This window comes from Rutidosis leptorrhynchoides, chromosome 1, assembly GCF_046630445.1.
Source record: "Rutidosis leptorrhynchoides isolate AG116_Rl617_1_P2 chromosome 1, CSIRO_AGI_Rlap_v1, whole genome shotgun sequence".
NCBI lineage: Eukaryota > Viridiplantae > Streptophyta > Magnoliopsida > Asterales > Asteraceae > Rutidosis > Rutidosis leptorrhynchoides.
This window is the reverse complement of record NC_092333.1, coordinates 641,536,807-641,608,895: the sequence shown is the minus strand read 5'-3', so window position 1 is coordinate 641,608,895 and position 72,089 is coordinate 641,536,807. Positions and strand designations below refer to the sequence as shown.

Genomic DNA, 72,089 nt, shown 5'->3' with positions numbered 1-72,089 from the left:
CCAACTTCCACTGTCACTTTTGAAGATATCATTAGATCATACCAACGGTATGTGAAACTGCATTTTACAACCTTCGAATCTTGTAGTTATGTAACATGTTTTTTTGGTATTGTTCAGGCATGTTATGTTCGGTGCACCGAAGATCGCTTCTTACATTATCAGCAGCGATGCTGATGTTTGCTGCCAAGATGTATCAAATTCCTGATATTATTGGTTTACTTAAACCAGTGTTTAAGCCTGATGTAAGCTAACTCTGTAACCAAATAGTAACATTTATGGGAAATGTAATTTATCCTGATAATTGTTTTCGTTGTAGATCGACAACTACTTCGGAATCAGTGATGAATTTCAAGTTTATGTAAAGTCTCGGGCAGATTTAAAAGAGTATTGTTCTGACCGTGATGGTTTACTACTTGCTAAGTTGCAAAGCAAGTTTTCTAAATCATATGAGAAATTTATTGATATTTTAGTTGTGAAGTTATCTAGTGTAACCAAGGTACTAGTTCTGATGAATCGTTCATCTTTTTAATCATATTAATGGATTAAATGATTGATAAAATATAACTTTATGTGTGTTTTGTCTACTATCATAAGATGGAAGCAGAAGAACTGCTTATACAGTTATTTGAAACGTTCATGCCAGATGATGCAATGTTTGGCCTATAATCGACGCTTAATTTGAATCACTCTCATAGAGTTGCTCATTCGAACGAATCTAATTTTTTTTTAATTGGTAACCTTTTGCAATGTGTCAGATTTCTAAATTCTCTTGTATTTTTAGGATATATATAAATTATAATATAATATAATATAATATAATATAATATAATATCTGCTGTTATTTTTTAGGATTACCCTGCCAATTCATTATTTGAGGATGATGCAAGCAGTGAATCATCTGTTTTGGATCTATCCCGCTTTATTATTAAATCTCCAACGTCAGGTTCCATGTCTCATGCTATCCGGCAACTTTTTGAATCGGTAATTCCTCTAATCACTTGTTCATTAATCTATCCTATAAAGATTGTAAACGATCCTGTTTTATTTGAAGTTTCTGTACTACCTAAATGACATTGGTTGGACATATGGATCAAATTATTCATTTTTATATATTTTTTTTCTCATTAAAAACGAATATTCGTATAGAAACGAGGCCGTTTTCCAAAAGGAAAACTCCCTCGACAGGAAAACAGAAGGACTCGGGGAAAACAGGAAGGCTCGCGCCTAGAAAGTAACCAACTAAACAAAAAACTATAACAATGACCGAAACATAGATGAAATTTTTTACCAACATATTGTTGGGTTTTATTTAAGTTTTCCATTTATGAGGAAACCCAAGCCCAACAAAATAGGCCCAAGATGAAGTTTGACCTGGTCAACATCTGGGGGCATTAATATGTTAATTGTTTGCAGCTGTATTTATCAAGAGAGATCAGAGAGATAGATCAAGAAAAAGAGTGAAACTCCATTTCCTTCTACAGTGACAGCAGGCCAGAAAATCGACGATCCCCGGAGATTCGACCGTTGAATCTTCTTCATTTTTGGGCTGTGTCTTCCTGAAATCAGTGCCAACATTTTCAACCGTTGAATTTGTCTAAAGAGGCCTGTAGCTCGTGTTCTTGCTGCTGGAACAGAGGGCAGTTTATTGGTAGTGTTGTTCATCTTTTGTCTTTAATTTCTTCATATACTTGTTGATTATTTTGTCTTTATTACTCAACAATTCAACACAATAATTTATCCTTGTTCCCTCAACAACCAGACTGTCCTATAAGTATCACCATCACCTTGGCTTTTCATTTCATTCTTACAACCATCTTTCTCTAACCAAAAACACACTCTTAGGAACTCTAAGTGTTCTTCACAATCTCAGCAAATACTCATGAAGAACTAGCTTCATGAACAACCTATAATCATCATAAGAAAGTTTGATCAAGATTATTTTCTATCTTTTCCAGTAGCTTTATCCAAGTAACTTGAGGTAGTAACCTTATTCATAATCTTATTCAGTTCATATTTATTTAGCTATCTTATTTTGTGTTATAAAATTTTTAACAACAAGAACATAGTTTGAATGATTTCAAACCTGTTCGCAAACTAAATAGATCCTTCTAATTTGATTTTTAAAACACTTCAAAACCTGTAATATATCATATTATGACAAAATCGGATTAATCATATCTTGGCTAATTAACATAATATTTAATATATATTTACTTATGATTTGATTTTATATATTTCAGGACCACCCGTAAACAACACGAGAAGATTAATCATAAGACCTCATGATTGTACGCAACACGTCATCTGACAACACGGTACTTTATGTACGCAACACGTCATTTGACAACATGGTACCATGGGTCGAGATTAATTCTGATCAATACGAATACGATGGGGTCTTTATTTATTTTATTGAGCAACTAATTGTGGACCATTAACAACAGACTGCTAACTACGGACTAAGAAAATATTAAAAGTATTATAAGTATATATATATATATATATATATATATATATATATATATATATATATATATATATATATATATATATATATATATATATATATATATATATATATATATATGTAACGATTACTTGAAAAGAAAATATGTTGATATATTATATATATGGTTAGGTTCGTGATATCTATCGGAGACCAAGTCAAGTTAAATACCTTCAAGGAAAAGGTGAGTATATAGTCCCACTTTTAAACTCTAAATATTTCGGGATGAGAATACATGCATTTTATGATTTACGTTATAGACACAAGTACTTAAAAATATATTCTACGTTGAGTTGTACCACTGGCATATCTCCCTGTAACTTGGTAACTACTATTTACATGCGGTATTGTAAACGCGAATCCTGTTGATAGATCTATCGGGCCTGACAACCCCAACCGGACTGGACGACCAGTATTCAACGGTTGCATAGTACTTCGTTTCGGTGACTACACTTGGTACGGTGTAGTAAGATTTCATAATAAAGGGAATATGCGACGTTGATTAAATGTTAAGTATGGTTATCAAGTGCTCAACAACTTAGAATATTTTTATTAAAATGTTTATATATGAAATCTTGTGGTCTATATTCATAACACTGCCGGCATTAAACCTATATCTCACCAACTTTATGTTGACGTTTTAAGCATGTTTATTCTCAGGTGATAACTAAAAGCTTCCGCTGCAACATGTTGAATTTAAGCAAGATCTTGAGTATGCATATTTGTGTCAAAAATAAAACTGCATATCGGAGGATTTGTAATGTAAAATATGTTGGAAGTCGTATTGTTATTATCACATGTAAAGTTTGTAAGTCTAAGATTATCGCTAAACGATAATCATTATTATCTTATTTAAACCTTGTATTTGTAATAAAAGTCATGGTTTGTATTGTAAAAACGAATGCAGTTTTTGAAAAACGTCGCATATAGAGGTCAATACCTCGCGATGAAATCATATGTTATTGTATTCGTCCTTATGGTTAAGGTCGGATTTTGACATAATATAATTTGATTATCTTGCTGAAATATAACTCATTATTTGCTTATCTTATTTGAAGTTTTAGTATGAATCCTGCTGAAATACAACATCAATTAAATGGTAAAGACCTATGTATTGCAGATAGTAGTAACATACACACTATGATCAAATCTAAGAAATATTTCATTGATTTAAATCAAATGAAGGAATTATAAATACTATATCAGCTCTTGCAAACTTGATATAAGGAACGAAAAAGGCAAAATTTCATATTACCAAATGGTACGATTTTTTTGGTAAACAATGTTTTGTTTTCTTCCAAATCAAAGAGAAATTTGTTAAGTTTCTCTGATATATATCATAATGGATATGATTATCAGTCAATGATAATCAAAAATGAGAAATATCTATGTAGCACCGAAAAGTGCATATGATAAAAAGCGCATATGATAAAAAGCGCATATGATGAAAAGCGCAACGCATAGGATTAAAAGCGCATATGATAAAAAGCGTATATGATGAAAAACGCAGCGCATATGATTAAAAGCGTATATGATAAAAAGCGCATATGATGAAAAGCGCAGCGCATATAATTAAAAGCGCATATAATGAAAAGTGCATATGACGAAAAGCGCAGCACATATGATTAAAAGCGCATATGGTGAAAATGATATATGATGAAAAGCACATATGGTGATTAATGAAAAGCACATATAGTGATTAATGAAAAGCACATATAGTGATTAACGAAAAACACATATGGTGATTAATGAAAAGCACATATGGCGATTAATGAAAAGCACATTGAGAAATAATCACCAATGTTTCTTGAAAGAATTCAAGGGTATATATATGGACCAATTCATCCATCATGTGGACCATTTTTCTAATAGACGCATCTAACGCATGGTCTCATGTTTGTGTGTTATCAAGCCGTAATATGGCATTTGCAAAGTTTCTTGCACAAATTATTAAATTAAGAACACATTATTCTGATTACACCATTAAAAGGATGAGATTTGATAATGCTGGTGAGTTAACATCTCAAGCTTTTAATGATTATTATATGTCTACAAGGATTGTTGTTGAACATCCAGTTGCTCATGTGCATACACAAAATTGGTTTAGCTAAATCAATAGATAAACGCTTGCAGCTAATAACTAGACAATTGGAAATGAGTACAAAACTCTCAATATTTATATGGGGACATGTAAAATTACATGATGTGACATTAATTCGCATTAAATCAAGTGCAAGTTATAAATATTCTCCATTACCAACTTAATTTTGGTGGAGACCAAATATTTTCCATCTTAGAACATTTGGTTGTGCAGTGTATTTTTAATTGAATAACCACAACAAATGGTTCCTCAAAGAAGGATTGAAATATATATTAGATATGAAACATCTTCAATCATAAGATATATTGAACCCATGACGGGTGATGTTTTTACAGCAAGTTTTGTCGATTGTCACTTTAATGAAACATTGTTCCCTATATTAGGGGGAGAAATGAAATATAAATAAAATGATGTTTCATGGTGTGAACATCAATTAAGGAATATTGATCATCGCACAAAAGAATGCGAAAAGAAAGTTCAAATATAATGCATATGCAAGAACTTGCAAATTAATTACTTTATGCATTTAAAGATACAAAAAATAAGTGACTAAATCATATATACCAGCAATAAATGCTTCAGCTAGAATTGAAATTACAAAAGCTGGCAATAATGTCACTCATGAGTCTTTGCTACGGCAGAAACGTGGGAGACCAATTGGTTCCAAAGATAAAAATCCTCGAAAAAGAAAATCAGCTGATAATGAGGTAAAAGAAAGTGTTCAAGAAGAACCACAAATCAATACTCCTTCTGCAGAGGATATTGATAAATGTAAATACATAAATTGCAATAAATTATGCAATATAACTGAAATGAAATGAAAAATCTTGATGATATATTTTCATATAATGTTACAATGACATTATTAATAAAGATGATGATCTGGAACCAAAATCTGTCATTGAATATCAAAATAGACGTGATTGAACTCAACGGAAAGGAGCAATACGAGCTGAATTAGAATCGCTCAATAAAAGAAAAGTTTTTGGATCAATCGTTATCACTTTTAAAGATGTGAAACAATGGGATACAAATGAATTTTTATCCGAAAAGAAATGTGCAAATGAAGTTACAAGGCAAAACTAGACTTGTAACTCAAGATTTCCCACAAAGACCATAAATGAATTAGGAGAAAAACTTATCCTCCTATAATGAATACAATTACTTATTAGATACTTAATCAACCTAGTAGTTATTTAAATGCATCTCATGGATGTTGTTACTACTTATCTGTATGGATCACTTAATAGTGATATATATATGAATATACCTGAAGGGTTAAGGTATCATAAGCATCTAATGCAAAACCCAAGGGAATATATTCCATTAAATCACAAAGATTTCTAAATGGGTTTATACAATCGGGACGTATGTGGTATAATCGATTAAATTACTACTTGATAAGAAAAGGGTATACATATAAACTTATTTGCACGTGTTTTTATAAAAACAATGTTCGGATATGTGATCATAGCTGTTTATATCAATTATCTTAAATAAAGAAATCTATGAAGCCATTCAACTTCTAAAGAAAGATTTTAAAATAAAAAAAAATCAAGTATTACGTTGATTTACATATTGAGCATATAACTAATGACTTACTTATACATCAAACAACTTATACCGAAAAGATTTTAAAATATTTTAATATGGACAAGACAAAAACCATTAAGTACTCATATGGTTGTTAGATCTTAATATTGATACTAATCCATTTCATCCTCTAGAAGATCATGAAGATCTTCTTGGTTCAGAAGTTCCATATTTTAGTTCAATTGGGGCTCTTATGTATCTTACAAATTATACAAGATCTGACATTTCTTTTGCAGTTAATTTGTTGACAAGGTTCAGCTCAGCCCCTACCAAAAGACATTGGAATGGGATCAAACAAATAGTTTGATACCTTCGAGGAACTACTGATTTAGGATTATTTTATTCTAACGAATCGAAACAAGATTTGGTTGGTTATGCAGATGCAGGTTATTTATCTGATCCACATAAAGCTAAATCTCAAAATGGATATGTATTCCTAAATGGAGGTACCGCAATATCATGGCGTTCTAAAAAACAAACACTTGTTGCAACATCATCAAATCATGCCGAAGTGATTGCATTACATGAAGCTACTCGGGAATGTTTTTGGTTGAGATCAATGACACAACTCATTACTGATTCTTGTGGACTAGAACGCGATAAAAGTTCAACAACTATCTATGAAGATAATGTAGCTTGCATAACACAGATGAAAGAAGGGTATATCAAAAGTGACCGAACAAAACACATACCTCCTAGATTCTTCTCATATACTCAAAATCTCATTAAGGACAACCAGATTGAAATGAGATATGTTCAGTCCAGCAAAAACTCTGCTGACCTTTTCACCAAAGCACTTCCAACTGCTATTTTCAGAACACACATTCATAATATTGGCATGAGGCATGTTCAGAAGATGTAACAATTCAGGCGTTGCCTACTTGAGGGGGAGTCAACTCTATGCTGCACTCTTTTTCCCTTAGCTAAAGTTTTATCCCAATGGGTTTTATTTAGCAAGGTTTTTAACGAGGCAGTACTAGTTATTCTCTAATAAAATTGTCATCCAAGGGGGAGTGTTATAAAAGTTAAATTGGATGTTAATTTTATTATTATTATAGATATTGTATAGTAGATTTTTTGAGTATAAATATGTGTGTTATGAGTTTATAAAACATACACTAAATATATTCTCTCATATTCTCTCATATTCTCTCTATATACTTATTAGTAGTCTACAGTCAAGAACTAGACCACTAAAGGTAGTTATAAGCCTACAAAATTATAACATTTTTAACATAGTATAATATCCAACAATTCATCAAGTTATTATTTATTTATCATATTAGGGACTATGACAAGGGTTAGTTATGTGACATCATTGCATTATCATATCAAAATTCAAATACTAATAATTTAATGTTGTCATATGGTTAATCCCTTATTATAATCCCTTAAATGTAGTATAAATAATAACTTGGTGGATTGTTGGGCATTAGCATTATGTTAAATACAATTACTAATGATAGTGATAAATGAAAAATGAAGAAGTTAAAAAAATATAACAAACCATAAAATAGGGCATACTTTTATTGATCTCACCGTCGACTTCTATACATGAAGATGAATTGATACTTTCAAAAATCATCAATATTTTTCGAATCAGCACTAAGAGTTGTGTTTTATTACAACAATAAAAAGAAGTAAGTTAGTATATTGATCCTAAAACAAATATATTAAATCTTAAAATAATACAGTAACAATTAGCTATATCTTGATGGCTAATTTCTAAAACCTTCTTTGGTGTCATTTTTCGACTCTTCTCTTCATTTCTTTTCATCTTCAGGCAGTTCCGAAGGATATTCCCCTTTTATCAAATTTATAATTGCAGCAACTCCATTTTTGAAGCTGACTGTAAAATAAATAATATATAATTATAAGGCAAAATATAATTAAATCATTATTTAATTGAATAAAAAATGAATCCTTACTGCATATCTGTTTAGGAGAGCAAAAAACTTTCATAATATATAACTCCAAATTAATTTTAGCTTCATAAATATACATATTCAAAATATACTAAGCGTAAATTGAAATACACAAACTGTCGGCTATCATTTTAACTATGAAACTTCCGGGACCTCGATAATTGTTTTTTTACAAAAAAACTTAGTTTCAGCTATAATTATTGTGATCATTCTAGGTTAAAATCTTGATATTGCTGCAAACCACAAGGTGTGGTGGACAACCAACGTTGAGAGAGCTGAAGTCATCTAAACTAATAGTGGGCTTGTGCAGTATAGCTCTACAAAGTCCCATATATGATACAACAAATTATTTCTAGATCCAGCTAACATTTTTGCCAACATGATCGTCATAGCTTCTATATGCATATCCATCACCTAATTATCACTTTTATTTTTTATTTTTAAATGAAATTTGTATATTAATTAACTTTGTTGTACCAGGTGTTTCCAATGGGTCGTTTTCTTCAAATTTTGAAATTAATGCTGCATTCAGACACGTTGAAATGTGATTGAGTGGACATCAAATGAAGTTTAGTGTATAATATATATATATATATATATATATTTTGTTTTTATGATTGCGACATTCGAATTTTGTGGAAAAGTAAAGTGTGAATAGTTATGTAACTTCTTGTCTGCTATTGTTCAGGCATGTTATGTTCGGCGCACCGAAGATCACTTTTACGTTATCATCAGCATTAATGCTGATGTTTGCGGCCAAGATGTATCAAATCAAATTCCTGATAATATTGATTTACTTAAGCCGGTGTTTAAATCTGATGTAAAGTAACTCCGTAACCGATTAACTTTTATGGAAAATGTAATTTCATCCTGATAATTTTTTTCATTGTAGATCGATAATTACTTGGGAATCAGTGATGACTTTCAAGCTTATATAAAGTCTGGCAGATATAAAAGAGTATTGTTCTGTTCTGACTGTTGTGAATCTACCCCGTTTTGTTACTAAATCTCCAACACCAGGCTCCATGTCCCATGCTATTAGCGTTCGACAACTTCTTGAATCCGTAATTCCTCTAATCACCTGTTCATTTTTGAATCAGTAATATCTTTGTTGTTGAAGTTACTGTACTACCTACATGACATTGGTTGGACAAATGGATCAAATTATACACTTTTATTCTCTAATTATTTGGAGAGTACAAAATGGTTGTACTTGATTCTTTTTTCTTCAAGTCCTATTTCTTTTTTCTTTTGTTTTCTTGAAGATCCATGACAAAACTAGAAGCAGCTGGTCAAGTGGCTGGAGCATCGATCTCGACTTCTCCACTTCCATTCAGTGTGATCAGTGGCGGTACCAGGATTCCAAGTCACCGGGGGCAAAAAAAAAAAATTTAAAACCGTGGCAATTTTTTGGACAAAATATGGAGATTTTGGGGCTAAAAATGAAGATTTTTAAGCAAATTATGAAGGTTTTGGGGCAAAATTTTAACATTTGTGGACAAAATTTGAAGGTTTTGGGGTAAAATTTGGAGATCTTTGGGCAAGATTTAAAGGTTTTGAGGCAAAAAAAAAATTCACCGGGGCAAAGTCGAAAAATCCAAAAAATTTACACTGAAAATTGTAAATCCACTGGGGGCGGCTGCCCCGCCTGTCCCCATTAAAAACCGCCCCTGAGTGTGATGGCTGGCAAATGTGAAGCCCTCGGTACAGATTCTAGGAAAAAGCTCTCCACTTGGCTTTCTCATGCAAACGGCGATGCAAAACCAACGGACACGAGTGCCCCTAGTTATCAGAATTTAAATCTCATGAGGGTATATTTTTGTCGTGACCTTAGTTCTTGATCATTGAAGTTGTGGCGAGCCATGTCTGAATCAAATGTAAGAATTAAGTTGACTGACCATTTAGGACTTGTAGTTGTTTGTCACTCGATGATATAAACTTTGTAATGCATGTGAAACTAGGACTTATATGAGGTTTGACTTGGAATGTGTGTTATGTATTACATGTAACTCACTAGGCTTATGAGCTCAATGTTCTTTTATTTGAGTTTAAAGTACTTTTAAATCACGATCTCGATCTCCAGTGGCGATTCCACCTTTGGGCATGTGGAGTCCCATGACCCCATTAAGGGTGTGTTTGGCACACAAGCTTCTTGGAGCTTATGTGAGCTTATTAGAACTTGAGCTTATGATTTTAATAAGCTCCACGTCATAAGCTTTGTTTGGTAGACATAGGGTGTGTTTGGATGAAAGTAGCTGGAACTGGAGCTTGTAGCTGGAACTGGGAGCTGGAGCTTATGAGATGGAGCTGGAGCTTCTTTTTTAAGCTGGTAGCTGGAGCTTATTATTTTTTATAAGTGTTTGGTAAACTAGCTGGAGCTTATTTTTCAGTTCATAAGCTCTACTTTTTTTCATAAGCTAATGAAAGTAGCTTATTTTTCCAGAGCTTATGATTTTCATAATTTCTACTTTTTTGGTCTACCAAACGAAACTTATGATTTGGAGTTTATTAAAATCATAAGCTCGAGCTCCTATAAGCTCCCATAAGCTCCAAGAAGCTCGTCACCCAAACACACCCATAAAATGTAGAGCTTATGAAAATTATACGCTCTTAAAAAATAAGCTACTTCTAGTAACTTATGAAAAAAGTAGAGCTTATGAACTGAAAAATAGACTCCAGCTAGTTTACCAAACACTTATAAAATAAATAAGCTCTATCTACCAGCTTGAAAAAAATCTCCAGCACCAGCTCTAGCTCATAAGCTCCAGCTATAAGCTCCAGCTAATTTCATCCAAACACACTCTAAAATGAAAATTTTTAACACTATTTATATATCAAATTGTACGGGACCACTAAATTCAATTATAGGACCCCATATATTTTTAAAATTTATGGGTTTTTGGAAGTAAACAACCACTAAAATACCCTTTAAATATAATTATTTACAAAAAAAAATTAGGACCTCATTGCGTTTTCATCCTAGATTCGCCACTGTCGATCTCATGTGATTTCCCCCTTTCATACCTCAATAATACTATCATTAATCATCTTGTATGGTTTATTGGCTTCTCACTTTGAATGCTATTATAGATATCTTTTTTTTTGTATTTAACTCAATCATGTTATGATTATCTTTAAGACTCATTCCCACATAAGAAATATGAAAAAACCCAAAGTTGTATAAAAGTTTGTGACAATTCACATATCGCTATCATTTATTAAAGTAATAAACATATCATCATCGAAGCTTGGCTTGAGTGGTATGAGGGTAGAATACAACTTGGGTACTGCACTCATGTTCGATTCCCATTTCAAGTAAGAAGTTTTTAACCTTTCATGGTACTGCCAACATCAAGAGAAGCTCTCTGAGGGCTTTTTCAAACATTTGATGGCTTTTTCATAAGTTTCAACCTTATTTCTTGAATGTTGTCCATAAGGTTGCAATGTATCATACATGTGTGGATGAGTTTAGTTAAGAGTTTGACGACTTCTTTCGGGTGTTTAGAGACTTTCAAGCTTTGAAATTCTCTCATAAATCTCACGTGTTTTCTTTATCAACGTGATCTCTTCTTGGACTTGGATTGATTCCATGTTGAAAGTTTGAACATTTATCTCCAAAACTATTCTTTAAATTTCTATTAAGAGTTGAAGTATTAGTTTGCTAAAAATTTTACAAGGCTAAGAACCAATTGTGTTTGTGAATAATTGTCAAACGATGTGCTTCTAATTTATAGGAATAGCTAGGAAATGGAATTTTCTACAACGAGACTAAAGTAAAGCAAATAGTACCTTAATATAAGATCTTGACTTCGGACAAAAACAAGGTAACACAAGACGATTAGCATGTAGCCTGTTGTGAAGTCGTTGAATTGTATGACTAGATTGAGGCTCTGCAAGATCTGCTTACAAAAGATCATAATTTTGACTCAACTTTGTATTAGTCAACGCAAGTACTCGAAACAACAAAGGGAAATGATATTGCTTTATCCACTTCAATAACTCTAAAGGGTAAACCGACCCTCTGGCGGCCCCATACCGACCGGTCTCACGACCAACATGTGAGAGGAAAATCGCGTAACCCATGCTTTAAGGAACCGCAGTATCTTGAAGCTATCGTGCTCCCATATTCTTGATTTTCATATTACTTCTAACAGCATTTGGAGTTTGGACTTCATCTACTCCATACGAAACATAAATAGTGTCATTGTCTTCACCATCAATAGGATCAAATTGGCTAATACATACAAGAAAGTGATTTAGAAGTAGTTAATAGAAAATGGTGGAACCGGAACCAAATCGAAGAAGATGAGAAGGTATCGTAGATTTGGGTAGCAGACACAAATATCCAATCCAAACTCATCATCCAACCACACTCAATTTTCCCCTGTTTTTACTATTAAAACAGAAGATATCAAAGGAGCATTTACCGTTGAAAATCCATTGGTAGTGTGGCAGTCTACAATAAACATGGTAACTAAAACTCATCAAACGAGTCAAAACATGTAGGTGTTGAATGGGTCAGGTCGGATCAGGTTGCTATGACCTGCAAACTATTTGTCTTTTCCAAAATTGTAAAAACAAATTTTTTTTCTTTTAAATAAGAACTAGTTTAAGACCCGCGAATTCGCGGGGTTACGGAAAGGAAATTGTTGAAGTGGAGTAAAATATTGTAAATACTTTATGTATGAAATAGTTAAGATGTCGTGGCAACAACACGGATTCCTAGTGTGCTAAAAGATGACATATTTGAACCCATACATGTTTCACAATCCAACCCCGTACATTTTGGGTCACTACAACATTACATCAATAAGCAACTTAATATCATCTTGATACTAACTCTTTTGATCATCTTTAGAGCACCTAAGGTATGGCATCACTATTGGAGCTTGCTAGCTCTGTTGCACATAAGATACGCAAACATACGTAATCACATATTGAGCACTTATATGTTAGCTTATGTGTAAACCATATGTACTGAAAAACAATATAACAATTATGTTAGCTTACAAATATGTAGATAGCTACAATTTGAACCAAGTAATACATGTATTAGGCTCACATATATGGTGTAGCGACCCGACTTTTTCGACTTATATTTATACTTATACTTTCTCGAATCTACGTATACGTGCGTACTGAGCTGGATAATATTCTGGAGTCATTATCCATACTAATTACTTTCGTCAATACTTTACAACGTGTCATTAAGTGATTAATTAATTAACTTGATCCTTGAATGCTTTTACGACCGTTAGTGTCACTAGTCGTCTAGAACGAACTACGTACTTGGTACACGTTAACCTTTGGTCATAATGGGAATATTATGACACCTTAATTCTAATTGTTATTTCTTAATGACAATTACTTAGTTCGTCATTTGCTTAATTACGTTTAGTGAATTGGTAATTACTTGGGCTTATCTTAATTGGACTAGGATTATCAGGGCCCACCCTACTCTAGTTAATGGGTTAATTAATAAGCCCATCTTAATAAGTTAATGAACCCATTAAGCTTAAGATAGTCCAGTAAGACATAAGACAAAAGTGCATGCATGCATGCTTGTACCACCCTTACACATTTTGGCACCATGCACCATGCCATCCAACATCACCACCTCACTTTTGTACCACCATGGACCACCACCTCCCCTACCCTCCAAACCGTCGGTTTTGTGTCCCCCACCATCACCGCCATTTTGTTGTCTTGTTTTGTGATTACTTGCCTATAAATACAATACCCCTCCATTCACTAATTCATTTTGCACTTACACTCTTCTCTCTAGTTTCTCACTCTAACTTCTCTCTAGTTTTGCAAGCTTTTCTTCTTTCTTTCTTCATCATCATCCACGAAATTCATCATCATCATTATTGTTTTAAGATCAAGTTTTATAACTTGTATCTTCTTTATATCTTGTTGCTTCAAACTCTTGTTTGAAGATTATGCAAGAACATAAAGGATTCAAGCTCTTTAGCTTTGAATCTTTCTTTACTTGTTTAAATTACTTTACTTTTGTTAAAAGATCAAAACTTGTGTTTATGATCTTCATAAAACTTGTAGATCTAGTTTTATGCTTTAAGGATCTACAAGAACATTAGAGATCCAAGCTTTCTAGCTTAGAGTTTTACCATTTTGTTTAGATCTAAGCTTTTTAGCTTTGGTTTCATCACCTTTACTAGATCTAAGCTCTCTAGCTTATGGTCTCATATATCTTGTTTAGATCTAAGCTTTCTAGCTTATGGTCTCATTAATCTTGTAAGAATCCAAGCTTTCTAGCTTAGGGTTTCATAATACTTGAAATCTAAGTTTTATTGTAGATCTCATTTACTTGTAATCTTTTTATGATTTTTTATGGTGATAAAAATCAAGTCTTTATCATCTACATGTGATAAAGGCACATAAACTTATATAAAGATGACAAGAAACAATGCTTAATGCTAAGAATGTAACTTTGGTTCATCGTATAGCATGAAACTCTTAAAGAGTTGGTTTTCTTTTCATTTAATGTTAATAAGTGTGTTGATGGTTAAAGCTTGACCAAAATGATGCAAAGTATCTAGAGTTGTATGCTTGAAGCTTAAATGCATCAAGGATGAGAACCATGATAAGCACCGTGAGTTAAGAAACCCACCGGAGCACCAACTACTGTATTTTTCGGATCTGAACCAGTACCTGGTATTTCCGGAAAATTGATTTTCAAAAAGTTTAGTTTTTGTAAATAACTTTTTGTTTAAGACTCGCCTAAATTCGATATACGGTTTAGGAGTTATGGTCAAAAGAAACTTACTACTACCTTGTAACGACGTGCTGAAATTTCTGACCTGTTCTCGCTCGGACTGTCGCCACGGATTGAAAACTTTGAGTTCAGATCTGGAAATTTGGCAGTGGCTAAAGGACTCACAAACGGAGCGTTCGCCACTGACTACTCGTCAATTGAGTTTGTATAGAGGGCACAACGGCTGTCCTAAGTCAGCCCTCTAAACCAGTCTTTACTTTTGTTAAACGACTTTTCTTTTGATGATTGATGATGATGATGATGATGTCACTCGACTTACTTTAAACTTCATACGAAACTTATCTAGACACGATTACTGACTTAGCAACTTGACGAGGGCTCGTTGGATCGACCACCTTACTTGCTTACGTTTACGCACTGTTTACTATACTGAGCATTCACTGTGAGTTATAGCTCCATTCTTACTTTAACTATTTTTGGGACTGAGAATACATGTGCTTTTTATGTTTTACATACTAGACACGAGTACTTTAACTATATATATGTGTGGGTGACATAACGACACAAATTTTCCCCATAGCTCGGTAACGTTTAACTATTGGTTTATGAACCGGTAGACGCGAATCTTAGATATGGATCCATAGGTTTTGACATCCCCACTCGGGCTAGTCGCGCTAGCATTCAACGGGTGTTTAATACTTCGTTTATTTTAACGCACTCGCCAAGTTTACGTTTAGGGGGTGATATATATATATATATATATATATATATATATATATATATATATATATATATATATATATATATATATATATATATATATATATATATATTACTTTGTTAAGTTAGTTACCGAGTGCCCACGGTTAAGCATATACTTTTCAAACTGTTTTGAATTCCAAAATCTCGTGGTCTACATTATTTTATTGTTTACAATAAAACTATAGCTCACTAACATTCGTGTTGACCTTTTTAACATGTTTTATTCTCAGGTAACTAAGACGATTACGCATCCGCTGTACTCTGCATTGTTAGAGATGTCTCTTAATCATGAACTTTTTATTTTGCATTCACTACTTATGTTGTATTCGAACTATGGTTTTCTAATGACCTAAGTGTCACGTACTATTGTTAATGCTTTCTATCCGTAGAAGCACGTTACTTTTGTAAAACATTTGTCGTTGGAAAAACATTATCTTTTCATGAATGCAAAACCTTGTTTTAAAATAGCATATAGTGTTATACCGCGTAATGGACCTGTTGTTGATGATCCATACCATAGAGGTTTTGGACGGGGCATCACATATGATATATTATAAACATAATGCTCACATATATGGTAGATTATAAACACAATACATAAACATAATGCTCACATATATGGTAGATTATAAACACAATACATAACACTTCCAATCTATTCAGCAATTTAGTTATAGCAAAGCAATAGGGAAATTTAATTGCTCAACTGAAGCACATAGAATAGAATAGCAACACCACCTGCACACATGTGAAAAAATGAATATGAGAACATAAATAAAATATCAAAAAGATTTGTATGCATATGTAAGAGTTAAATATGGTTAAATAACCTTGCAAGATGCCTACTTCTACTGCTGACTTTGTACCATTTAAATGATCAACAACTATCTTTTCTTCTCACCCATATCTGCCGCTTGCTCCTCCGATCTAATTGATACAAACTCAATACAATCTTTAATCTCGATTTGCTTTTCCATCATTATCGGTTTTATCAATCACTTCAATATTCAAGATTTTTAAAAAATATATCCTAACCTACAAAAGAAGATGTCGGTTAAGACATAGAGGTTTCAGGTTGCGCAGGTCAAGTCGGGTAATGGATTTTGGTTCAAACATGTCATTTCTAGCACATGTCTTAATTGAACCAAGCCTGTTGTGACACAATTTTGATCCAGCTGACTAAACCAACCCGCCTACCCATTATGCACCCTTTGAGATTTGAATAATCATTTTACACATAATAGTTTGGTTGTTGTTAAACCTTCAACTATAATCTTTTATAGTGGGTATGTAACATAAGTAACCATCTTTACATCTAATGGATATGTAATTTTACCATATAAGGTCCAAAATACAAAGAGAGATTTCAAATTAATTTTTTATTTATTTAATCATTTTTTTTTTGATAAGGGGCCAGGCCCCGGAAAAATCCATTAGAATATAAGGAAAGAGTACAACTACAACGGGTATACCCGATGGGATGTTTTTAGTGAACACCCAAAAACACTTTTACAATGGCACCTAAGATTACAAAAACAAAATGACCAAAAACAGGGAGGGTGTGTTAGTGCACATCCCAATTCCAACAACTATACATCAAGTGGCAAATACCAAACAAAATAAGAATATCCCACTACACATTTTACAAAGGCCCATTATCATACATAGGAACATAATAATCTTGTATGTGCATAGATTCCCATGTGTTATCCATAATAATCTCGAGCAGGTGTACTCTAGAAGTCTTTAACAAAAAGCAGTAAGCAAATATTCAATCTCAATCCAGTACTATCTAATAAAATAACATAAAACCTTTGACTTTTTGAAGTTAAACTACTACCCAAGTCACAATTCAGTTAGTTATTGCCATCTTTATAATAAAAACAGTAGGAGTAGTGGCTGTACCATAAACAAATGCAACTTGATAGCTTTGACCCGATGATAAAACATGTGTATATATTGACCCAAACATCATTTTGGATATGAAGGCAGCTCCACCTAAATAATAACATAATAACATACCACCATCAGAAAACTTCACCAAAGTACCCAAACAGCCCCAATTAACATTGTTTATACTCCACGACATCTTCTAGTTCAGAGAAAACTTGACAAGTATATCATCAAGGACCAACTTTGATTCACTTTGACTTTCAGAAGTCAACCTGTCATAGTGTTCATAATTCAAAAGATGCGCAAAATCATCACCCTTTGAACAATTTTGACTATACCCCCAGCTTTGGCCTAAACAGAAATAGTTACACCATTGCCCCATGTATTTAAAGAAAAAATAGGAATAGTAGTACAAATATAAGTTCAATCAGTGTCGTCTTGTCTTTCTTGACTTGTAGCCTTTGTAGATTCCTAGCATGGAGTCTGTTTAGAGCTACCTAGTAGAAAGGTTCACTGATCTCATATGAGAATATGAACACCAAAAGTAACACTCATCATAGTTAACATCCACATTAATCACACAAGACACTGATTTCAAACAATGTTAATTTGAAAATTGTTTATACTCCACGACATCTTCCAGTTCATACTAAAGACCCACACCTAAGGAAAAATGAGGCCTGAGCACTCCACGACACTTGCATTTATCCAAGTAACACTTCTAAATGTTACCCTCCAAGGCAATTCAATTGAATATGAGCACTTGAAGATAAACAACAACTAAAATCAACAAATTTGTAAGTAAATTTGAAAATTGCCAACTACAATAAATGCAACATCAAAAAAGTTATGGCTCACCCGGCGGTTCAACCCATTCCAATATAATAGAAGTGATGCATTGGCATTCTCAGATAAACCCTTAGCTTTTCGGCTTACATAATTTGTGCACCTAAGTATGAGTTACAGTGAATATAATTAAACCTAGAAACTAAGTGTGACTCGTTCTACTTATTGATCTGTATTCAATATATTATAGACAATAATATATTATTCAACTCAAGTCCAGAATTTAAATAATCAATAAACTGATTTTAACTTGTTCAATACATTTTAAGACACTAAACGAGACAGTATACGATCATAGTGATTACCCGAAGCGGCATGACCGTACTCGAATCAAATTAATAGACCAAATCTGACGCCGAAACAGGGTTTGATAAATATACGATGATTATCAAATTGAATTGATGATTAAATATTGAATCTACGAAGATTAATCGATACCTGTGGATCTAGAGTATAGTTTGATTCTCTAAAGGATTCCATTAATGCAAGATACTTCACTGTAGGTGATTAAATAGTAAACATTTATCGATCCAAATGTTTTGGATCAACCTGCAAACCAGAATAATTAATCGATCGAAATAGTGATTCAAATTAAACATTAATCGATCCTCATGTTGTGGATCAAACTGCAAATCGAAATGAATAATCGATCGAAATGTTTGCAAATCGAAAACTGATGTTGTTGTTGGTGTTTTTAATTTACGGTTTGTTTATCTTTGCAACGAATAATTGAATATTGTTTTGCATTTGAAGAATATTTTTTGTTTTAGAGAGGAAATTATGGAGGTATTTTGATTATTGTGTTTGAAGTGAGAAATGTACTCAGGACCCCTATTTTTCTAATTTGCTCCCGTATTTTTTTTTTTCAATGAAGGGCATTTTAGTCTCATGAACACTAAACATTGTTGATTATGAGGTCATAATCATCAATTAGCTATTTTAATGGAGTAGATTGTATGGAGGTTTAAGATTGGATGGCTAGGATTAGAGGAATTTTCTGTAGGTGATCTATTTTTGTTTTTGTTATTATATATAGTAGAGAGTAGAGAGTAGAGAAGTAGAGAAGTAGAGAAGTACTGATATTATGAAACTTTTTATTGGTACATTGATATCTATAAAATACAAGATCTTTTAATCTTGAATGCATTTGAATGACTTTCGACCCATTTGAAAAGCTTGACAAGTTCAATCCCAATTTATATCTCAAACTTCACCCATTTGAGTATTTGACCAATGGGGACACAATGTTAGACCAAAATTGACCCATTTACCCATAAATGCAACTCTAGTGATGAGATGTGGGTCAAGTAGTAACAGGAGCACATAAATACAATAGATGATATGTTGCAAGTCCTATATAAAAACTTACATACAGGAGCACATAAATACTATATAAACCCAACAACCTTATTTCGTGAAAACACCTAGTAATTTCAAAATTCGCAAAGCAAAATATCATAATTATATAAACATATAGTTTTATATGTGAAATGTCCCGTTCATATTGATTATAAACGTTCCATATTAATTGATTTCGTTGCGAGGTTTTGACCTCTATATGAGTCGTTTTTCAAAGACTGCATTCATTTTTAAAACAACTATAACCTTTATTTTATCAATAAAGGTTTTAAAAACATTACGTAGATTATCAAATAATGATAACCTAAAATATACTGTTTACACACGACCATTACATAATGGTTTACAATAGAAATATATTACATCGACATATATTTCTTGAATGCAGTTTTTACACAATATCATACAAACATGGACTCCAAATCTTGTCCTTATTTTAGTATGCAACAGCGGAAGCTCTTAATATTCACCTGAGAATAAACATGCTTTAAACGTCAACAAAAATGTTGGTGAGTTATAGGTTTAACCTATATATATCAAATCGTAACAATAGACCACAAGATTTCATATTTCAATACATATCCCATACATAGAGATAAAAATCGTTCATATGGTGAACACCTGGTAACCGACATTAACAAGATGCATATATAAGAATATCCCCATCATTCCGGGACACCCTTCGGATATGATATAAATTTCGAAGTACTAAAGCATCCGGTACTTTGGATGAGGTTTGTTAGGCCCAATAGATCTATCTTTAGGATTCGCGTCAATTAGGGTGTCTGTTCCCTAATTCTTAGATTACCAGACTTGATAAAAAGGGGCATATTCGATTTCGATAATTAAATCATAGAATGTAGTTTCACGTACTTGTGTCTATTTTGTAAATCATTTATAAAACCTGCATGTATTCTCATCTCAAAAATATTAGATTTTAAAAGTGGGACTATAACTCACTTTCACAGATATTTCCTTCCTCGAAAATAAGACTTGGCCACGGATCGATTCACGAACCTATACAAATATGTACATATATATCAAATTATGCTCAAAATATAATTACAACCATTTTTATTATGTTTTAAAGATTTTAGTGTATTAAGTCAGCTGTCCTCGTTAATAACCTACAACTAGTTGTCCACAGTTAGATGTACAGAAAAATAAATCGATATATATTATCTTGAATCAATCCACGACCCAGTGTATACACGTCTCAGGCTAGATCACAACTCAAAGTATATATATTTTTGGAATCAACCTCAACCCTGTATAGCTAACTCCAACATTACTGCATATAGAGTGTCTATGGTTGTTCCAAATAATATATATACATGGGTCGATATGATATGTCAAAACATTTGCATACGTGTCTATGGTATCCCAAGATTACATAATATATTAGAATACATGTATAATACAATATAAGTTAGCTAGGATATGATTTGTATAGATTTGTTAAACATTTCCCGTAGCTAAAAAGATCAAAAATATCCAATCTCGTTTTACCCATAACTTCTTCATTTTAAATCCGTTTTGAGTGAATCAAATTGCTATGGTTTCATATTGAACTCTAATTTAAGAATCCAAACAGAAAAAGTATAGGTTTATAGTCGGAAATTTAAGTTACATGTCAATTATTAAAGAGGTAGTCATTTCCGTCGAAAGAACGACATCTTGATGACCATTTTGAAAAACATACTTTCACTTTGAGTTTAACCAAGATTTTTGGATATAGTTTCATGTTCATATGAAAAATCATTTTCCCAGAAGAACAACTTTTAAATCAAAGTTTATCATAGTTTTTAATTATCCAAACCAAAACAGCCCCCGGTTTCACTACGACGGCGTATATCCGATTTTATGGTGTTCATCGTGTTTCCAGGTTTTAAATCATTAAGTTAGCATATCATATAGATATAGAACATGTGTTTAGTTGATTTTAAAAGTCAAGTTAGAAGGATTAACTTTTGTTTGCGAACAAGTTTAGAATTAACTAAACTATGTTCTAGTGATTACAAGTTTAAACCTTCGAATAAGATAGCTTTATATGTATGAATCGAATGATGTTATGAACATCATTACTACCTCAAGTTTTCTCGATAAAACAACTGGAAATGAGAAAAATAGATTTAGCTTGAAAGGATCCTTGGATGGCTTGAAAGTTCTTGAAGCAGAATCATGACACGAAAACAGTTCAAGTAAGATTTTCACTCGAAATAAGATTGTTATAGTTGTAGAAATTGAATCAAAGTTTGAATATGAATATTACCTTGAATTAGAAAGATAACCTACTGTAAATAACAAAGGTTCCTTGATCTTAGATGATTACTTGGAATGGATTAGAAAGCTTGGAAGTAGACTTGCAAACTTGGAAGTATTCTTGATTTTTATGAAACTATACTTATGGAATTTATGAAGAACACTTAGAACTTGAAGATGGAACTTGAGAGAGATCAATTAGATGAAGAAAATTGAAGAATGAAAGTGTTTGTAGATGTTTTTGGTCGTTGGAATATGGATTAGATATAAAGGATATGTAATTTTGTTTTCATGTAAATAAGTCATGAATGATTACTAATATTTTTGTAATTTTATGAGATATTTCATGCTAGTTGCCAAATGATGGTTCCCACATGTGTTAGGTGACTCACATGGGCTGCTAAGAGCTGATCATTGGAGTGTATATACCAATAGTACATATATCTAAAAGCTGTGTATTGTACGAGTACGAATACGGGTGCATACGAGTAGAATTGTTGATGAAACTGAACGAGGATGTAATTGTAAGCATTTTTGTTAAGTAGAAGTACTTTGATATGTGTCTTAAAGTCTTTCAAAATTGTAAGAATACATATCAAAACATAACATGTATATACATTCTAATGGAGTCGTTAAGTCTTCGTTAGTCGTTACATGTAAGTGTTGTTTTGAAACCTTTAAGTTAACGATCTCAATTAATGTTGTTAACCCAATGTTTATTATATCAAATGAGATGTTAAATTATTATGTTATCATGATATTATGATGTATGAATATCTCTTAATATGATATGTACATTAAAATATCGTTACAACGATAATCGTTACATATAAGTCTCGTTTCGTAATTTTTGAGTTAGTAGTCTTGTTTTTACATATGTAGTTCATTGTTAACACACTTAATGATATATTTAAATATCATTTTATCATGTTAAATATAGTGTATCAATATCTTAATATGATACATATGTATTTAGTAGACGTTATCATAACGATAATCGTTATATATATCATTTCGAGTTTCTTAACTTAGTAATCTCATTTCTTATGTATATCACACCTTGTTAATAAACTTAGTGAGATACTTACTCATCATAATCTCATGTCAACCATATATATATGTCTATATATACCACAACATGTAGTTTTTACAAATTTGTAACGTTCGTGAATCGTCGGTCAACTTGGGTGATCAATTGTCTATATGAAACTTATTTCATTTAATCAAGTCTTAACAAGTTTGATTGCTTAACACGTTGGAAACATTTAGTTGGAAACATTTAGTTGGAAACATTTAGTCATGTAAATATCAATCTCAATTAATATATATAAACATGAAAAAGTTCGGGTTACTACAATATGCCAAATGACCTTATAAATTATTGCCATAGGTGATGACTCTACTCTAATAAGGTTAAGTTGTTGAGTTATATGAAAGATGCAAGAAACATCCCAGACAAACGATCATTGACACCTGCAAGAAACATATCAAACGAAGGAATATCAATCAAACCACTAAGTAAGAACATTGCAAACAACAACACAAACAACAAAACCCAATACCACATAAGTAAGAACATAGCAAAAACTCTTGTTTTATAAAATAATACTTAGTAGCCACATAATATAAAATAGTTACTTCCATGCCAAAAAGCAACTAACCTCTCCAACAAAACCAACCGTACAATATTCAAGAACATGTACCATTGCCACAAGAAAATGACTGTCGTTTTGTCAATGATCTTTCCTGCTTCAAACTCTACACAAATCAGACGTAAAGAACGGAAACATGTGTCGTTAGAAGAAAATTGAAAATGAACAGTAAGTTTTAACTAATCATGCTATTTCACACATAACCCCAGTTCAAATCGACTCTTCCAACAAAAGTGCAGCTGTTTCAGATTAAAGAATTGAAAGACCGTTACCGAAGAGCACGGACCCAATTCAAAGAACGAGTTGAACCAAATGAATCTAACACCTATTCATATCATTGCATTTGTGATAGCACTTGTATCTCTTACACCATTTGTCAACTTGTCCAAATACAAATCTTGTGCATAAAGAAAATTTCCTGGTGATTATTTGGTTCTCTTGTTTTACTCTTCTTCTCTTTGTCACCACGTGATCATAGTACACAGTACACAGTACACAGTACACTTCACAAATCACAAAACACTAGTATTCCAAATTTGAAATTTCAATTCAAACAAAATTTTCTAAAGAAAAACCCGATTTCACATACCAGATCCGCTTCTCTTCTGGGTCAAAGTAGCAGCTTTCTTATTTTTCTTCTTCTTGTACTAACTATTATTATTATTATTATTCTGGGTTTGCTTCAAAAGTGTTGATCTTGCTTGTTTTTGTAAGTATTACGCTAATTTTTACCGGCTTTATAAAATTTAGGGTTATGGCTAATTTTGTACGGAGTAAGTACTACACTTTACGCTAATTTTTCATAATTGTATTTTGATAGGCAATTTTATACTTATTTTTCCTTCTACATTTTGGTTTTTTGTGGTTGTTGTAAGTTATTAAAGAGGAATGTGTTCATGTAGGGTTTTTAAGGATCTATGTATAACTAGGGTTATGATAAGTGGTAATTGATCTAATTTTGACTAAAATATGATGAAAATTGCACAGGAAAATGGGTGTAATTTCAAGAAAGTCCTGCACTGAGCTCACGTTCAAGGCAACCTGTGAAGAGATACAAGGAATTACTAGCTGAAAATTTTCCTAAATCGCCTGTTAGTACTTTTTACATTATATAATGAATTACATTCTTGTTCAGTTTCTATTTCATGAATCATGAATGAAGTCCTTTATTATATTAGAAAGTAAAAGGTAAAGTTATACTTTTGGTGCAGGTGGTGTTGGGTATTTTATTTAGTTTCCAAATATGAGGAAATTAAAACCAAGCCCAAGGCCCAACAAATTAGGCCCAAATGTTGGTTGACTTGGTCAATCATTTGAGGGCATTTCAAATCTCAATTGGGTGCAGCTGTTTTCATTATCAAGAGAGTAAGAAAGATCACAGAGAGATCAAGAAAAAGAGTCAAAACCCCAATTCCCGTCTACAGTGACAGCAGGCCAGAAAACCTTCGATCCCCGGAGATCCGACCGTTGAATCTTCTTCAATTGTGGGCTGTGTCTTCCTGACATCAGTGCCAACATTTTCAACCGTTGAATTCGTCTCAAGTGGTCTGTAGCTTGAGTTACAGCAGGTCGAACAGTAGCAGAATTTTGGGTGATGAAATTCTTCTTTTGTCTTTAATTGTTTCATATACTTGTTGATTATTGTTGTTCAAGAGTATGATGATGTTGTATGCCTCTAGTTGATCTAGAGAAGGATTATTGTATTGCTCTCTTTGTTGATGATAGTGGAATTTAAGTGGCTTACGAGTCCCGTGGTTTTTACTCTCGATTTTGAGAGGTTTTCCACGTAAAAAGTCTCGTGTTTTAGTGTGTGCTTGATTATTGTTTTGCTGCTGATTTGGGACAGAATTGGGACTGATTTGTGATGATTGTGGTATAGCTTGTTTGTTAGCATCCTCACGGGTTCATACGGGTCGGGAAAGTATTGGTCAAACGGGTTTGTTTTCGTTTTGTAGATTGTCCGTTGTGACTATTTTCCCATCAAATTGGTATCTAGAGCTAGGTTATTTGATTTGACTTGTGTGAAAGATGGAAGCTAATACAAGTAAAATGATTAGTTTAAATGGTTCAAATTATCATGTTTGGAAAGGTAAAATGGAGGATCTTCTTTATGTGAAAGATTATTATTTGCCTGTTTTTACTGAGGATAAACTTGAGGAAAAATCTGATGCTCAATGGAAAATTTTGCATAGACAAGTATGTGGGTATATTCGGCAGTGGGTTGATGATAATGTTGTGAATCATATTACTGGGGAGACTGATGCTAAAGCCTTATGGAAAAAGCTTGAGCAGTTATATGAACGAAAGACTGGGAATAACAAGTTGTTCTTAATTAAGCAGATGATGCCTTTGAAGTATCATGATGGGACTCCTATTACAGATCACCTAAATGCATATCAGGGTATTATAAATCAGCTTGCAGGTATGGGTATCAAGTTTGAGGATGAGATTCAAGGTCTCTGGTTACTTGGTACATTACCAGACTCTTGGGAGACTTTTAGGACATCTTTGTCCAACTCTGCACCGAATGGTACTATCACCATGGAATTGGCTAAGGGTAGTATTTTGAATGAAGAGATGAGAAGAAAGTCACAAGGTTCCTCTTCACAGTCAGATATCTTGGTCACAGAAACGCGGGGGAGAAGTCATAGTAGAGGTCAGGGTAAAAGAGGCAATCATCGTAGCAGCTCACGCAAAGGTAAATTTGCTAATGTTGAGTGTTATAATTGTCATGAAAAGGGGCACACAAAGTGGTATTGTCCAAAGTTGAAGAATGAGAAGAAAAAGGCATATGACAAGAATAAACAAAAGAAAAGTGATGGTGGTGATGATGATAAGGTTGAAGTTAACGCTATCACAGATGATTTCTTTGTTTGTATTGATTATGATATGATCAATCTTACTCATGATGACACGAGTTGGATTGTTGATAGTGGTGCTACATGTCATGTTGCAATTTGTAGAGATCACTTCTCATCTTACACTCCAGGTGACTATGGATTTGCTAGGATGGGTAATGCCGGGTTATCAAAGATCGTTGGTATTGGAGATGTTTGTTTGAAATTTGACACGGGAATGGAGTTAGTTTTGTATAATGTAAAACATGTTCCGGATATGAGACTTAATGTTATTTCAACAGGCATTCTTGATGATGATGGTTATTATAACGGTTTTGGTAATGGTATTTGGAAACTAACTCTTGGTTCTATGATAGTGGGAAGAGGCAAGAAAGACTCAAGATTATACATTACGCGTCCGAAGATCATCCAGAACATTGTTAACGCAGTGGACAATGTTGATTCTACTGAGTTGTGGCATAAAAGACTTGGCCACATGAGTGAAAAGGGGATGTCTATCTTGTTCAAGAAGAATGTGTTGTCGGGTGTTAGTGGTATTGATTTGAGTAAGTGTTCTCACTGTTTGGCAGGGAAACAGACCAGAGTTGCGTTTAAGAGTCATTCTCCTTTTCGAATGGAGAACATACTTGATCTAGTGCATTCGGATGTTTGTGGGCCTATGAAGACTAGGACACTTGGTGGATGTTTCTACTTTGTTACATTCATCGATGATCATTCCAGGAAGGTGTGGGTTTATACCTTAAAGTCAAAGGATCAAGTATATGAGAAGTTTAAGGAATTTCATGCACTAGTTGAAAGGCAAACGGGGAAGAAACTCAAGTGTATTCGGACTGATAATGGCGGTGAATACATTGGCAGATTTGATGCTTATTGTAAGGAGAATGGTATTCGGCATCAAAAGACTCCACCAAAGACACCTCAGTTGAATGGCTTAGCAGAGAGGATGAACAGAACTTTAGTTGAGAGAGTTAGATGTTTGCTTTCACATGCAGGGTTGTCCGATTCCTTTTGGGGTGAGGCTTTAAATACGGCAGTTCATATTATTAATCTAACCCCTTGTGTTCCTTTGCATTTTGATGTTCCTAACAGGATTTGGAGCGGCAAAGATGTTTCTTACCGTCATTTACGAGATTTTGGATGTATAGCTTTTGTTCATGTTCCCAAAGATGAGAGGTCAAAGCTTGATATGAAGACTAAGCCATGTGTATTCCTCGGCTATGGTGAAGATGATTTTGGGTACAGGTTATATGATCCAGTTCAGAAGAAACTTGTACGAAGTCGAGATGTTGTTTTTACAGAAGATCGGATGTTAAAAGATGTTGAGAAGACAGATTCAGTTCCTCAACCTAGTACTGATCTTGTTGATTTGGATCCAGTTACTCCACAACATGTTGGAGATGATGTTCATAATGATGAACATGGTACTGATGATGATTATGCTCCGGAGCAGGTAGAGATTCCAGTACCAGATGTGCCCCCATTTGTCCCACTTAGGCGGTCTACTCGAGACCGTCATCCTTCTGTTAGATATTCTGCTGATGAGTATGTATTAGTTACTGATGGGGGAGAGCCAGAATGTTATTCAGAAGCAATGAAAGATGCGCATAAGAAAGAGTGGGGTGAAGCTATGCAAGATGAGATGAATTCTTTGCATGAGAACAATACTTATGAGCTGGTGAAGTTACCTAAAGTCAAGAGAGCTTTGAGAAACAAATGGGTATTCAAAGTGAAGACAGATGAGCTTACTTCACAACCAAGGTACAAAGCTAGGTTAGTCGTTAAAGGATTCAGCCAGAGAAAGGGTATTGATTTTGATGAGATTTTCTCACCGGTTGTGAAGATGGGATCTATTCGAGTGGTTCTTGGATTAGCTGCTAGTCTTGATCTTGAGGTTGAACAGATGGATGTCAAGACTGCTTTTCTTCACGGTGATTTGGATAAGGAAATCTACATGATGCAACCTGAAGGTTTTCGGGTTAAGGGTAAAGAAAATTATGTTTGTAGACTTCAGAAAAGTTTATATGGGTTGAAGCAAGCACCGAGACAGTGGTATAAGAAGTTTGAGTCGGTTATAGGAAAGCAAGGCTACCGAAAGACAACTTCAGATCATTGTGTTTTCTTTCAGAGGTTTGGTGATGATGATTTCATCATATTGTTGTTATACGTTGATGATATGTTAATTGTTGGTAAAAATATTAAAAGAATTGCGCAGTTGAAGCGAGAATTGAGCAAGTCTTTTGCTATGAAAGACTTGGGGCCAGCAAAACAGATTCTTGGCATTCGGATTTCTAGAGATAGAGGTGCTAAGACGTTACATATATCACAAGAGCAATACATTGAAAAGGTGCTAAGTAGATTCAACATGAAGAATGCTAAAGTGGTTAGTTCCCCTCTTACAAACAACTTTAAGCTAACAGAAAGAGATTGTCCTACTTCAAAGGAGGATGTTGAGGAGATGGATATAGTTCCATATGCGTCAGCAGTTGGTAGCTTGATGTATGCTATGGTGTGTACTAGGCCAGATATAGCTCATGCGGTAAGTGTTGTTAGTCGGTTTATGTCAAATCCGGGTAAGAAGCATTGGGAAGCAGTTAAATGGATTATGAGATACTTACGAGGTACTTCAAAATTGGGTATCACGTTTGGAAATGGAGAGCCGATGCTTGTTGGTTATACAGACTCAGATATGGCAGGAAACAAAGATAACATGAAATCCACTTCTGGATATTTGATGACTTTCGCAGGGGGAGCAGTGTCATGGCAATCAAGGTTGCAAAAGTGTGTTGCATTGTCTACGACCGAGGCTGAATATATGGCAGCAACAGAAGCGTGCAAAGAACTATTGTGGATGAAAAGGTTTCTACAAGACCTTGGGTTTAAGCAATCACGATATGTGGTTCTTTGTGATAATGAGAGTGCGATTCATTTGGCTAGAAATTCTATGTATCATAAGCGGACAAAACATATAGATGTGCTGTATCATTGGATTAGAGAACGTCTTGAAGATGGTTCGTTTGAACTTGATAAAGTTCACACCGATGATAATGGTTCCGACATGTTCACAAAGGCTTTAGCAAGTGAGAAGCTCAAGGTATGTTGCTCGATCGCCGGGATGGCGATTCCTTCCTCATAATTGAAAAGGGGGAGATTTGTTGGGTATTTTATTTAGTTTCCAAATATGAGGAAATTAAAACCAAGCCCAAGGCCCAACAAATTAGGCCCAAATGTTGGTTGACTTGGTCAATCATTTGAGGGCATTTCAAATCTCAATTGGGTGCAGCTGTTTTCATTATCAAGAGAGTAAGAAAGATCACAGAGAGATCAAGAAAAAGAGTCAAAACCCCAATTCCCGTCTACAGTGACAGCAGGCCAGAAAACCTTCGATCCCCGGAGATCCGACCGTTGAATCTTCTTCAGTTTTGGGCTGTGTCTTCCTGACATCAGTGCCAACATTTTCAACCGTTGAATTCGTCTCAAGTGGTCTGTAGCTTGAGTTACAGCAGGTCGAACAGTAGCAGAATTTTGGGTGATGAAATTCTTCTTTTGTCTTTAATTGTTTCATATACTTGTTGATTATTGTTGTTCAAGAGTATGATGATGTTGTATGCCTCTAGTTGATCTAGAGAAGGATTATTGTATTGCTCTCTTTGTTGATGATAGTGGAATTTAAGTGGCTTACGAGTCCCGTGGTTTTTACTCTCGATTTTGAGAGGTTTTCCACGTAAAAAGTCTCGTGTTTTAGTGTGTGCTTGATTATTGTTTTGCTGCTGATTTGGGACAGAATTGGGACTGATTTGTGATGATTGTGGTATAGCTTGTTTGTTAGCATCCTCACGGGTTCATACGGGTCGGGAAAGTATTGGTCAAACGGGTTTGTTTCCGTTTTGTAGATTGTCCGTTGTGACTATTTTCCCATCAGGTGGTTCTGTCAACGATCGTAAAATTGCGAAATTGTGTGAATATGCTGCTAAAAATCCTTTACGTAGTCCGAAAGTCGGTGACCTTTTCCTTTTGTATCGATTTATTGACATGCAATAACTCGTGTTAGAGAAACTATTGAAATTTTTATGTGTAGATTGCAAAGTATCTTGAGGAACGATGCTACAAGGAGTTGCGGGTAGATCATGTTAAATTGGTCAGTGTTGTCACCAAAGTGTATATTAACTTGATCTGAATGTGTAAAGAGCAAATGTAAGTTTTTTTTTTTTTCATTCAAATAACTTGTATTGAAAGTGTTTATAGAATCTATGCAACTTATTTGTAGTTGAAATAATGCCATTTTCTTGTAACCTAATTTTTAGGGCATATTCTGCTGTTAACTTGCTGAATGTTTCTACTGAACTTTTGGAAGATTCCAAACGAGATACAGTTCAGATAATTGGATGTCAAACACTTACAAGATTCATCTATAGTCAGGTGATTTTTTTCTATAATTTTTGTAATAACAAGATTGTACGATATCCCGTGGATTAGTCAGCCAAAGTTCGGAACCATGGTTATAAAAAAAAATTGATACTTTCATATGCTGTGTAACGTTAGACATGGTTCTCTGCAAGTGGATGCAACTTACACGCACAATCTTGAAAATTTAGTTCCAAAGGTTTGTATGCTAGCCCGTAAACCTAAAGGAGATGATGAAAAAACGCGATTAAGGGCAGCAAGTATGCAATGCCTTTCAAGCATGGTACATGATTAACAAATGGTTCATATGTGATTCAATTTTACAACCCTTTTTTTTTGTTAAATTTGGTAGACAATGTCCTTTTCTTTGTCTTTAGATAACACATCAAAAATGCAGATTTGGTTTATGACCGAGTTCTCACATATGTTTGATGAATTCAATGAGGTTCGCCAATTTCTGCCATTTGTTATTTGATTTTGGTATTCTTTTTTGTCGCAGATATAATAAATTACATTTGTGATTATATTCAAATTGCTTCGTGTGAACTCCAACAATGCAGATTGTAAATGTCACTTTGAGTAACTATGATTCCACTACGACCCGCAAACAAGACGATGAGCGAGGAGAAGCACATCAAAATTGGGTTGATGAAGTGGTTAGATGTGAAGCACGGAGAGCTATAAATGAATTTGATTTTAGCTACATTCTCGTATAACGACGGGCAAAAAAGAAAGATCTTTCCCTTTTGACTAGGTTATCTTTTTTCCTCTCTTTTTATGAAAATTTTGTACTTCGATAACACATGTGAATATGTTTTTTTTATATAAAGTTGTTTCTTTGCATATGATATAGAGAAGAGAAGAGGTTCAAACACCAAAAATATGGGCTCAAATTTGTATTCAATCTATGGAAGGCACCAACAACCTTGCTGTAAGAATGCTAGCTAAATCTGGAAATTATTCAGTGTCCCATATATGGAACTTGGTAGAGAGAGCTATACCACAGCATCCCATTATTGGTTGGGATGACTTGAGCTCTCTCATTGTTGGTTGTCCACCAACCTTGTGGTTGGTAGCAATATCAAGGTTTTTTCCTACAATATTTACAAACGAAGCTAAGTTTTTTGTAAGAAAACTATTATCGAGGTCGTGAAAACTTCATAGATGGGTGAAGATTATAACCGATGGTATTTGTATTTCAATTTAGGATTAGTATTTTAGGTTTTAAAAAGTATTTTAATTTTTTAATTTTTTCCTTATATTTTGAATGCTTTTCCAAAATTAAGATTAAATTGGGGTTATATATATTGGAAGGTGTTTGCTCTCCCAAACAGATTTGCAGTAACGATTCGTTTTTATTTTAGTTAAAATATGATTTGGTTATATTTTCTTTCAGTGATAGTGTATATGTATTTATTTTACAGTCAACTTCAAAAATGGACTTATTGTTGCAATCATTAATTTGAGAAAGGGGGAATGTCCTTCAGAATTGCATGAAGATGAAAAGAAAAGTCCCTATCACTGAGAGAAAGAAATAGGGCCATAATTTTCATCTTCAGGTAGTCCGGAGGATATTTCCCTTTTCTCAAATTTATGATTGCAACAAGAAGTCCATTTTTGAAATTGACTGTAAAATAAATAAATATAATTATCACTAAAAGAAAATATTACCAAATCATTATTTAACTAAATTAAAAACGAATCCTAACTGCATATCTATTTGGGAGAGCAAAAACTTCCAATATATATAACTCCAAATTAATCTTAGCTTCAAAAAAACCTATTCAAAATATAAGAAAAAAGTTAAGAGATTAAAATACTTTTTAAAACCTAAAATATTAATCCTAAATTGAAATACACATACCACCGGCTATCAATTTCACCCATTTATGAAGCTTCCATGATCTTGATAATAGTTTTTTTTACAAAAAAACTTAGCTTTAGCTGTAATCATTCCAGGGAAAAACCTTGATATTGCTACCAACCACAAGGTATGGTGGACAACCAACATTGAAAGAGGTGGGGTCATCTCAACCAATAGTGGGCTGCTGCGGTATAGTTCTCTCTACCAAGTCCCATATATGAGACACTGAATAATTTCTGAATCCAACTAACATTCTTACAGCAAGGTTGTTGGAGGCTTCCCTAGGTTTATGGATTCCTCCTAGTGGGTTAGGGTTGATTGTTTTATCCGATATGGCGTGCTTTGTAGAGAGTACAGGTACTTTATTCTTCTATTTCTATCTTGGTTATCTTTATTTTTTTTTGGGTAAAGGGTAATAAATACCCGGTGAAGAATGAATTAATGAATGAAAAACGTTACAATGCAGAACAAAAAAAACGGCTTTGAGACATGCCTCACAAGCCAACGAGCCACAAGAAACGACCAAACAAACACACTACATCAAAAAAGCAGCCTAAATCGATGCAGCCAACAAACGAAAACACGACCCATTACGGCACCTTCCAAGTGTCTTTCTTGGTTATCTTTATTTTTATATGCTATTCGCAGTATTTTTAAGTACTAAATTTTCTTGTGTTGTGATTTCGGAAAACAAGCCGTTGATATCAGCTTCAATTGTTCACCATTTGGATCACCAAAATGTTTCACGTGATCCTGAATTGAAGTCATACATCATACAGTAAAACATATCGGATACGTGAGTGATCTCTGCTGGCATCTGAGGTAAAGCCTTCAAGCAACCGTGGAATCAGTTGGAGAACGTGGTTTTTGCTTGAATATGTTACTTCAAAGGCGTATGTCTATTTTCCAACAACTTTATATATTATTTCATTCGGATTATGAACTTTTGATCCGAGCTTTATTTGTCTTTGCTAGATTGCTGATGCACCTCCCCTTTTTGACGTAATGTCTACAACACTTGAAAACTTGCCTTCTAGTAGAATAGTTTAATTATTCTTGCCAACATGATCGTCATGCATCTGTTTCATCAAATACACATCAGGTATATGTATATCCATCACCTAATTATCATTTTTTTTCTATTTTCAAATGAAATGTGTAAATTATTTAACTTTCGTGTACCAGGCGTTTCCAGAGGGTCGTTTTCTTCAAATTTTGAAATTAAAGCTACATTCAGAAGTTGAAATGCGTTTCAGTGGACATCAAATCTTTTCTGTTCTTCTCATTCCAAGCTCTAATCATTTGAGACTTGATGCACCAAATATTACAAGGAGATGGAGTTCTGTTAGTGCATCCGTGTTCGCGTTGGTTACATCGTTACTCGATAAGCTTAGGAGAGAAAAAGATGGAACAACTATCGAAAAAAGTGAAATCTGTATTCAGGATGGTTTCTCGGAAAAATGAAAACACCGAGGCAGAAAAGAAACATGCGTGGGGCCCGAAGAAATCTTCAAACTTTCTGAAATTAAGTTCCATTACTGCTGGAGAAATTGCATCGTGTAATGCGGTAAGCCCCCTTGTCAGGCTGTCGTCACATTTTGCGTATTTTTGTAGAGGTTACGAACTGGTGGTTTGGGCCGGTTGGATAATGGGTTCGAGTCATAATGGCTGATCTTATTGTTGCAAATTGAAGTGGTCCGGGTTGACTGCTAACATGTCCAAACTAAATTGTTTTAATTAATAATAAGTGTGATATATTGTTACAAAATTCATTTTACTTTAATAATTAACTTCTGTTTAATAATATGATCATGAGGTTCCGTGCGTTGAAAATGCGCTTTGGTGTCTCCTGACCTGGTTGACATGTCACATCTCACTCATTTCCTCTTAAAGTTATTTTTTATTTTGCAACTTCCACTTGAAAGCTGCAACAACTCGACTTGGCACTAGATGACAATTTTTATATTTTTTTTTATAGTATAAAATATTTATTTAATAATTTTGACAGGAATCATCTGATACGTGTGAGGTAGGTTACTGAGATATTAAGGAACTGAAAATAAAGAACAAAAGATATGACTTGGATAAAGTCGCCACCACCAAGCCTGGCAATCTGAATTGAATCGAGGTTAAAGTAATTAAACACCACCAAGATCAATTAGATTGGCGAAAGATGATGTTATTAGTGATAAAGCAGTAGCACCACACTAAGAACAATCAACAATCGACTCCTTTATAGAGTAAACACTCAAAATAAACTTCACAAGCTGTTGTTTATTCAAAAAAAAAACTAAACTGATGAGCAATTACAACTTGGGAGCCCTTATATAAGGCTGGAAACTATTAGATTTCCCACAACAAACATTTAAAACTTGCTTGGGAAAATACAGGAATATGAAAAAAACTAAAGAAGTACTTTAATAGATAATTAAGACTCATTAATATGGTTCATTGACTGTGGACCTGTTGGGTTGCCATGAGGTCAGATTCTTCCCCGGGAGATTTAAACCCAAATATTGCCTTAATATCAAGATCTGGCATGTTGCAAGTCTGGGTCAACAATGCCCCATTGTAAGTCTGGCTTAACAAACGAGCCTGATCAAGTTTAGTTGCAGACTCAGATGCACCCGCATCATCATCTGTAATGAAGTTTAGTGAGGATCAAATAACTAAATTGTTGTCTGCCTTATGGATACAAGCCAATCTTCCTGATAACAATGTTCCAAATATTGAAGCTTTAGCTTATTCTTTCTTCCTAACACTCATTTCTATGTGTCTTAGGGTGAGCATATGGCATGCATCTTTTATTTATTTTCTTTGTATAATACCGTATCTATCTTTAACTTGTCATTGACATTTCTTATTTCTAATGTATATTGTTGCAGAATACTAATGATAATCTTGTAGTTAGCATCTTCCAACTTCCACTGTCACTTTTGAAGATATCATTAGATCATACCAACGGTATGTGAAACTGCATTTTACAACCTTCGAATCTTGTAGTTATGTAACATGTTTTTTTGGTATTGTTCAGGCATGTTATGTTCGGTGCACCGAAGATCGCTTCTTACATTATCAGCAGCGATGCTGATGTTTGCTGCCAAGATGTATCAAATTCCTGATATTATTGGTTTACTTAAACCAGTGTTTAAGCCTGATGTAAGCTAACTCTGTAACCAAATAGTAACATTTATGGGAAATGTAATTTATCCTGATAATTGTTTTCGTTGTAGATCGACAACTACTTCGGAATCAGTGATGAATTTCAAGTTTATGTAAAGTCTCGGGCAGATTTAAAAGAGTATTGTTCTGACCGTGATGGTTTACTACTTGCTAAGTTGCAAAGCAAGTTTTCTAAATCATATGAGAAATTTATTGATATTTTAGTTGTGAAGTTATCTAGTGTAACCAAGGTACTAGTTCTGATGAATCGTTCATCTTTTTAATCATATTAATGGATTAAATGATTGATAAAATATAACTTTATGTGTGTTTTGTCTACTATCATAAGATGGAAGCAGAAGAACTGCTTATACAGTTATTTGAAACGTTCATGCCAGATGATGCAATGTTTGGCCTATAATCGACGCTTAATTTGAATCACTCTCATAGAGTTGCTCATTCGAACGAATCTAATTTTTTTTTAATTGGTAACCTTTTGCAATGTGTCAGATTTCTAAATTCTCTTGTATTTTTAGGATATATATAAATTATAATATAATATAATATAATATAATATAATATAATATCTGCTGTTATTTTTTAGGATTACCCTGCCAATTCATTATTTGAGGATGATGCAAGCAGTGAATCATCTGTTTTGGATCTATCCCGCTTTATTATTAAATCTCCAACGTCAGGTTCCATGTCTCATGCTATCCGGCAACTTTTTGAATCGGTAATTCCTCTAATCACTTGTTCATTAATCTATCCTATAAAGATTGTAAACGATCCTGTTTTATTTGAAGTTTCTGTACTACCTAAATGACATTGGTTGGACATATGGATCAAATTATTCATTTTTATATATTTTTTTTCTCATTAAAAACGAATATTCGTATAGAAACGAGGCCGTTTTCCAAAAGGAAAACTCCCTCGACAGGAAAACAGAAGGACTCGGGGAAAACAGGAAGGCTCGCGCCTAGAAAGTAACCAACTAAACAAAAAACTATAACAATGACCGAAACATAGATGAAATTTTTTACCAACATATTGTTGGGTTTTATTTAAGTTTTCCATTTATGAGGAAACCCAAGCCCAACAAAATAGGCCCAAGATGAAGTTTGACCTGGTCAACATCTGGGGGCATTAATATGTTAATTGTTTGCAGCTGTATTTATCAAGAGAGATCAGAGAGATAGATCAAGAAAAAGAGTGAAACTCCATTTCCTTCTACAGTGACAGCAGGCCAGAAAATCGACGATCCCCGGAGATTCGACCGTTGAATCTTCTTCATTTTTGGGCTGTGTCTTCCTGAAATCAGTGCCAACATTTTCAACCGTTGAATTTGTCTAAAGAGGCCTGTAGCTCGTGTTCTTGCTGCTGGAACAGAGGGCAGTTTATTGGTAGTGTTGTTCATCTTTTGTCTTTAATTTCTTCATATACTTGTTGATTATTTTGTCTTTATTACTCAACAACTCAACACAATAATTTATCCTTGTTCCCTCAACAACCAGACTGTCCTATAAGTATCACCATCACCTTGGCTTTTTATTTCATTCTTACAACCATCTTTCTCTAACCAAAAACACTCTTAGGAACTCTAAGTGTTCTTCACAATCTCAGCAAATACTCATGAAGAACTAGCTTCATGAACAACCTATAATCATCATAAGAAAGTTTGAACAAGATTATTTTCTATCTTTTCCAGTAGCTTTATCCAAGTAACTTGAGGTAGTAACCTTATTCATAATCTTATTCAGTTCATATTTATTTAGCTATCTTATTTTGTGTTATAAAATTTTTAACAACAAGAACATAGTTTGAATGATTTCAAACCTGTTCGCAAACTAAATAGATCCTTCTAATTTGATTTTTAAAACACTTCAAAACCTGTAATATATCATATTATGACAAAATCGGATTAATCATATCTTGGCTAATTAACATAATATTTAATATATATTTACTTATGATTTGATTTTATATATTTCAGGACCACCCGTAAACAACACGAGAAGATTAATCATAAGACCTCATGATTGTACGCAACACGTCATCTGACAACACGGTACTTTATGTACGCAACACGTCATTTGACAACATGGTACCATGGGTCGAGATTAATTCTGATCAATACGAATACGATGGGGTCTTTATTTATTTTATTGAGCAACTAATTGTGGACCATTAACAACAGACTGCTAACTACGGACTAAGAAAATATTAAAAGTATTATAAGTATATATATATATATATATATATATATATATATATATATATATATATATATATATATATATATATATATATATATATATATATATATATGTAACGATTACTTGAAAAGAAAATATGTTGATATATTATATATATGGTTAGGTTCGTGATATCTATCGGAGACCAAGTCGAGTTAAATACCTTCAAGGAAAAGGTGAGTATATAGTCCCACTTTTAAACTCTAAATATTTCGGGATGAGAATACATGCATTTTATGATTTACGTTATAGACACAAGTACTTAAAAATATATTCTACGTTGAGTTGTACCACTGGCATATCTCCCTGTAACTTGGTAACTACTATTTACATGCGGTATTGTAAACGCGAATCCTGTTGATAGATCTATCGGGCCTGACAACCCCAACCGGACTGGACGACCAGTATTCAACGGTTGCACAGTACTTCGTTTCGGTGACTACACTTGGTACGGTGTAGTAAGATTTCATAATAAAGGGAATATGCGACGTTGATTAAATGTTAAGTATGGTTATCAAGTGCTCAACAACTTAGAATATTTTTATTAAAATGTTTATATATGAAATCTTGTGGTCTATATTCATAACACTGCCGGCATTAAACCTATATCTCACCAACTTTATGTTGACGTTTTAAGCATGTTTATTCTCAGGTGATAACTAAAAGCTTCCGCTGCAACATGTTGAATTTAAGCAAGATCTTGAGTATGCATATTTGTGTCAAAAATAAAACTGCATATCGGAGGATTTGTAATGTAAAATATGTTGGAAGTCGTATTGTTATTATCACATGTAAAGTTTGTAAGTCTAAGATTATCGCTAAACGATAATCATTATTATCTTATTTAAACCTTGTATTTGTAATAAAAGTCATGGTTTGTATTGTAAAAACGAATGCAGTTTTTGAAAAACGTCGCATATAGAGGTCAATACCTCGCGATGAAATCATATGTTATTGTATTCGTCCTTATGGTTAAGGTCGGATTTTGACATAATATAATTTGATTATCTTGCTGAAATATAACTCATTATTTGCTTATCTTATTTGAAGTTTTAGTATGAATCCTGCTGAAATACAACATCAATTAAATGGTAAAGACCTATGTATTGCAGATAGTAGTAACATACACACTATGATCAAATCTAAGAAATATTTCATTGATTTAAATCAAATGAAGGAATTATAAATACTATATCAGCTCTTGCAAACTTGATATAAGGAACGAAAAAGGCAAAATTTCATATTACCAAATGGTACGATTTTTTTGGTAAACAATGTTTTGTTTTCTTCCAAATCAAAGAGAAATTTGTTAAGTTTCTCTGATATATATCATAATGGATATGATTATCAGTCAATGATAATCGAAAATGAGAAATATCTATGTAGCACCGAAAAGCGCATATGATAAAAAGCGCATATGATAAAAAGCGCATATGATGAAAAGCGCATCGCATAGGATTAAAAGCGCATATGATAAAAAGCGTATATGATGAAAAGCGCAGCGCATATGATTAAAAGCGTATATGATAAAAAGCGCATATGATGAAAAGCACAGCGCATATAATTAAAAGCGCATATAATGAAAAGTGCATATGACGAAAAGCGCAGCACATATGATTAAAAGCGCATATGGTGAAAATGATATATGATGAAAAGCACATATGGTGATTAATGAAAATCACATATGGTGATTAATGAAAAGCACATATAGTGATTAATGAAAAGCACATATAGTGATTAACGAAAAACACATATGGTGATTAATGAAAAGCACATGTGGCGATTAATGAAAAGCACATTGAGAAATAATCACCAATGTTTCTTGAAAGAATTCAAGGGTATATATATGGACCAATTCATCCATCATGTGGACCATTTTTCTAATAGACGCATCTAACGCATGGTCTCATGTTTGTGTGTTATCAAGCCGTAATATGGCATTTGCAAAGTTTCTTGCACAAATTATTAAATTAAGAACACATTATTCTGATTACACCATTAAAAGGATGAGATTTGATAATGCTGGTGAGTTAACATCTCAAGCTTTTAATGATTATTATATGTCTACAAGGATTGTTGTTGAACATCCAGTTGCTCATGTGCATACACAAAATTGGTTTAGCTAAATCAATAGATAAACGCTTGCAGCTAATAACTAGACAATTAGAAATGAGTACAAAACTCTCAATATTTATATGGGGACATGTAAAATTACATGATGTGACATTAATTCGCATTAAATCAAGTGCAAGTTATAAATATTCTCCATTACCAACTTAATTTTGGTGGAGACCAAATATTTTCCATCTTAGAACATTTGGTTGTGCAGTGTATTTTTAATTGAATAACCACAACAAATGGTTCCTCAAAGAAGGATTGAAATATATGTTAGATATGAAACATCTTCAATCATAAGATATATTGAACCCATGACGGGTGATGTTTTTACAGCAAGTTTTGTCGATTGTCACTTTAATGAAACATTGTTCCCTATATTAGGGGGAGAAATGAAATATAAATAAAATGATGTTTCATGGTGTGAACATCAATTAAGGAATATTGATCATCGCACAAAAGAATGCGAAAAGAAAGTTCAAATATAATGCATATGCAAGAACTTGCAAATTAATTACTTTATGCATTTAAAGATACAAAAAATAAGTGACTAAATCATATATACCAGCAATAAATGCTTCAGCTAGAATTGAAATTACAAAAGCTGGCAATAATGTCACTCATGAGTCTTTGCTACGGCAGAAACGTGGGAGACCAATTGGTTCCAAAGATAAAAATCCTCGAAAAAGAAAATCAGCTGATAATGAGGTAAAAGAAAGTGTTCAAGAAGAACCACAAATCAATACTCCTTCTGCAGAGGATATTGATAAATGTAAATACATAAATTGCAATAAATTATGCAATATAACTGAAATGAAATGAAAAATCTTGATGATATATTTTCATATAATGTTACAATGACATTATTAATAAAGATGATGATCTGGAACCAAAATCTGTCATTGAATATCAAAATAGACGTGATTGAACTCAACGGAAAGGAGCAATACGAGCTGAATTAGAATCGCTCAATAAAAGAAAAGTTTTTGGATCAATCGTTATCACTTTTAAAGATGTGAAACAATGGGATACAAATGAATTTTTATCCGAAAAGAAATGTGCAAATGAAGTTACAAGGCAAAACTAGACTTGTAACTCAAGATTTCCCACAAAGACCATAAATGAATTAGGAGAAAAACTTATCCTCCTATAATGAATACAATTACTTATTAGATACTTAATCAACCTGGTAGTTATTTAAATGCATCTCATGGATGTTGTTACTACTTATCTGTATGGATCACTTAATAGTGATATATATATGAATATACCTGAAGGGTTAAGGTATCATAAGCATCTAATGCAAAACCCAAGGGAATATATTCCATTAAATCACAAAGATTTCTAAATGGGTTTATACAATCGGGACGTATGTGGTATAATCGATTAAATTACTACTTGATAAGAAAAGGGTATACATATAAACTTATTTGCACGTGTTTTTATAAAAACAATGTTCGGATATGTGATCATAGCTGTTTATATCAATTATCTTAAATAAAGAAATCTATGAAGCCATTCAACTTCTAAAGAAAGATTTTAAAATAAAAAAAAATCAAGTATTACGTTGATTTACATATTGAGCATATAACTAATGACTTACTTATACATCAAACAACTTATACCGAAAAGATTTTAAAATATTTTAATATGGACAAGACAAAAACCATTAAGTACTCATATGGTTGTTAGATCTTAATATTGATACTAATCCATTTCATCCTCTAGAAGATCATGAAGATCTTCTTGGTTCAGAAGTTCCATATTTTAGTGCAATTGGGGCTCTTATGTATCTTACAAATTATACAAGATCTGACATTTCTTTTGCAGTTAATTTGTTGACAAGGTTCAGCTCAGCCCCTACCAAAAGACATTGGAATGGGATCAAACAAATAGTTTGATACCTTCGAGGAACTACTGATTTAGGATTATTTTATTCTAACGAATCGAAACAAGATTTGGTTGGTTATGCAGATGCAGGTTATTTATCTGATCCACATAAAGCTAAATCTCAAAATGGATATGTATTCCTAAATGGAGGTACCGCAATATCATGGCGTTCTAAAAAACAAACACTTGTTGCAACATCATCAAATCATGCCGAAGTGATTGCATTACATGAAGCTACTCGGGAATGTTTTTGGTTGAGATCAATGACACAACTCATTACTGATTCTTGTGGACTAGAACGCGATAAAAGTCCAACAACTATCTATGAAGATAATGTAGCTTGCATAACACAGATGAAAGAAGGGTATATCAAAAGTGACCGAACAAAACACATACCTCCTAGATTCTTCTCATATACTCAAAATCTCATTAAGGACAACCAGATTGAAATGAGATATGTTCAGTCCAGCAAAAACTCTGCTGGCCTTTTCACCAAAGCACTTCCAACTGCTATTTTCAGAACACACATTCATAATATTGGCATGAGGCATGTTCAGAAGATGTAACAATTCAGGCGTTGCCTACTTGAGGGGGAGTCAACTCTATGCTGCACTCTTTTTCCCTTAGCTAAAGTTTTATCCCAATGGATTTTCTTTAGCAAGGTTTTTAACGAGGCAGTACTAGTTATTCTCTAATAAAATTGTCATCCAAGGGGGAGTGTTATAAAAGTTAAATTGGATGTTAATTTTATTATTATTATAGATATTGTATAGTAGATTTTTTGAGTATAAATATGTGTGTTATGAGTTTATAAAACATACACTAAATATATTCTCTCATATTCTCTCATATTCTCTCTATATACTTATTAGTAGTCTACAGTCAAGAACTAGACCACTAAAGGTAGTTATAAGCCTACAAAATTATAACATTTTTAACATAGTATAATATCCAACAATTCATCAAGTTATTATTTATTTATCATATTAGGGACTATGACAAGGGTTAGTTATGTGACATCATTGCATTATCATATCAAAATTCAAATACTAATAATTTAATGTTGTCATATGGTTAATCCCTTATTATAATCCCTTAAATGTAGTATAAATAATAACTTGGTGGATTGTTGGGCATTAGCATTATGTTAAATACAATTACTAATGATAGTGATAAATGAAAAATGAAGAAGTTAAAAAAATATAACAAACCATAAAATAGGGCATACTTTTATTGATCTCACCGTCGACTTCTATACATGAAGATGAATTGATACTTTCAAAAATCATCAATATTTTTCGAATCAGCACTAAGAGTTGTGTTTTATTACAACAATAAAAAGAAGTAAGTTAGTATATTGATCCTAAAACAAATATATTAAATCTTAAAATAATACAGTAACAATTAGCTATATCTTGATGGCTAATTTCTAAAACCTTCTTTGGTGTCATTTTTCGACTCTTCTCTTCATTTCTTTTCATCTTCAGGCAGTTCTGAAGGATATTCCCCTTTTATCAAATTTATAATTGCAGCAACTCCATTTTTGAAGCTGACTGTAAAATAAATAATATATAATTATAAGGCAAAATATAATTAAATCATTATTTAATTGAATAAAAAATGAATCCTTACTGCATATCTGTTTAGGAGAGCAAAAAACTTTCATAATATATAACTCCAAATTAATTTTAGCTTCATAAATATACATATACATATTCAAAATATACTAAGCGTAAATTGAAATACACAAACTGTCGGCTATCATTTTAACTATGAAACTTCCGGGACCTCGATAATTGTTTTTTTACAAAAAAACTTAGTTTCAGCTATAATTATTGTGATCATTCTAGGTTAAAATCTTGATATTGCTGCAAACCACAAGGTGTGGTGGACAACCAACGTTGAGAGAGCTGAAGTCATCTAAACTAATAGTGGGCTTGTGCAGTATAGCTCTACAAAGTCCCATATATGATACAACAAATTATTTCTAGATCCAGCTAACATTTTTGCCAACATGATCGTCATAGCTTCTATATGCATATCCATCACCTAATTATCACTTTTATTTTTTATTTTTAAATGAAATTTGTATATTAATTAACTTTGTTGTACCAGGTGTTTCCAATGGGTCGTTTTCTTCAAATTTTGAAATTAATGCTGCATTCAGACACGTTGAAATGTGATTGAGTGGACATCAAATGAAGTTTAGTGTATAATATATATATATATATATATATATATATATATATATTTTGTTTTTATGATTGCGACATTCGAATTTTGTGGAAAAGTAAAGTGTGAATAGTTATGTAACTTCTTGTCTGCTATTGTTCAGGCATGTTATGTTCGGCGCACCGAAGATCACTTTTACGTTATCATCAGCATTAATGCTGATGTTTGCGGCCAAGATGTATCAAATCAAATTCCTGATAATATTGATTTACTTAAGCCGGTGTTTAAATCTGATGTAAAGTAACTCCGTAACCGATTAACTTTTATGGAAAATGTAATTTCATCCTGATAATTTTTTTCATTGTAGATCGATAATTACTTGGGAATCAGTGATGACTTTCAAGCTTATATAAAGTCTGGCAGATATAAAAGAGTATTGTTCTGTTCTGACTGTTGTGAATCTACCCCGTTTTGTTACTAAATCTCCAACACCAGGCTCCATGTCCCATGCTATTAGCGTTCGACAACTTCTTGAATCCGTAATTCCTCTAATCACCTGTTCATTTTTGAATCAGTAATATCTTTGTTGTTGAAGTTACTGTACTACCTACATGACATTGGTTGGACAAATGGATCAAATTATACACTTTTATTCTCTAATTATTTGGAGAGTACAAAATGGTTGTACTTGATTCTTTTTTCTTCAAGTCCTATTTCTTTTTTCTTTTGTTTTCTTGAAGATCCATGACAAAACTAGAAGCAGCTGGTCAAGTGGCTGGAGCATCGATCTCGACTTCTCCACTTCCATTCAGTGTGATCAGTGGCGGTACCAGGATTCCAAGTCACCGGGGGCAAAAAAAAAAAATTTAAAACCGTGGCAATTTTTTGGACAAAATATGGAGATTTTGGGGCTAAAAATGAAGATTTTTAAGCAAATTATGAAGGTTTTGGGGCAAAATTTTAACATTTGTGGACAAAATTTGAAGGTTTTGGGGTAAAATTTGGAGATCTTTGGGCAAGATTTAAAGGTTTTGAGGCAAAAAAAAAATTCACCGGGGCAAAGTCGAAAAATCCAAAAAATTTACACTGAAAATTGTAAATCCACTGGGGGCGGCTGCCCCGCCTGTCCCCATTAAAAACCGCCCCTGAGTGTGATGGCTGGCAAATGTGAAGCCCTCGGTACAGATTCTAGGAAAAAGCTCTCCACTTGGCTTTCTCATGCAAACGGCGATGCAAAACCAACGGACACGAGTGCCCCTAGTTATCAGAATTTAAATCTCATGAGGGTATATTTTTGTCGTGACCTTAGTTCTTGATCATTGAAGTTGTGGCGAGCCATGTCTGAATCAAATGTAAGAATTAAGTTGACTGACCATTTAGGACTTGTAGTTGTTTGTCACTCGATGATATAAACTTTGTAATGCATGTGAAACTAGGACTTATATGAGGTTTGACTTGGAATGTGTGTTATGTATTACATGTAACTCACTAGGCTTATGAGCTCAATGTTCTTTTATTTGAGTTTAAAGTACTTTTAAATCACGATCTCGATCTCCAGTGGCGATTCCACCTTTGGGCATGTGGAGTCCCATGACCCCATTAAGGGTGTGTTTGGCACACAAGCTTCTTGGAGCTTATGTGAGCTTATTAGAACTTGAGCTTATGATTTTAATAAGCTCCATGTCATAAGCTTTGTTTGGTAGACATAGGGTGTGTTTGGATGAAAGTAGCTGGAACTGGAGCTTGTAGCTGGAACTGGAGCTGGAGCTTATGAGATGGAGCTGGAGCTGGAGCTTCTTTTTTAAGCTGGTAGCTGGAGCTTATTATTTTTTATAAGTGTTTGGTAAACTAGCTGGAGCTTATTTTTCAGTTCATAAGCTCTACTTTTTTTTCATAAGCTAATGAAAGTAGCTTATTTTTCCAGAGCTTATGATTTTCATAATTTCTACTTTTTTGGTCTACCAAATGAAACTTATGATTTGGAGCTTATTAAAATCATAAGCTCGAGCTCCTATAAGCTCCCATAAGCTCCAAGAAGCTCGTCACCCAAACACACCCATAAAATGTAGAGCTTATGAAAATTATACGCTCTTAAAAAATAAGCTACTTCTAGTAACTTATGAAAAAAGTAGAGCTTATGAACTGAAAAATAGACTCCAGCTAGTTTACCAAACACTTATAAAATAAATAAGCTCTATCTACCAGCTTGAAAAAAATCTCCAGCACCAGCTCTAGCTCATAAGCTCCAGCTATAAGCTCCAGCTATAAGCTCCAGCTAATTTCATCCAAACACACTCTAAAATGAAAATTTTTAACACTATTTATATATCAAATTGTACGGGACCACTAAATTCAATTATAGGACCCCATATATTTTTAAAATTTATGGGTTTTTGGAAGTAAACAACCACTAAAATACCCTTTAAATATAATTATTTACAAAAAAAAATTAGGACCCCATTGCGTTTTCATCCTAGATTCGCCACTGTCGATCTCATGTGATTTCCCCCTTTCATACCTCAATAATACTATCATTAATCATCTTGTATGGTTTATTGGCTTCTCACTTTGAATGCTATTATAGATATCTTTTTTTTTGTATTTAACTCAATCATGTTATGATTATCTTTAAGACTCATTCCCACATAAGAAATATGAAAAAACCCAAAGTTGTATAAAAGTTTGTGACAATTCACATATCGCTATCATTTATTAAAGTAATAAACATATCATCATCGAAGCTTGGCTTGAGTGGTATGAGGGTAGAATACAACTTGGGTACTGCACTCATGTTCGATTCCCATTTCAAGTAAGAAGTTTTTAACCTTTCATGGTACTGCCAACATCAAGAGAAGCTCTCTGAGGGCTTTTTCAAACATTTGATGGCTTTTTCATAAGTTTCAACCTTATTTCTTGAATGTTGTCCATAAGGTTGCAATGTATCATACATGTGTGGATGAGTTTAGTTAAGAGTTTGACGACTTCTTTCGAGTGTTTAGAGACTTTCAAGCTTTGAAATTCTCTCATAAATCTCACGTGTTTTCTTTATCAACGTGATCTCTTCTTGGACTTGGATTGATTCCATGTTGAAAGTTTGAACATTTATCTCCAAAACTATTCTTTAAATTTCTATTAAGAGTTGAAGTATTAGTTTGCTAAAAAATTTACAAGGCTAAGAACCAATTGTGTTTGTGAATAATTGTCAAACGATGTGCTTCTAATTTATAGGAATAGCTAGGAAATGGAATTTTCTACAACGAGACTAAAGTAAAGCAAATAGTACCTTAATATAAGATCTTGACTTCGGACAAAAACAAGGTAACACAAGACGATTAGCATGTAGCCTGTTGTGAAGTCGTTGAATTGTATGACTAGATTGAGGCTCTGCAAGATCTGCTTACAAAAGATCATAATTTTGACTCAACTTTGTATTAGTCAACGCAAGTACTCGAAACAACAAAGGGAAATGATATTGCTTTATCCACTTCAATAACTCTAAAGGGTAAACCGACCCTCTGGCGGCCCCATACCGACCGGTCTCACGACCAACATGTGAGAGGAAAATCGCGTAACCCATGCTTTAAGGAACCGCATTATCTTGAAGCTATCGTGCTCCCATATTCTTGATTTTCATATTACTTCTAACAGCATTTGGAGTTTGGACTTCATCTACTCCATACGAAACATAAATAGTGTCATTGTCTTCACCATCAATAGGGTCAAATTGGCTAATACATACAAGAAAGTGATTTAGAAGTAGTTAATAGAAAATGGTGGAACCGGAACCAAATCGAAGAAGATGAGAAGGTATCGTAGATTTGGGTAGCAGACACAAATATCCAATCCAAACTCATCATCCAACCACACTCAATTTTCCCCTGTTTTTACTATTAAAACAGAAGATATCAAAGGAGCATTTACCGTTGAAAATCCATTGGTAGTGTGGCAGTCTACAATAAACATGGTAACTAAAACTCATCAAACGAGTCAAAACATGTAGGTGTTGAATGGGTCAGGTCGGATCAGGTTGCTATGACCTGCAAACTATTTGTCTTTTCCAAAATTGTAAAAACAAATTTTTTTTCTTTTAAATAAGAACTAGTTTAAGACCCGCGAATTCGCGGGGTTACGGAAAGGAAATTGTTGAAGTGGAGTAAAATATTGTAAATACTTTATGTATGAAATAGTTAAGATGTCGTGGCAACAACACGGATTCCTAGTGTGCTAAAAGATGACATATTTGAACCCATACATGTTTCACAATCCAACCCCGTACATTTTGGGTCACTACAACATTACATCAATAAGCAACTTAATATCATCTTGATACTAACTCTTTTGATCATCTTTAGAGCACCTAAGGTATGGCATCACTATTGGAGCTTGCTAGCTCTGTTGCACATAAGATACGCAAACATACGTAATCACATATTGAGCACTTATATGTTAGCTTATGTGTAAACCATATGTACTGAAAAACAATATAACAATTATGTTAGCTTACAAATATGTAGATAGCTACAATTTGAACCAAGTAATACATGTATTAGGCTCACATATATGGTGTAGCGACCCGACTTTTTCGACTTATATTTATACTTATACTTTCTCGAATCTACGTATACGTGCGTACTGAGCTGGATAATATTCTGGAGTCATTATCCATACTAATTACTTTCGTCAATACTTTACAACGTGTCATTAAGTGATTAATTAATTAACTTGATCCTTGAATGCTTTTACGACCGTTAGTGTCACTAGTCGTCTAGAACGAACTACGTACTTGGTACACGTTAACCTTTGGTCATAATGGGAATATTATGACACCTTAATTCTAATTGTTATTTCTTAATGACAATTACTTAGTTCGTCATTTGCTTAATTACGTTTAGTGAATTGGTAATTACTTGGGCTTATCTTAATTGGACTAGGATTATCAGGGCCCACCCTACTCTAGTTAATGGGTTAATTAATAAGCCCATCTTAATAAGTTAATGAACCCATTAAGCTTAAGATAGTCCAGTAAGACATAAGACAAAAGTGCATGCATGCATGCTTGTACCACCCTTACACATTTTGGCACCATGCACCATGCCATCCAACATCACCACCTCACTTTTGTACCACCATGGACCACCACCTCCCCTACCCTCCAAACCGTCGGTTTTGTGTCCCCCACCATCACCGCCATTTTGTTGTCTTGTTTTGTGATTACTTGCCTATAAATACAATACCCCTCCATTCACTAATTCATTTTGCACTTACACTCTTCTCTCTAGTTTCTCACTCTAACTTCTCTCTAGTTTTGCAAGCTTTTCTTCTTTCTTTCTTCATCATCATCCACGAAATTCATCATCATCATTATTGTTTTAAGATCAAGTTTTATAACTTGTATCTTCTTTATATCTTGTTGCTTCAAACTCTTGTTTGAAGATTATGCAAGAACATAAAGGATTCAAGCTCTTTAGCTTTGAATCTTTCTTTACTTGTTTAAATTACTTTACTTTTGTTAAAAGATCAAAACTTGTGTTTATGATCTTCATAAAACTTGTAGATCTAGTTTTATGCTTTAAGGATCTACAAGAACATTAGAGATCCAAGCTTTCTAGCTTAGGGTTTTACCATTTTGTTTAGATCTAAGCTTTTTAGCTTTGGTTTCATCACCTTTACTAGATCTAAGCTCTCTTATGGTCTCATATATCTTGTTTAGATCTAAGCTTTCTAGCTTATGGTCTCATTAATCTTGTAAGAATCCAAGCTTTCTAGCTTAGGGTTTCATAATACTTGAAATCTAAGTTTTATTGTAGATCTCATTTACTTGTAATCTTTTTATGATTTTTTATGGTGATAAAAATCAAGTCTTTATCATCTACATGTGATAAAGGCACATAAACTTATATAAAGATGATACGAAACAATGCTTAATGCTAAGAATGTAACTTTGGTTCATCGTATAGCATGAAACTCTTAAAGAGTTGGTTTTCTTTTCATTTAATGTTAATAAGTGTGTTGATGGTTAAAGCTTGACCAAAATGATGCAAAAGTATCTAGAGTTGTATGCTTGAAGCTTAAATGCATCAAGGATGAGAACCATGATAAGCACCGTGAGTTAAGAAACCCACCGGAGCACCAACTACTGTATTTTTCGGATCTGAACCAGTACCTGGTATTTCCGGAAAATTGATTTTCAAAAAGTTTAGTTTTTGTAAATAACTTTTTGTTTAAGACTCGCCTAAATTCGATATACGGTTTAGGAGTTATGGTCAAAAGAAACTTACTACTACCTTGTAACGACGTGCTGAAATTTCTGACCTGTTCTCGCTCGGACTGTCGCCACGGATTGAAAACTTTGAGTTCAGATCTGGAAATTTGGCAGTGGCTAAAGGACTGACAAACGGAACCTTCGCCACTGACTACTCGTCAATTGAGTTTGTATAGAGGGCACAACGGCTGTCCTAAGTCAGCCCTCTAAACCAGTCTTTACTTTTGTTAAACGACTTTTCTTTTGATGATTGATGATGATGATGATGATGTCACTCTACTTACTTTAAACTTCATACGAAACTTATCTAGACACGATTACTGACTTAGCAACTTGACGAGGGCTCGTTGGATCGACCACCTTACTTGCTTACGTTTACGCACTCTTTACTATACTGAGCATTCACTGTGAGTTATAGCTCCATTCTTACTTTAACTATTTTTGGGACTGAGAATACATGCGCTTTTTATGTTTTACATACTAGACACGAGTACTTTAACTATATATATGTGTGGGTGACATAACGACACAAATTTTCCCCATAGCTCGGTAACGTTTAACTATTGGTTTATGAACCGGTAGACGCGAATCTTAGATATGGATCCATAGGTTTTGACATCCCCACTCGGGCTAGTCGCGCTAGCATTCAACGGGTGTTTAATACTTCGTTTATTTTAACGCACTCGCCAAGTTTACGTTTAGGGGGTGATATATATATATATATATATATATATATATATATATATATATATATATATATATATATATATATATATATATATATATATATATATATATATTACTTTGTTAAGTTAGTTACCGAGTGCCCACGGTTAAGCATATACTTTTCAAACTGTTTTGAATTCCAAAATCTCGTGGTCTACATTATTTTATTGTTTACAATAAAACTATAGCTCACTAACATTCGTGTTGACCTTTTTAACATGTTTTATTCTCAGGTAACTAAGACGATTACGCATCCGCTGTACTCTGCATTGTTAGAGATGTCTCTTAATCATGGACTTTTTATTTTGCATTCACTACTTATGTTGTATTCGAACTATGGTTTTCTAATGACCTAAGTGTCACGTACTATTGTTAATGCTTTCTATCCGTAGAAGCACGTTACTTTTGTAAAACATTTGTCGTTGGAAAAACATTATCTTTTCATGAATGCAAAACCTTGTTTTAAAATAGCATATAGTGTTATACCGCGTAAAGGACCTGTTGTTGATGATCCATACCATAGAGGTTTTGGACGGGGCATCACATATGATATATTATAAACATAATGCTCACATATATGGTAGATTATAAACACAATACATAAACATAATGCTCACATATATGGTAGATTATAAACACAATACATAACACTTCCAATCTATTCAGCAATTTAGTTATAGCAAAGCAATAGGGAAATTTAATTGCTCAACTGAAGCACATAGAATAGAATAGCAACACCACCTGCACACATGTGAAAAAATGAATATGAGAACATAAATAAAATATCAAAAAGATTTGTATGCATATGTAAGAGTTAAATATGGTTAAATAACCTTGCAAGATGCCTACTTCTACTGCTGACTTTGTACCATTTAAATGATCAACAACTATCTTTTCTTCTCACCCATATCTGCCGCTTGCTCCTCCGATCTAATTGATACAAACTCAATACAATCTTTAATCTCGATTTGCTTTTCCATCATTATCGGTTTTATCAATCACTTCAATATTCAAGATTTTTAAAAAATATATCCTAACCTACAAAAGAAGATGTCGGTTAAGACATAGAGGTTTCAGGTTGCGCAGGTCAAGTCGGGTAATGGATTTTGGTTCAAACATGTCATTTCTAGCACATGTCTTAATTGAACCAAGCCTGTTGTGACACAATTTTGATCCAGCTGACTAAACCAACCCGCCTACCCATTATGCACCCTTTGAGATTTGAATAATCATTTTACACATAATAGTTTGGTTGTTGTTAAACCTTCAACTATAATCTTTTATAGTGGGTATGTAACATAAGTAACCATCTTTACATCTAATGGATATGTAATTTTACCATATAAGGTCCAAAATACAAAGAGAGATTTCAAATTAATTTTTTATTTATTTAATCATTTTTTTTTTGATAAGGGGCCAGGCCCCGGAAAAATCCATTAGAATATAAGGAAAGAGTACAACTACAACGGGTATACCCGAGGGGATGTTTTTAGTGAACACCCAAAAACACTTTTACAATGGCACCTAAGATTACAAAAACAAAATGACCAAAAACAGGGAGGGTGTGTTAGTGCACATCCCAATTCCAACAACTATACATCAAGTGGCAAATACCAAACAAAATAAGAATATCCCACTACACATTTTACAAAGGCCCATTATCATACATAGGAACATAATAATCTTGTATGTGCATAGATTCCCATGTGTTATCCATAATAATCTCGAGCAGGTGTACTCTAGAAGTCTTTAACAAAAAGCAGTAAGCAAATATTCAATCTCAATCCAGTACTATCTAATAAAATAACATAAAACCTTTGACTTTTTGAAGTTAAACTACTACCCAAGTCACAATTCAGTTAGTTATTGCCATCTTTATAATAAAAACAGTAGGAGTAGTGGCTGTACCATAAACAAATGCAACTTGATAGCTTTGACCCGATGATAAAACATGTGTATATATTGACCCAAACATCATTTTGGATATGAAGGCAGCTCCACCTAAATAATAACATAATAACATACCACCATCAGAAAACTTCACCAAAGTACCCAAACAGCCCCAATTAACATTGTTTATACTCCACGACATCTTCTAGTTCAGAGAAAACTTGACAAGTATATCATCAAGGACCAACTTTGATTCACTTTGACTTTCAGAAGTCAACCTGTCATAGTGTTCATAATTCAAAAGATGCGCAAAATCATCACCCTTTGAACAATTTTGACTATACCCCCAGCTTTGGCCTAAACAGAAATAGTTACACCATTGCCCCATGTATTTAAAGAAAAAATAGGAATAGTAGTACAAATATAAGTTCAATCAGTGTCGTCTTGTCTTTCTTGACTTGTAGCCTTTGTAGATTCCTAGCATGGAGTCTGTTTAGAGCTACCTAGTAGAAAGGTTCACTGATCTCATATGAGAATATGAACACCAAAAGTAACACTCATCATAGTTAACATCCACATTAATCACACAAGACACTGATTTCAAACAATGTTAATTTGAAAATTGTTTATACTCCACGACATCTTCCAGTTCATACTAAAGACCCACACCTAAGGAAAAATGAGGCCTGAGCACTCCACGACACTTGCATTTATCCAAGTAACACTTCTAAATGTTACCCTCCAAGGCAATTCAATTGAATATGAGCACTTGAAGATAAACAACAACTAAAATCAACAAATTTGTAAGTAAATTTGAAAATTGCCAACTACAATAAATGCAACATCAAAAAAGTTATGGCTCACCCGGCGGTTCAACCCATTCCAATATAATAGAAGTGATGCATTGGCATTCTCAGATAAACCCTTAGCTTTTCGGCTTACATAATTTGTGCACCTAAGTATGAGTTACAGTGAATATAATTAAACCTAGAAACTAAGTGTGACTCGTTCTACTTATTGATCTGTATTCAATATATTATAGACAATAATATATTATTCAACTCAAGTCCAGAATTTAAATAATCAATAAACTGATTTTAACTTGTTCAATACATTTTAAGACACTAAACGAGACAGTATACGATCATAGTGATTACCCGAAGCGGCATGACCGTACTCGAATCAAATTAATAGACCAAATCTGACGCCGAAACAGGGTTTGATAAATATACGATGATTATCAAATTGAATTGATGATTAAATATTGAATCTACGAAGATTAATCGATACCTGTGGATCTAGAGTATAGTTTGATTCTCTAAAGGATTCCATTAATGCAAGATACTTCACTGTAGGTGATTAAATAGTAAACATTTATCGATCCAAATGTTTTGGATCAACCTGCAAACCAGAATAATTAATCGATCGAAATAGTGATTCAAATTAAACATTAATCGATCCTCATGTTGTGGATCAAACTGCAAATCGAAATGAATAATCGATCGAAATGTTTGCAAATCGAAAACTGATGTTGTTGTTGGTGTTTTTAATTTACGGTTTGTTTATCTTTGCAACGAATAATTGAATATTGTTTTGCATTTGAAGAATATTTTTTGTTTTAGAGAGGAAATTATGGAGGTATTTTGATTATTGTGTTTGAAGTGAGAAATGTACTCAGGACCCCTATTTTTCTAATTTGCTCCCGTATTTTTTTTTTCAATGAAGGGCATTTTAGTCTCATGAACACTAAACATTGTTGATTATGAGGTCATAATCATCAATTAGCTATTTTAATGGAGTAGATTGTATGGAGGTTTAAGATTGGATGGCTAGGATTAGAGGAATTTTCTGTAGGTGATCTATTTTTGTTTTTGTTATTATATATAGTAGAGAGTAGAGAAGTAGAGAAGTAGAGAAGTACTGATATTATGAAACTTTTTATTGGTACATTGATATCTATAAAATACAAGATCTTTTAATCTTGAATGCATTTGAATGACTTTCGACCCATTTGAAAAGCTTGACCAGTTCAATCCCAATTTATATCTCAAACTTCACCCATTTGAGTATTTGACCAATGGGGACACAATGTTAGACCAAAATTGACCCATTTACCCATAAATGCAACTCTAGTGATGAGATGTGGGTCAAGTAGTAACAGGAGCACATAAATACAATAGATGATATGTTGCAAGTCCTATATAAAAACTTACATACAGGAGCACATAAATACTATATAAACCCAACAACCTTATTTCGTGAAAACACCTAGTAATTTCAAAATTCGCAAAGCAAAATATCATAATTATATAAACATATAGTTTTATATGTGAAATGTCCCGTTCATATTGATTATAAACGTTCCATATTAATTGATTTCGTTGCGAGGTTTTGACCTCTATATGAGTCGTTTTTCAAAGACTGCATTCATTTTTAAAACAACTATAACCTTTATTTTATCAATAAAGGTTTTAAAAACATTACGTAGATTATCAAATAATGATAATCTAAAATATACTGTTTACACACGACCATTACATAATGGTTTACAATAGAAATATATTACATCGACATATATTTCTTGAATGCAGTTTTTACACAATATCATACAAACATGGACTCCAAATCTTGTCCTTATTTTAGTATGCAACAGCGGAAGCTCTTAATATTCACCTGAGAATAAACATGCTTTAAACGTCAACAAAAATGTTGGTGAGTTATAGGTTTAACCTATATATATCAAATCGTAACAATAGACCACAAGATTTCATATTTCAATACATATCCCATACATAGAGATAAAAATCGTTCATATGGTGAACACCTGGTAACCGACATTAACAAGATGCATATATAAGAATATCTCCATCATTTCGGGACACCCTTCGGATATGATATAAATTTCGAAGTACTAAAGCATCCGGTACTTTGGATGAGGTTTGTTAGGCCCAATAGATCTATCTTTAGGATTCGCGTCAATTAGGGTGTCTGTTCCCTAATTCTTAGATTACCAGACTTGATAAAAAGGGGCATATTCGATTTCGATAATTAAATCATAGAATGTAGTTTCACGTACTTGTGTCTATTTTGTAAATCATTTATAAAACCTGCATGTATTCTCATCTCAAAAATATTAGATTTTAAAAGTGGGACTATAACTCACTTTCACAGATATTTCCTTCCTCGAAAATAAGACTTGGCCACGGATCGATTCACGAACCTATACAAATATGTACATATATATCAAAGTATGCTCAAAATATAATTACAACCATTTTTTTTATGTTTTAAAGATTTGAGTGTATTAAGTCAGCTGTCCTCGTTAATAACCTACAACTAGTTGTCCACAGTTAGATGTACAGAAAAATAAATCGATATATATTATCTTGAATCAATCCACGACCCAGTGTATACACGTCTCAGGCTAGATCACAACTCAAAGTATATATATTTTTGGAATCAACCTCAACCCTGTATAGCTAACTCCAACATTACTGCATATAGAGTGTCTATGGTTGTTCCAAATAATATATATACATGGGTCGATATGATATGTCAAAACATTTGCATACGTGTCTATGGTATCCCAAGATTACATAATATATTAGAATACATGTATAATACAATATAAGTTAGCTAGGATATGATTTGTATAGATTTGTTAAACATTTCCCGTAGCTAAAAAGATCAAAAATATCCAATCTCGTTTTACCCATAACTTCTTCATTTTAAATCCGTTTTGAGTGAATCAAATTGCTATGGTTTCATATTGAACTCTAATTTAAGAATCCAAACAGAAAAAGTATAGGTTTATAGTCGGAAATTTAAGTTACATGTCAATTATTAAAGAGGTAGTCATTTCCGTCGAAAGAACGACATCTTGATGACCATTTTGAAAAACATACTTTCACTTTGAGTTTAACCAAGATTTTTGGATATAGTTTCATGTTCATATGAAAAATCATTTTCCCAGAAGAACAACTTTTAAATCAAAGTTTATCATAGTTTTTAATTATCCAAACCAAAACAGCCCCCGGTTTCACTACGACGGCGTATATCCGATTTTATGGTGTTCATCGTGTTTCCAGGTTTTAAATCATTAAGTTAGCATATAATATAGATATAGAACATGTGTTTCACACATAACCCCAGTTCAAATCGACTCTTCCAACAAAAGTGCAGCTGTTTCAGATTAAAGAATTGAAAGACCGTTACCGAAGAGCACGGACCCAATTCAAAGAACGAGTTGAACCAAATGAATCTAACACCTATTCATATCATTGCATTTGTGATAGCACTTGTATCTCTTACACCATTTGTCAACTTGTCCAAATACAAATCTTGTGCATAAAGAAAATTTCCTGGTGATTATTTGGTTCTCTTGTTTTACTCTTCTTCTCTTTGTCACCACGTGATCATAGTACACAGTACACAGTACACTTCACAAATCACAAAACACTAGTATTCCAAATTTGAAATTTCAATTCAAACAAAATTTTCTAAAGAAAAACCCAATTTCACATACCAGATCCGCTTCTCTTCTGGGTCAAAGTAGCAGCTTTCTTATTTTTCTTCTTCTTGTACTAACTATTATTATTATTATTATTCTGGGTTTGCTTCAAAAGTGTTGATCTTGCTTGTTTTTGTAAGTATTACGCTAATTTTTACCGGCTTTATAAAATTTAGGGTTATGGCTAATTTTGTACGGAGTAAGTACTACACTTTACGCTAATTTTTCATAATTGTATTTTGATAGGCAATTTTATACTTATTTTTCCTTCTACATTTTGGTTTTTTGTGGTTGTTGTAAGTTATTAAAGAGGAATGTGTTCATGTAGGGTTTTTAAGGATCTATGTATAACTAGGGTTATGATAAGTGGTAATTGATCTAATTTTGACTAAAATATGATGAAAATTGCACAGGAAAATGGGTGTAATTTCAAGAAAGTCCTGCACTGAGCTCACGTTCAAGGCAACCTGTGAAGAGATACAAGGAATTACTAGCTGAAAATTTTCCTAAATCGCCTGTTAGTACTTTTTACATTATATAATGAATTACATTCTTGTTCAATTTCTATTTCATGAATCATGAATGAAGTCCTTTATTATATTAGAAAGTAAAAAGTAAAGTTATACTTTTGGTGCAGGGTGGTTCTGTCAACGATCGTAAAATTGCGAAATTGTGTGAATATGCTGCTAAAAATCCTTTACGTAGTCCGAAAGTCGGTGACCTTTTCCTTTTGTATCGATTTATTGACATGCAATAACTCGTGTTAGAGAAACTATTGAAATTTTTATGTGTAGATTGCAAAGTATCTTGAGGAACGATGCTACAAGGAGTTGCGGGTAGATCATGTTAAATTGGTCAGTGTTGTCACCAAAGTGTATATTAACTTGATCTGAATGTGTAAAGAGCAAATGTAAGTTTTTTTTTTTTTCATTCAAATAACTTGTATTGAAAGTGTTTATAGAATCTATGCAACTTATTTGTAGTTGAAATAATGCCATTTTCTTGTAACCTAATTTTTAGGGCATATTCTGCTGTTAACTTGCTGAATGTTTCTACTGAACTTTTGGAAGATTCCAAACGAGATACAGTTCAGATAATTGGATGTCAAACACTTACAAGATTCATCTATAGTCAGGTGATTTTTTTCTATAATTTTTGTAATAACAAGATTGTACGATATCCCGTGGATTAGTCAGCCAAAGTTCGGAACCATGGTTATAAAAAAAAATTGATACTTTCATATGCTGTGTAACGTTAGACATGGTTCTCTGCAAGTGGATGCAACTTACACGCACAATCTTGAAAATTTAGTTCCAAAGGTTTGTATGCTAGCCCGTAAACCTAAAGGAGATGATGAAAAAACGCGATTAAGGGCAGCAAGTATGCAATGCCTTTCAAGCATGGTACATGATTAACAAATGGTTCATATGTGATTCAATTTTACAACCCTTTTTTTTTTGTTAAATTTGGTAGACAATGTCCTTTTCTTTGTCTTTAGATAACACATCAAAAATGCAGATTTGGTTTATGACCGAGTTCTCACATATGTTTGATGAATTCAATGAGGTTCGCCAATTTCTGCCATTTGTTATTTGATTTTGGTATTCTTTTTTGTCGCAGATATAATAAATTACATTTGTGATTATATTCAAATTGCTTCGTGTGAACTCCAACAATGCAGATTGTAAATGTCACTTTGAGTAACTATGATTCCACTACGACCCGCAAACAAGACGATGAGCGAGGAGAAGCACATCAAAATTGGGTTGATGAAGTGGTTAGATGTGAAGCACGGAGAGCTATAAATGAATTTGATTTTAGCTACATTCTCGTATAACGACGGGCAAAAAAGAAAGATCTTTCCCTTTTGACTAGGTTATCTTTTTTCCTCCCTTTTTATGAAAATTTTGTACTTCGATAACACATGTGAATATGTTTTTTTTATATAAAGTTGTTTCTTTGCATATGATATAGAGAAGAGAAGAGGTTCAAACACCAAAAATATGGGCTCAAATTTGTATTCAATCTATGGAAGGCACCAACAACCTTGCTGTAAGAATGCTAGCTAAATCTGGAAATTATTCAGTGTCCCATATATGGAACTTGGTAGAGAGAGCTATACCACAGCATCCCATTATTGGTTGGGATGACTTGAGCTCTCTCATTGTTGGTTGTCCACCAACCTTGTGGTTGGTAGCAATATCAAGGTTTTTTCCTACAATATTTACAAACGAAGCTAAGTTTTTTGTAAGAAAACTATTATCGAGGTCGTGAAAACTTCATAGATGGGTGAAGATTATAACCGATGGTATTTGTATTTCAATTTAGGATTAGTATTTTAGGTTTTAAAAAGTATTTTAATTTTTTAATTTTTTCCTTATATTTTGAATGCTTTTCCAAAATTAAGATTAAATTGGGGTTATATATATTGGAAGGTGTTTGCTCTCCCAAACAGATTTGCAGTAACGATTCGTTTTTATTTTAGTTAAAATATGATTTGGTTATATTTTCTTTCAGTGATAGTGTATATGTATTTATTTTACAGTCAACTTCAAAAATGGACTTATTGTTGCAATCATTAATTTGAGAAAGGGGGAATGTCCTTCAGAATTGCATGAAGATGAAAAGAAAAGTCCCTATCACTGAGAGAAAGAAATAGGGCCATAATTTTCATCTTCAGGTAGTCCGGAGGATATTTCCCTTTTCTCAAATTTATGATTGCAACAAGAAGTCCATTTTTGAAATTGACTGTAAAATAAATAAATATAATTATCACTAAAAGAAAATATTACCAAATCATTATTTAACTAAATTAAAAACGAATCCTAACTGCATATCTATTTGGGAGAGCAAAAACTTCCAATATATATAACTCCAAATTAATCTTAGCTTCAAAAAAACCTATTCAAAATATAAGAAAAAAGTTAAGAGATTAAAATACTTTTTAAAACCTAAAATATTAATCCTAAATTGAAATACACATACCACCGGCTATCAATTTCACCCATTTATGAAGCTTCCATGATCTTGATAATAGTTTTTTTTACAAAAAAACTTAGCTTTAGCTGTAATCATTCCAGGGAAAAACCTTGATATTGCTACCAACCACAAGGTATGGTGGACAACCAACATTGAAAGAGGTGGGGTCATCTCAACCAATAGTGGGCTGCTGCGGTATAGTTCTCTCTACCAAGTCCCATATATGAGACACTGAATAATTTCTGAATCCAACTAACATTCTTACAGCAAGGTTGTTGGAGGCTTCCCTAGGTTTATGGATTCCTCCTAGTGGGTTAGGGTTGATTGTTTTATCCGATATGGCGTGCTTTGTAGAGAGTACAGGTACTTTATTCTTCTATTTCTATCTTGGTTATCTTTATTTTTTTTTGGGTAAAGGGTAATAAATACCCGGTGAAGAATGAATTAATGAATGAAAAACGTTACAATGCAGAACAAAAAAAACGGCTTTGAGACATGCCTCACAAGCCAACGAGCCACAAGAAACGACCAAACAAACACACTACATCAAAAAAGCAGCCTAAATCGATGCAGCCAACAAACGAAAACACGACCCATTACGGCACCTTCCAAGTGTCTTTCTTGGTTATCTTTATTTTTATATGCTATTCGCAGTATTTTTAAGTACTAAATTTTCTTGTGTTGTGATTTCGGAAAACAAGCCGTTGATATCAGCTTCAATTGTTCACCATTTGGATCACCAAAATGTTTCACGTGATCCTGAATTGAAGTCATACATCATACAGTAAAACATATCGGATACGTGAGTGATCTCTGCTGGCATCTGAGGTAAAGCCTTCAAGCAACCGTGGAATCAGTTGGAGAACGTGGTTTTTGCTTGAATATGTTACTTCAAAGGCGTATGTCTATTTTCCAACAACTTTATATATTATTTCATTCGGATTATGAACTTTTGATCCGAGCTTTATTTGTCTTTGCTAGATTGCTGATGCACCTCCCCTTTTTGACGTAATGTCTACAACACTTGAAAACTTGCCTTCTAGTAGAATAGTTTAATTATTCTTGCCAACATGATCGTCATGCATCTGTTTCATCAAATACACATCAGGTATATGTATATCCATCACCTAATTATCATTTTTTTTCTATTTTCAAATGAAATGTGTAAATTATTTAACTTTCGTGTACCAGGCGTTTCCAGAGGGTCGTTTTCTTCAAATTTTGAAATTAAAGCTACATTCAGAAGTTGAAATGCGTTTCAGTGGACATCAAATCTTTTCTGTTCTTCTCATTCCAAGCTCTAATCATTTGAGACTTGATGCACCAAATATTACAAGGAGATGGAGTTCTGTTAGTGCATCCGTGTTCGCGTTGGTTACATCGTTACTCGATAAGCTTAGGAGAGAAAAAGATGGAACAACTATCGAAAAAAGTGAAATCTGTATTCAGGATGGTTTCTCGGAAAAATGAAAACACCGAGGCAGAAAAGAAACATGCGTGGGGCCCGAAGAAATCTTCAAACTTTCTGAAATTAAGTTCCATTACTGCTGGAGAAATTGCATCGTGTAATGCGGTAAGCCCCCTTGTCAGGCTGTCGTCACATTTTGCGTATTTTTGTAGAGGTTACGAACTGGTGGTTTGGGCCGGTTGGATAATGGGTTCGAGTCATAATGGCTGATCTTATTGTTGCAAATTGAAGTGGTCCGGGTTGACTGCTAACATGTCCAAACTAAATTGTTTTAATTAATAATAAGTGTGATATATTGTTACAAAATTCATTTTACTTTAATAATTAACTTCTGTTTAATAATATGATCATGAGGTTCCGTGCGTTGAAAATGCGCTTTGGTGTCTCCTGACCTGGTTGACATGTCACATCTCACTCATTTCCTCTTAAAGTTATTTTTTATTTTGCAACTTCCACTTGAAAGCTGCAACAACTCGACTTGGCACTAGATGACAATTTTTATATTTTTTTTTATAGTATAAAATATTTATTTAATAATTTTGACAGGAATCATCTGATACGTGTGAGGTAGGTTACTGAGATATTAAGGAACTGAAAATAAAGAACAAAAGATATGACTTGGATAAAGTCGCCACCACCAAGCCTGGCAATCTGAATTGAATCGAGGTTAAAGTAATTAAACACCACCAAGATCAATTAGATTGGCGAAAGATGATGTTATTAGTGATAAAGCAGTAGCACCACACTAAGAACAATCAACAATCGACTCCTTTATAGAGTAAACACTCAAAATAAACTTCACAAGCTGTTGTTTATTCAAAAAAAAAACTAAACTGATGAGCAATTACAACTTGGGAGCCCTTATATAAGGCTGGAAACTATTAGATTTCCCACAACAAACATTTAAAACTTGCTTGGGAAAATACAGGAATATGAAAAAAACTAAAGAAGTACTTTAATAGATAATTAAGACTCATTAATATGGTTCATTGACTGTGGACCTGTTGGGTTGCCATGAGGTCAGATTCTTCCCCGGGAGATTTAAACCCAAATATTGCCTTAATATCAAGATCTGGCATGTTGCAAGTCTGGGTCAACAATGCCCCATTGTAAGTCTGGCTTAACAAACGAGCCTGATCAAGTTTAGTTGCAGACTCAGATGCACCCGCATCATCATCTGTAATGAAGTTTAGTGAGGATCAAATAACTAAATTGTTGTCTGCCTTATGGATACAAGCCAATCTTCCTGATAACAATGTTCCAAATATTGAAGCTTTAGCTTATTCTTTCTTCCTAACACTCATTTCTATGTGTCTTAGGGTGAGCATATGGCATGCATCTTTTATTTATTTTCTTTGTATAATACCGTATCTATCTTTAACTTGTCATTGACATTTCTTATTTCTAATGTATATTGTTGCAGAATACTAATGATAATCTTGTAGTTAGCATCTTCCAACTTCCACTGTCACTTTTGAAGATATCATTAGATCATACCAACGGTATGTGAAACTGCATTTTACAACCTTCGAATCTTGTAGTTATGTAACATGTTTTTTTGGTATTGTTCAGGCATGTTATGTTCGGTGCACCGAAGATCGCTTCTTACATTATCAGCAGCGATGCTGATGTTTGCTGCCAAGATGTATCAAATTCCTGATATTATTGGTTTACTTAAACCAGTGTTTAAGCCTGATGTAAGCTAACTCTGTAACCAAATAGTAACATTTATGGGAAATGTAATTTATCCTGATAATTGTTTTCGTTGTAGATCGACAACTACTTCGGAATCAGTGATGAATTTCAAGTTTATGTAAAGTCTCGGGCAGATTTAAAAGAGTATTGTTCTGACCGTGATGGTTTACTACTTGCTAAGTTGCAAAGCAAGTTTTCTAAATCATATGAGAAATTTATTGATATTTTAGTTGTGAAGTTATCTAGTGTAACCAAGGTACTAGTTCTGATGAATCGTTCATCTTTTTAATCATATTAATGGATTAAATGATTGATAAAATATAACTTTATGTGTGTTTTGTCTACTATCATAAGATGGAAGCAGAAGAACTGCTTATACAGTTATTTGAAACGTTCATGCCAGATGATGCAATGTTTGGCCTATAATCGACGCTTAATTTGAATCACTCTCATAGAGTTGCTCATTCGAACGAATCTAATTTTTTTTTAATTGGTAACCTTTTGCAATGTGTCAGATTTCTAAATTCTCTTGTATTTTTAGGATATATATAAATTATAATATAATATAATATAATATAATATAATATAATATCTGCTGTTATTTTTTAGGATTACCCTGCCAATTCATTATTTGAGGATGATGCAAGCAGTGAATCATCTGTTTTGGATCTATCCCGCTTTATTATTAAATCTCCAACGTCAGGTTCCATGTCTCATGCTATCCGGCAACTTTTTGAATCGGTAATTCCTCTAATCACTTGTTCATTAATCTATCCTATAAAGATTGTAAACGATCCTGTTTTATTTGAAGTTTCTGTACTACCTAAATGACATTGGTTGGACATATGGATCAAATTATTCATTTTTATATATTTTTTTTCTCATTAAAAACGAATATTCGTATAGAAACGAGGCCGTTTTCCAAAAGGAAAACTCCCTCGACAGGAAAACAGAAGGACTCGGGGAAAACAGGAAGGCTCGCGCCTAGAAAGTAACCAACTAAACAAAAAACTATAACAATGACCGAAACATAGATGAAATTTTTTACCAACATATTAACCAAACTAAAACCGAAACATAGATGAAAAATACAAGGAACGAAACCAACTGAAGAAACACAAGACGGACCATAACAATCAACCTCGAGGGCCCGCCCTTTTCAATTTTCCAATGACCGTCTCTTTCAATGAGTTTTTTCCGGATCGATTCTCAATCTTTTAAGATAACACGTTAGCGGAACGATCACCCGGTGCGCTCGCCCCGGCCAACCGTGTCATCATATCATCTAAAGCTGCGAAACCCTCTGCGGACATGTTTCCTCTCTCAATTGCTTCTTCCAATTGCTGATGAACTATCATCTCTTCTATCTTGAGGGCCCATAAACAAGTTTTGAATTGCGTCCCCGTACTCCCTGCATGAAAATTGAATGTTTTGTATATTCTACGTCCTATTTTGCCTGGTCAAGATTGTACAAAATGGCTGCAATTTTGGGTTGTAGGCAATAGAAGCAGCCAGCTGGTCAAGTGGCTGAAGCATCGGTTTCCACTTCTCCACTTCCATTCAGTGCGATGGCTGGCCAATGTGAAGCACTCGGTACAGATTCAAGGAAAAAGCTCTTCACTTGGCTTTCTCATGCAGATGGCGATGCAAAACTAAAAGACCTGAGTGCCCCTGGTTACCAGAATTTAAATCTCATGAGGGTACTTTTTTGTTCTGACCTTAATTCGTGATCATTGAAGTTGTAGCTTTTATAACTGCTACTCATTGCTTTCTCATGCAAATGACTTGTTTTTATGTAGATTATGGGTGAAGATGAGCCAGTTCTTGCTGGAACGAATGGTTTGAGGCTACCTCCTGCCAGTCCTTTTGATGACTTTTTAAAAGCAACTAGATATGCTTAGAAAAGATGGATCTCTTGTTTGCTGCAAGTAGCGATTCATGTCAGAATTATCAATCAAATGTAAGAATTAACTTGATTGACCCTTTAGGACTTGTAGTTGTCTGTCACTTAACGATATGAACTTCGTATTGCTTGTGAAACTAGGACTCATATTAGGTTTGACTCAGAATATATGTTAGGTATTACATGCAACTTGCCAGGTTTTATGAGCTCACGATCTTGATTTCGATCTCATGTGTTTTCCCCCTCTCCTTCCTCAATAGTATTGTCATTAATCATCTTTTATAGTTTATTGGCTTCACTCTGAGCACTGTAATAAATTTTTATATTTGTTTTGTATTTGATTCAATCATGTTATGATTATGTTTAAAACTCAAATCCCACAAAGGATATATGAAAAACCGAAATTTGTATATGCAGTTCGTGACAATTCACATATCACTAATTCACTGACCGTTTTAATGTAATGTACCATCTGACTTGTATGTTTGTTTGTACAAGTTGACACTCTTGAGTCTTGAACCTCGTGTTCTTACATTCCTTGGTTTACCATGTTATCAGTGATCAAGGTCACATATATGTTGCATTTGCATCAATCTTGGCCTGATTTTTTCAAAGTGTCTACTCATGTTAATTAGATATATAGATCCTTTCAGTTCAAGTTTTATAGTTGTAACTTGGGTATGTCTACGTTATCTAAAAAAGGCCATTTTATCGAACGCCACATAATTTGTTTCTTCAATCCTGGTAACAAGATGGGAAGTTAAGACAAATATTTAGTCACACTCACACACCTTTACCTACCTGCGCATATATGTATATGTTTTAAGTTTATAGCATCAGCATAACGTCTAGTCATCAATCATTTCGTATGACCAAGAGGATTGTTGAAAGCTTGGAAATCAGTCAATAGAACAAACCTAAAAACCACGATCAATGTTCACCGACTCTATGGACTTACGCGAGATAACAACAGATGACATCATCATCATCATCAGGATAGAAAATGGGGAGAACATCAAATCCTTGAAGAACATTAGGGTCCACCAGGGTAAAGAAAAGTAAGGGTGCCAAGGGCGCTCCTTAGCATAAAGATGGCACCAGGCGCCATGTATTTAGCCAAATGTTTGATAACTTTTAACTTTGTCATCAATATCTATCCCAGCAAGGAAATACTGATTTAGCCACTTCGATAACTCTATAAGTGTAGATTGTGAACTGCAGAATCTTGAAGCTATCGTGGTCCCACATATTCTTGATTTTCATGTTTATGCTAACAGCATCAGGTTTTAAAATTCATCTACTCCATATGAAACTAAAATAGTGTAAATGTGTTGGCCATCAATAGGGTCAAATTGGCTAATACATACAAGAAATTAATCAGTGTGTAAATCCTATTGATGGCCAACACATAAAATAGTCATGGTTGGCTATGGGGTCTATCTTTAAACATGACTATCTTTGGCTAATACATAAAATAGTGATGGTTGCCTATAGAGTGTAAATCCTTTGGCAGTTTGGCACTCTACAACAAACAAGGAAACCAAAACTAGTCAAATGAGTCAAAGCACGTAGGGATTGAACGGGTCAGATCGATCAGGTTGCTGTGACATGCAATCTTTTTCTGTAGTTTTTAATTACACATTTTGTGTTTCAGTTTTTCGTTTCGTGTTTCAGTTTTGGGTTTTGCGTATCAGTATTTAGATTTGCGTTAAAATTTTTCATTTCGCGTAAACATATAAAATAAATAACAAATGTAAAACGTAAACGTAATATTAATAATGATCACCACCTCGCTTCTAGCCGAGTGGTATCCCCATTCATTGTGTTTGGGGCTACGGTTGAGGTCATGAGTTCGAGCCTCGCTCAGCTCACCCTCTTAATTAATCTGCTTGAAATATGGAGCTCCAGGTTGACCTTAAGGGGGGTGTTCTCCCGGATCTATTCAGCATTCAAACCGGGTGTGCCTGTCCCTTGGGATGGTTTAAGGATCGGGTTCTGCAATGCGATTCGGGTTTCCTCCCTGTTGAAATATTAATGTATTTCTAGAGTAATCTAGAATTAACTAATTGTATTTAGTAGATATTTATTAGAATTAACTAGAACTAGTAGTAGATATTTTTAAAGTAATTACTAGAAGTTGCTACATGAACTAGTAGTAGCTAGAAGCTTCATGATCGACTCATTGGAGTCTATAAATAGCCAAGAGCCTTGCAAAATCTATGTACAAAAACACAACAAAATTTCAAGAAATAAAAACCATTCCTTTCTAAACACTAACACTAAGTCTTCATATTCTTTAAAACATCCCCTCACTTACAACAACAATTCAACTACTCAATAAACAATCCTAACTAAAACTAATCAATCACATTCAACTAAATCAAAACACTACAACTAATTCTAACAAGTGGTATCAAGAGCCGTGTTGGGCGTTGTTCGAATACACCATGACTACCGTCGGTGCGTACAATATTCCCGTCCCCATCTTTGATGGTGATAACTATGATTTTTGGAGTATCCGAATGAAGACATATTTCCAAGCACAAAGCTTGTGGGATATTGTCGAAGTCGGGTTTACAACTCCAAAAGACGTCGAAACTCTGTCCGCAGAAGAACAAGAAAAATACAACAAAAATGTTGTAAGAAATGCTGCTGCTCTAGGCTACATTCAACAAGCCTTGACACCGTCTATCTTTCCACGAATCATGGGAGCTACGACAGCCAAAGAGGCGTGGAAGATCCTTCAAGAAGAATTTCAAGGAAATGCCAAGGTGAGATCTGTAAAACTACTAACTCTAAGACGAGATTTTGAAAATTTAAATATGAAAGAGACTGAGACCGTTAAAGATTACTATTCTAGAATCAAAGAAATAGTAAATCAAATGAGAGCCTATGGAGATAATATAACTGATAAAAGGATCGTAGAAAAGATACTTATCAGTATGACCGAAAAATACGATCATGTCATTACTGCTATCGAAGAGTCAAAAGACATTGAGACTCTGTCGGTACCAGAATTAATTGGCTCTCTTGAAGCATATGAGGCTAGATTGAGTCGGCGTAGTGAAAACTCACTAGAAAGTGCCTTTCAGTCTAAACTCAAAATAAGGTCTCAGAAATCTAATAATGAGGGGAAAAGAAATCTCGAAGAAAAGTCGAGAGGAGGAGAAAAACCCAGAACCGGGTTTGATCAGAGAAGAAAATACTATCCTCCATGTGGTATCTGCAAAAAGACAAACCACTTGGAGAAAGATTGTTTCCACAAAGGGAAACCACAATGCAATAACTGCAAAAGATTTGGGCATCTAGAAAAAGATTGCCGTTTAAAACAAAATCATCGAGCTAACTTCACGGAAGAAAGTGAAGATATTCCGGAGAACAAAAATCAGCTATTCTATGCCTGTCATGTCACAAATAAACAGAGGGACGATACTAGGTTGATCGACAGTGGGTGCAGCAATCACATGACAGGAGATGAGAAGCTATTTCAGAGTATCAACACCTCCGTAAAGTCCCGTGTCAAGTTAGGGAATGGAGAACTCGTGGATACTAAAGGCAAAGGTACTATTACTGTTCAAACTAATAACGTCACTCGATCTATCAATGACATTCTTCTAGTACCAAGCCTAGCAAGTAACTTGTTAAGTGTTGGTCAAATGATGGAGCACGGATACTCTTTACTCTTCGAAGACAAATCATGCGTTATTCGTGACAAGAAAAATAACTATAAATTAATAGCCGAAGTGCCAATGGAGAACCGCAACTTTCCGCTTCGTTGGCAGTATATCCAAGATACAGCCATGAAAGTTCAAGTTGAAGAATCATGGCTATGGCATCGAAGATTTGGCCACTTTAACTTTCACGCACTAAAAATCCTCCAACAGAAGAATATGATGAGAGACTTGCCTAACATGGAAGAGATCACCGACACGTGTGAAAGCTGTGTGATGGGCAAGCAACATCGAAAACCTTTCCCTCGTGACAAAGCTTGGAGAGCGAAAGGTATACTGGAGCTGGTGCACACCGACGTTTGTGGACCAATGAGAACCCCGTCACTTAACCAAAACATGTACTTTATTCTCTTCATCGATGATTATTCTAGAATGACGTGGGTTTATTTCATGCGTGAAAAATCAGAAGTATTTACAATATTCAAGAAGTTCAAGAACTTCGTCGAAAAGAGTAGTGGCCATTATATAATAACACTAAGGAGTGATAGAGGGAAAGAATATGTAGTGACCCGAACTTTTCCATGTTTATATATATTAATTGAGATTGATATTTACATGATTAAATGTTTCCAACATGTTAAGCAATCAAACTTGTTAAGACTTGATTAATTGAAATATGTTTCATATAGACAATTGACCACCCAAGTTGACCGGCGATTCACGAACGTTAAAACTTGTAAAAACGACATGACGATATATATATGGATATACATATGGTTAACATGAGATTATGATAAGTAAGTATCTCCATAAGTATATTAACAATGAGTTATATACATATAAACAAGACTACTAACTTAAGGATTTAGAAACGAGACATATATGTAACGATTATCGTTGTAACGACATTTAAATGTATATATATCATATTAAGATATATTAATATATCATAATATCATGATAATATAATAATTTAACATCTCATTAGATATAATAAACAATGGGTTAACAACATTAATTGAGATCGTTAACTTAAAGGTTTCAAAACAACACTTACATGTAACGACTAACGATGACTTAACGACTCAGTTAAAATGTATATACATGTAGTGTATTTAGATGTATTAAAATACTTTTGGAAGACTTCAATACATATATCAAAACACTCATACTTAACAAAAATGGTTACAGTTACTTTCCCATTCTTTTCTTTCATCAAGAATTCTAGTCGTATTCTTACCCGTATTATACACAGCTTCAAAACGTACTTACTATGGGTATATACCAATAGGAACTAGCATGGGATTCCACTCTTGATTATGTCATGTATGACTAATCAATTTTAACTTCTACCATGAGCTAGTCAACTAACTAGAACTCCTTTTAACCCCACTCACCACTCACCAATTACCACTCATCATTCACTCCATTTCACTTTCAATTCTCTTTCTAATTCTCTCTCAACACACACACACACACACACACACACACTATTATGAACGTATTTTTCCAGTAGTTAATCATCATCTTCATCAAAAATCACTTCAAGAATCAAGCTATAATCATCATAGGAAGAACACTTCAAGAACACTTCAAAAATCCCTTCAAGTTTACTAATTTACTTCCAAGCTTTCTAATCCATTCCAAGTAATCATCTAAGATCAAGAAACCTTTGTTATATACAGTAGGTTATCTTTCTTATTCAAGGTAATGTTCATATTCAAACTTTGATTCAATTTCTATAACTATAAACTATCTTAATTCGAGTAAAAATCTTACTTGAACTTGTTTTTGTGTCATGATCCTACTTCAAGAACTTTCAAGCCATCCAAGATCCTTTGAAGCTAGATCATTTCTTGTCACTTCCAGTAGGTTTACCTACTAAACTTGAGGTAGTAATGATGTTCATAACATCATTCGATTCATATATATAAAACTATCTTATTCGAATGTTTAAACTCGTAATCACTAGAACATAGTTTAGTTAATTCTAAACTTGTTCGCAAACAAAAGTTAATCCTTCTAACTTGACTTTTAAAATTAACTAAACACATGTTATATATCTATATGATATGCTAACTTAATGATTTAAAACCTGGAAACACGAAAAACACCGTAAAACCGGATTTACGCCGTCGTAGTAACACCGCGGGCTGTTTTGGGTTAGTTAATTAAAAACTATGATAAACTTTGATTTAAAAGTTGTTATTCTGAGAAAATGATTTTTATTATGAACATGAAACTATATCCAAAAATTATGGTTAAACTCAAAGTGGAAGTATGTTTTCTAAAATGGTCATCTAGACGTTGTTCTTTCGACTGAAATGACTACCTTTACAAAAACGACTTGTAACTTATTTTTCCGACTATAAACCTATACTTTTTCTGTTTAGATTCATAAAATAGAGTTCAATATGAAACCATAGCAATTTGATTCACTCAAAACGGATTTAAAATGAAGAAGTTATGGGTAAAACAAGATTGGATAATTTTTCTCATTTTAGCTACGTGAAAATTGGTAACAAATCTATTCCAACCATAAATTAATCAACTTGTATTGTATATTATGTAATCTTGAGATACCAGACACGTATACAATATTTCGACCTATCATGTCGACACATCTATATATA

The 72,089-nt window shown here is 33.6% G+C and overlaps 3 pseudogenes; all 3 read left to right on the top strand.

The window, feature by feature from the left end:
- The window catches only part of LOC139849379 (protein SEMI-ROLLED LEAF 2-like), an 18,237-nt pseudogene extending 6,171 nt beyond the window's left edge, over positions 1-12,066 (top strand).
- An 11,635-nt stretch (positions 12,067-23,701) lies between these two features.
- Positions 23,702-47,787, top strand: LOC139849374 (protein SEMI-ROLLED LEAF 2-like; annotated as a pseudogene).
- A 10,133-nt stretch (positions 47,788-57,920) lies between these two features.
- Positions 57,921-65,783, top strand: LOC139849369 (protein SEMI-ROLLED LEAF 2-like; annotated as a pseudogene).
- Positions 65,784-72,089: the final 6,306 nt, after the last annotated feature.